This window comes from Lissotriton vulgaris, chromosome 6 (genome assembly GCF_964263255.1).
Source record: "Lissotriton vulgaris chromosome 6, aLisVul1.2, whole genome shotgun sequence".
Lineage (NCBI taxonomy): Eukaryota > Metazoa > Chordata > Amphibia > Caudata > Salamandridae > Lissotriton > Lissotriton vulgaris.
Genome location: NC_141694.1, coordinates 1,829,347,089 through 1,829,419,177, shown reverse-complemented (window position 1 = coordinate 1,829,419,177; position 72,089 = coordinate 1,829,347,089). Strand labels below are relative to the sequence as shown.

The 72,089-nt window shown below is 44.4% G+C and overlaps 1 protein-coding gene across 1 annotated transcript; it reads right to left on the bottom strand.

The window, feature by feature from the left end:
- Positions 1–22,272: 22,272 nt before the first annotated feature.
- Positions 22,273–47,068, bottom strand: LOC147709580 (adhesion G protein-coupled receptor F1-like). The gene is made up of 2 exons (XM_086926051.1): positions 46,904–47,068; positions 22,273–23,655 (listed from the first exon to the last, which is right to left on the bottom strand). Exons 1-2 carry the CDS (start codon positions 47,066–47,068, stop codon positions 22,273–22,275), a joined length of 1,548 nt encoding a protein of 515 aa, XP_086782177.1.
- Between the last annotated feature and the right edge of the window lie 25,021 nt (positions 47,069–72,089).

Below are 72,089 nucleotides of genomic sequence, written 5' to 3'. Positions count from 1 at the left end.
TAAAACTGACTAAAATTGAGACTGACAGCTTTGGAAAAAAAGAAATTGCATTGAACTATTGCAAAAATGAAATTGTTTGAAGGTTTAAAGAAGCTGTTAGGAGGTAAAGTGAAAAATTCATTTTTTATTGGTGATGCTCCTGAAGGAACACCTGTGCATTTTATGTCTACCAGTTTGGGACAAAATACATGTATGTGGGTTCACCAATGGTGCAAGATTACTGAAAAAGAGTGTGCTTTGAGGTTTCCAAAAGATGGTACTTTTGAACTGCAAATTATTGACAAATTAAGGGAAGTCTTATGTGAAATAAAGACACCATCTAAAGCTGCACAATTTGAGGCCTTAAGCATATGGGAAAAGGTAGCAAGAGAGAAAGCAAGTGAGGATAAAAAGGTAAAGCACCAAATGCAGGAGAAGAGAATTAATGATGATAAAGAGCTTCAAATAAATAATGATTCAGGGGATGAAATAATGGATGCATTGTTAACTGAGTGTCCACCACTTTATGTGGTTCCCATTAAAAATAATGAAAATGGTGTACTAGTAAGCACTACATTGGCTACTGCTTCTGTTGAACAGAGAAAAACACAGATTGAGAAAACTGTGCAAAGATTTCAGATTGACCCATTACCTGTTGATTCAGCACTGACAGTGATAGCTCCAGATGTTACTGCTTCAAATGTGCCTGATTCAGTCCAAGAATTGCTAACTGCAGATGCACAGATAATGCATAGAAAAATTATGACTGTCCCAATTAATATGGCCCCTACTGAAAAGGTTCAAAGAGCTGCAAAATCAGTGATTATGGCAGAGTTTATTTCAGAAACTCAGAATTCACAGATTATTGAACAGAAATTACCCCAAGCACTGAAAGGTGAGGGAAAAATGGCCTTTAAAACATCTACAGCTCAGAATAAAATAAATGTAATTGAAAATGTGATTTTTCAAACCTGCTTAGAGGAAGCAGCAGTGATTAAAAAGATAGAAAACATGGGAGAACATATTAACACAGGCCCTGAAAAAGAGAAACAGCTTAGTGTTTTAAATTCAGCACTTGAACATGGAGAAAATAACAGTCCATGCTGTTTAAATAATGAAAATGTGAACAAGTGTCAGGAAAAAGAATTAATTTCCCTGAGTTTGGAAACAGTTGCATGTGCATTAACTACCAATAATGGCCTGACAGATTTGGCTCAAAATTATGAATTTGATGTTTCTGGAAGTTTCCCATTTCAGAAAAGTTTTAGGGTACATATGGATGATGAAGCAAATGAGAAAATGTGTTCTTCAGAAATGCAATTGCACATTGCAGAAATAAAGTATATTTTTAAATGCTATAGGTTTGAGAAATTAGGAGACAAATGGGCAAGAAAACATGAGAAGAAAAAGAAACCACCAGACCTTGCATTGAAACTGGATAAGGAAAAGAAGCCACCATATTTAGTTGAGAAAAATAATAAGCAGAATGAGGGAGAAGCTTTTGCTTACTTATTGAGAGAAAAGGTGGGAGAAGTGCATGTTCCTATGCCACAGAATAAAAGTGAACTTGCAGCATTTCTGAACACAATCCCACAATTGAGAGACAGAATTATGCTGTGGTACCCAAATGTTGAGGGATTTGTTTAAATTTTAAAAGAGCTGTGCATTAATTCGGAAATGTTCTTTTACATTGCCGTACAGAATGAATTGTGGTTTGAATCTAAAGCTTTGCAAAGCTCAGGTGAGGAGACAATGAAATGGGTTTGCATGAATGCACCATCATTTTCTGTTTATATGGAGGAAAACATAGCAGTGATTACTTTCCTGAAGGGTGGAGTACCAGTAAAGGATGTTGATTGGGTACAGATTAAAAGAACACAGGATGGAAGTAAAGTTGGTTTGGTTTGTGTAAATTCAGGTATGGATGTTGTACTGCTGGAAAATGTGTCCTTTTGCCATCTTTATGACAGATTTGAGCATTGGAAGAAGAAAGATAAATTTAAACATGATGCACAAAAACATGGAGAAATGCAGATGCAAAATATACCAGCTAAGCAAATGCAAATGTCAGTTCAGAAACAGGTACCTATGGCAGGAATTTTCCAAGCAAAGATGGTCCCACAAAATATGGAAAATGCTTACATTAATTTAAATAAGTTGTCCGGAGCAAATGTGAATTATTTCCAGAGACAAAAACAGAACCCAGTCCAACAGGTTGCTGTGTTTGAAAATGAGAGTTTTAACCCTCACAATTCTGAATTTGCCAAGTCCATTGTGAAGGCAGTGGAAAGTCCAGATTTAAATGCAGGAGTTTTAAACAAAGAAATTACAAACCCAGTTTTAGAAAAATGTGCACCAAAATTAGGCCCATTTGAGGAAGATTGCAAAACTGTTGTCTGTGATTCAGGCCTAGCAGAAAAACAATTGTTTTGCAAATTAAACAGCACAGAATACTGTACATCAGATAATGTTATTTTTCAGATTCCTGATGAGGATGTGCATTCTAAAATGGCCCAACAAGAAACAGCTGTAGCATTATTTTCAGAAAAGACAGTTGAAAAATTACCTTCTGCTTTGGAAAAAATAAACACAGAAATAAGAGAGTTCACAGAGAAGGATGTCAGATTAATAACATGTGCAGAACATGTCTTACTAAAATTAGAACCAAATGACATGTATTCAGGGACACCATCAGTTGCAGGAATTTTACCAATAAAAGGATTTTTGATGGACTTGATTGGAAGTATGTGTAACTTTCTGATCACAGGTTCACAGAAAATAAATGAAAAGAACAGAATAGTGCAGGAGATTAAAAGCATATTTTTTTCATGTTGTCCTGTGGTACCGAATCCAGCCAATATATTTTTTCACATTCCATGTGCTGAAGAATGGCTTACTTTTATTGATTTTTGCAAAGTCCATGTAACAGTGCCATTGCATGAGAATAGTCAGGAGTACTGTCAAAAAGAAGATGAATACCTGGGACACAAAATTGGAAAGGGAGGTAGAAAGGTGTCACCAGAAAGGGTGGAAATAATTTCCAAGATGAATCCACCTCAAATTAAGAAAGAAGTCAGGACATTTTTGGGAATGGTTAGCTGCTGTAGAGAGTGGTTGCTAAACCTTTCCCTAGTGGCTAAGCCTTTACTGAGGCTGACACACAAAGGTGTGTCTGATCCGCTTCCATTGGACAACAATTGCACAAAAGCATTCCTAGAGTTGAAAGAGAAAGAATGTTGCGCCCCAGCACTAGGAATGAAAGTTTATTTAAAAGAAAATATACCAATTTGCAGTGAGAGGGAGGGCTGCACTCTCTCATTGCCTATTCAAAAAGATGACTGTGTTCAAAAGTCTGTGATGTATTGCCCAATGACCTTTGACCCGAACTTCACAAAAATGTCAGCAAATGATTTGAATTGTGATGAAACTGAATATGAGTGTCTAAATATCATGAAAATATGCAAAAAGCCAAATTCAGACTTTAATGATGAATGTCTGAGTCAGCCCAACAATGTCCACTTTGTAGATGGCCCATGTTTGAAAGGTGACACATTAAAAGCAGCACATGCTGTGCTCCTTATGCATTATGGTGTCAAAGCGTCATGGCTCTCAGTAGTTGCCCCAGTCCAAAATTCGAAATTGATTGCCCTTACCATAACATGTAGTATATCTGCTCAAATGAGAGTCACTGTTGTCATGGGAGAGAGAAATGCTTATTCAGTTGCTCAAATTCGTGTTCTGTTAGCATGTACATTCTATGGAATCTTCACAGGTGAATTAAAAGAGGCTCAAGAAAATGTTTTTGAAGCAGCACAACAGGGTTGTATCAGAACTGTTTTTGAGAAAAGTGACAACTGCATAGTGGCAAAAGTGTTATTGCAAAGACTGATGCCCAGGTATAGATTGCCAGTTTCTCTGAAATCAGATTATAATGAGGTCACAAAGATAATGAGTGCAGAACAACAGATTGGACAAGGAATGGATTGCAGCTATCTGCCTGAAGTGTCAAGCATGATAAAGCAACAAAATGGCAGCACTGAGTTACCTTTTGCAAAAGACGGTGTCTCACCAACACCAAAGTGGCTTGAAAATGCATATGCAAATGCACTTGTGGAAAACACTGAGGAGAACACTAGCCATGGCTGTGTAGGTCTGGTTGATGTACAGTGTGCAGTTTCTCACCAGATTGCAGCTGCTACACAAGATCTGCATAATGGATGGTGCAACGGCTTTGATTTGAGAGATGAAGTGGTGAATCATCTGAATCTGATCAAAGTGAAGATAAGAGTGAAAGGCATTGATTGAAAAAGTGCCAAGGATTGATGGTGCTCTGTCCGAGTTTCTCAGCACCTAAGTAGTCTAATTTGCATTGAAAAAGGTACAGAATGCCAATGAGCCATTCTGATGGCAAGCTGATGACAAAGAGCAAAGAAATGCTGAAACTGTCCTGTTGAATTCCTTTTTTATTATTTTAGTTACTTATTTTAAAGAAGACTAACTGTTCCAAGAAGCTACTTACAGAACTCTGCACTAAAACATTTGGGCTTTGCTATATATGATCTGATTACAGATAGACTTGTGTTTGCCTTAGAAATAGAAGTAAAGTTGTTATATGCTCAGCTTTTGCAATTTAAAAAAAAAATGTCACTTGTGAAAATGAAATATATGTGATGAATTATAAATCATTTTATTATGATTTGAATTATCAGAAGGGTGGATTGATGGAGCAGATTTCATCTGCAGTCAGGCATTGTTTTATTTTTTTTTGTGCTTCAGACAGACTGCATTTAAATTGCCACGCACCTTTTGGTGCAAGTTAAAACCATGGCACATGAAAAATATGAAAGTGAGGCCAATTCAGTCTGACATGCTTTTGCTGAATTAACATGTGTTTTTGCAATGTAGAGAAAAGTGGCCTTTTTAGCTTTGAAGATTAATAGAATATGTTTCTCTCTTCCCAGCTCATCCCATGCAATATACATTCACTATTTCTGTCTTAAAAGACTTTGACTTGTTGCATATTTTGATAAATATTTTCAGTTAATAACACCTCTTTTACTTTGTTGCACATTGCATATTTATTTTGCATGTTGTACATAAATAATAGAAAAGCTGCTTCACTCTAGTAGCTTGGCTAGGTAAACATTTATCAGGAGTATTAGTATGAATTTGGGAAACATAATGGGCTGATTTACATGAAATTAATGTTATCTTGTGTTTGTTTATTTTTTGGGGCCTACACAAAACATGGCTGCCTGTGAAACCATCAAAAGCTATGGCTTGCTTTGAATGAGAAGGGAGCATGCGCAGACTGTGGCAGCTTTCCTCATGCCAAGAAGTCAAGAACACCTTGAACTGTACATCCTTGTGATTCTGCCAAATGTACCAGTGTTAGTTAAAAGTGTCCATCTGACTGCACTTTGGCAGGAAGGAAGGAAGACTATTGAAAATTTTCCCTAGCAATTGTTGCAAACTTATAAAATGTATTTATTATGTATGCTTCATTTGTTAAAAACTGGCATGGTCAGGTTTTTAGAATGCGTCAGGGTGATGAAAACTCATGCCATCATGACTGACCAATCAGTACAGGTTTTCCTGAAAGTTGAAACATTTTGTGTAGTCTGACAAAATTTTGTGTATAAAAACTGACAGGGGCTGGCTTTCTCAGCTCAGCTGGCTTCTAGGCTCATTAGGGGGTGTGTGAGCTCTTGAAGAGAAGGAACAGATTAGGCCAGACAGCCTATGGGTTAGGTACGAGATCGTCACGGGTGCTGCAGGGGCGTCCGAGGAGAATCAGGGGGAGGTTTCTTGCTTCCACGTCATATCTTGGCACTTGAGGCCGCATTCCTTTGAGGTCTGGTGAAGGAGGGGCTATCTCACTCCCTGCTTGCTCTTTAGACACAGACAGACAGACAGAGAGTGCAGCTGATTAAATAGAATTAGATGCGAAACTTCAGTTATGCTTTGACTAATTAATTAGGTCTGAAATGATTTATTTGTCTTATGCATTTATTTCTCTTTATGGGAGATTTTTGCAAACTATTTGATTTTTTGATTAGCCTTGCAAGACTATTTTTTCTTAGAAACTCTTTAAGAATCTTGAATGACATTTTGCGCCACATTCCTATATGTAATGCTGATTTGCAGACTGTAAAATGTTCTGTATTAATGCTATTTTTCCTGGTTTTCAAATTCTGTAACCTGATTGATATTTTATTAATGAATAAAGGGTCAGAGAAAATTAACTTTTTACTAGAAAATAAAACCCTTTAAACACTCAACAACTCTCTTTATTGGCTTAAAATAATAATTGCATTTTTGACTGTTCATCTTTATTTAAAGTCTCCTGAAGGTATTACATGGTGTGAAGGGCCCAACACCTTTTGAGTGGTAAATTAGAGGTAGCATGAGGGTTTTGCATTGAGAAATTACCAGAAGAAATTACCGCTCCATCAGTACCATCTCCAGCAACGAGAGAGGCCACTCCCTCCAATCATGGCGCTGCTTTCATGCTGGTTAACACCCTGAGAGAAGTGCCAGGATTGGTTTAGGCAGTTGGCTGGGGCCAGTCACTGAACATCGTACAGGAGCAGGAGGGGGACGTGCAAAAAGGAGGAGGCCGTGTCACTCATGTTAGGTAAGTGGATTTCATTTTTTATTATTTTATTTGCGGCACATGTGCAATAGTGCACAACTACCCATCACCTACTTGCACACCCCACCACTCCGCATAGATTCCAGCCAATACCGGGAAGGCGTGCAATTCAGATGCACTCCCAGGTCTACCAGTGTTGGTAAGTCTGAGAATGCATCAGAATACATGGATAGATGCATAGAAACACCCACGCTCCACCCATGTAACGCCCCCACCACATAGTGTTAAACAAGGCAGCGACTTGCGCTGCCTTGCGTTACACCAGATTTACCAAGACGCGCAGGTGGCTCGGTAAATCTGATTCTAAAGTGTTGCGTCGCCCTATTCTGCCCCTAAGCATGTGCAATCCTGCTGAAATGCCATGACAGAACAGGAGCTCAAAGGCTTGTTGCATCTCTGGCCCTCTTTGTCGATTCTTTCTTTTATGACGTTGGTCGGAGTTTGGATTCTAGAATGTCCTTATTTAATGGTGTCTGTTATTTTGTACTTCACAGAATGTTATGTTCGGTTAGATTGATTATTCCAGCAGGTGGATGCAAAATATACCTTTTTTCTGATGATATCTGGTTTTGTTTTGGACTCCTAAGCTATCTTTTCAGTGACACATGGTCAAGTTTAAGATTACTAAGATTCTCTACATAAATGAGGACTGGTTTGATTTTGTATTCCTGGCTATGCTTCTGTGTGTTTACATATGGATACGTGTTTTAGTCTATAATGGTTCTTTGTTTTAATGACATCTCATTAGATTGGGAGTGCCCCTTTTTTATGTGATCTAGTTGATTTTCGTCCCAAAATATCCCTGTGCCCTGATGTCTGATTGGGTTTTGTATTCTCAAAATGTTCTTTTGCTTGATATTGCCTGGGTGGTGTTTGGATTTTAGCATCTCCGTTTTGATTTTGAATTGCAGAATGTTGATTTGTTTAATAACATCTGGGTGGGTTTGGATACCTGAGTGTCACTTTGTTTGGCGATGCCTGGTCGGGTTTGGATTCCTTAATGTCACTTTGTCTGATGATGGCTGATTGGGTTTGGATTTGTGAATGTCACTTTGTTTGATGACGCCTGGTCGGGTTAGGATTCTTGAATGTCATTTTGTTCGGTGACGCCAATTTTGGGTTTGGATTTCTTAATGTCACTTTGTCTGAGGATGCCTGGTTGGGTTTGGATTCCTTAATGTCACTTTGTCTGAGGATGCCTGGTTGGGTTTGGATTCCTTAATGTCACTTTCTTTGATGATGGCTGATTGGGTTTGGATTTATGAATGCCACTTTTTTTTTCATTCCTGGTTGGGTTTTGATTTTCAAAATGTATCATGACAAAGTCATCTTCTTGCATTTTGAATTCCCGAATATTCGTTTGGTTGATGACTTCTTATTGGTGCATGAATTCAAGAATGTCTCTTTTTTTGGGAATGTCTGGCTCTATAGTGGGCTCTAGAATGCACTTTTGTTGACTAATTCTGGGTGGACTTTGAGCTGTAAGATGTCTGTTTGATAATAACGTCTACGAATTTAAAACTAGGCTATGAAGCATTGTTTACAATATTAAAAGAACGATATTGGCGGTGTTAAGGCCCTCATTACAATATGCTGGAAACAGGTGCAGAGATACAGAGGCTGGGGTCAATGCTGCCTTTTATCTCTACACCGGTAACTGGTGATCCATTGTAGGCCCTGGAATGGGGAATACCATATGCATCCTACAACTACCAGGTCAAACTTCACAGGATTTTCCTGATCCAATCGCCTTTTTGTTGATATTATCCACCCGTTCTCTGCAGGTTAAAACTATGGAAAACTCTATAGTTAAGCAGGTCTGTTTCCATGCCTGTTAACCCCAGGTGCAGGAAAGCGGCACACTTCAGAATCGCCAGGAGTGGTACTCCTATTGAGATATCGCTCCAGGTGATTTGTGATGAGTACCTTCAATTTGCAACTTTTCTAGCTTTAAACCTGGCCTTTAGTCTAACATTTGCAGGCAACTATGACATTTTCAAATTATTTAAACTAAAGGTGGGTTCAGACTGAAACAGATGTATGAAATATTTTTTTTCAGATCAATGGAAATTGACCCTACAAGCTACCGCAAACTGGGAGCTGTGAGATTTTTTATTTGTGAAGAAAAAATACTGATGCCTACTTACTGTACTATGTTGGGTTTGGTTCTTGGAGAAGCGCTTCTTCAGTAGATCAATTACCTGGAGATAAACAGGAACACTACAGTTACCACCATTACAGGGACCACAACAGTGATTATGACTGTACCACTCACAGCTGGGACAACAGCATCAAACAGATTGCATCACTGCAGCAACATTGACAATGGTTTACAACAACTGAAACACAAATAGTACTCAAGTCACCAACAAAGTCTCATGTTGATAGTCCAATATCCATTTCAGTCCACACGGCTCATGATGCGTTCAAAGCGTTTTTACTTCAAAAGCAGTTTTCACATACTAATATCTAACAGAACTGCAGCCGACACGTGTTTCGTCCACCTGAACTTTTTCAAGGCTAAAGATATAGTGATATATCCAAAATGGAGTTGAGGTCTTTCATAGGATATATGTTTCAAAGGGTATGTCTGGGACCTCACACATTCGATCGCCCCGTTTCCAGGCTGACAGAGAAGTAATCCAAGGATACATAATATGTCTGCTTCCGTAGTTAAATTCAAAAGTATCGAGAAATGGCACCACCCTGATAAGCGTGCCGATTTATCAAATTCACGATCTGGATCTCGCCATGTGTGATAATACTATGTGAAAACTCCTTTTGGAGTAAAAATGCTTCGGACACATCATGATCGTTGTGGACTGGGATTGATATTGGACTATCAAGATGAGACTTTGTTTGTGACTATATTTATGTATGCTTGGGTGCTATTTGTGTTGCAGTTACTGAGCATACACCTTTGTCTCAAGGTGTGGCCAAATTTGCACCAAAGGTTGGTTGGTGTACAATGCGATGGCACCACGAAGTGCTGAAACGGCTATCTGTTTTGACTATTGCCAATCATTTTGAATAGATGTGCAGACACTGTGGCCTAGCTGCCAGATGATTTTCTCTGACGAATGGTTTACAACAATATGGGATAACAACAGCAAAAGAATGTGTGGCCACAGTCAACAGCACAATAGCAACCACAGAAGCATAACTAGCTGGCAGCACAGCAATGACGGTAATTTCAACCACGCCAAGTAAACACCACAGACCTCAACATCCTGGCCAAAGCTAATACCAAGACAGGTACAACAACAACAATCACAGCTGTAATCACAACAAAGACAACATTGGCCACCACTACAAGGACAACACCAGGGGCAGCTGTATATCCTTGCAGTGCCTTTTTGTTAGTTATGTGCTAAACAAATTACCACATACACATAGCAAAGACCAGTGCCGAGGCAATGCCGTAGAGGACCGGACATTACCCTGTCTGTGGTACTGTACACAGCCCAACTAGATGACCTAGGGCCCTGTAGTGAGGCGCCTGTTGCTGTTTTTTCGTGAGCAAGGAGCTCTGGAACTAGGGGAGCGAGAGGTGCTGCAGCACCCCCCATAATAACCTTTGAGGACTTAGAAAGGAGAATGATCAGTAAAGAGGGCTTTCATTTCCTCTGTAGCATCTGATGTGCATTCAAAGACAGCGTGAAATGTCAGGCAATGTCTTCTGACAAATTGCTGCTTACTCCATTTTCCAACATTGAAGTTTGCGCCTTCTCCTATGGCAAAATGAGGTACAAAGAGTGTGGAAGAAGAAGGCTCAATTATGTCAAATGTGAAATACTTGTAAATTAACAATTATTGTTGTGATGAAAACAATGATTTTAATAACAGCGAACAAAACCTAGACACTTTACTTGAATGATAAATATACACAGAAACCAAATATCCATGAATTAATACATGAACACCATTTAGGTTTTGGCGTAAAACTGTACGACTAATGCATATTTAATAGAAATTTCAATTGGACATTTCAATGGAAAATGTGCTCTCTGTAAATTGTATACCCTACAAATCCACGTGTTACTCCTACATTCGGGTCAATGTGCTTCAAAATAAACTACTGGACGCATGCTACACCCATTCAATACTCCGGCTGAATGGATGTGATTCACGTTGCCACATCTATTCCTTCATGCAGCAATTAGATTTTCACAAACATTGTGACCTCAGGGGCGTAACTTTGATGGCAGCACCCACACTCTGAAAATTGTTCCTTCACCACTGGAAGTCTTACTTTCCACAAGAAAAAAGATCAAATGTTACTCTTAAAACCGATTTTTGGAATTCATGCAACACAGAGTCTTTGCACACCGATGGTTAAGGACCACAGATAACATAGCCATGAATACTAAACTCTTCTGTGTAAAAAATAATGATATTTGTAGCTGATACACAGCTGGAATGGAAAGCTTTCTCCTTCAGCTATCTTGTGAATTCCAACCATGCATGAGCGCACGCTATGCATTGTCCCACATTACAGGATTTTTCCTGAATAGACCCTAGGTACACTGATTCTTGTTTAGTCTAAATACTGCTTTTATGTACAAAAAATTATACTGGTGGAATTTATTCTAATTATAGGTCACATACCTTTTTATCCACTAGACAACCAAACACAAGGATGAAGCAGCCCTATAGTTTTTGGGAAATTAAAAACATCATTAAACTGCATACTGAAAATCCAGTTATCATTTTTTTCTATTGAAAAACAGGAAAAGATTTGTAAATGAACTTTTGTCGTAAACATCAATACTCTATTCACATCAAAGCATTAACATTCTGTTGAAGAACGTCTTCCATATCTCTCTCCTATATGCTTCTATGACACAATATAGACCATAAAAATGTGGTGATACAAAAATATTGTGGAAACAATATCCATGTGCAAAATATATGACTTTACATACTTGCAATGCAACGTAATAGAACATATACAACAAAAATATCATGGACCAACATATCAAGCCTATATGACAAAAAAGGTTAAAACTTAGTTATAGTTAGGACATCTTATTTTCGCTCTACAAGCCAAGTTTAAACTACACAAACTTCAAAAACTCTAAAGTTATAGGTATGAATTTCATTTACAATGTATCCACTACCTTCAAATTATTATAAGTAGCAGGCCTCGTTACACACTCTTTGCAGCTCGCTAACCAGACAACACTAACTATAACGCACTACTCTACCATGCACTGTGTTGTGACAAATAATCTCATTTAAGAAGTTATAAGTGTTGTTATGAGAGCTACGCTTTCACATGCTACAAGTGCTGTAGTATGCATGGGTATAAACAGTGCATGGAAAAGGCATGAGTTATGGTTAATGTAGAGAGGTGAGTGAGGTGACAAGACTGGGTTCAGACGTGTCTGACTTCCAGTAATTTGAAGGTGGTGCGCAAATTGTAAACTGAAGTCATAAGGTATTTCTAACTATAAATTATCCTTAACCTTTGTTTTTTTCCTTATATGTGAATGGTTTTTATTTTTAAATAAAAATGTGTTTTGAAATCGCAGTGTGAAGTGTAATTGATTGGAATCCCATAAAGTGCATTTAGTACAGTACAGTAAAAAAGAGTGTTGTAGAGTGGAATAGAGTTGAGTAGAGTGGAGTGGAGTGACATTGAAGAACAGTGGAGTGAAGTGTTATACAGTCGACTGGCAGGGTGTATCCTATCATGGAATGGAGTATAGTAGAGTGGATCCACATGATACTGTGTAGTGTCATGTTGAACGTAGAGCTGAGTGTTGTTCAGTGGAGTGTTGTAGCCTGGAGTGTCATGAAATGGAGTGTGGTGGAGTGGAGTGTCTTTGAGTACAGTGTCATAAAGTTGCATGGAGTGTAGCAGAGTGTTGTGGAGTGTGGTAGCATAGAGTGGAGTTCAGTGGAGTAGCGTGTCATATAGTTCAGTTTACAAAACAACAATGGTCCTTAACGTATTTGATAACCACAATATAATGAAATATAGACCACAATGTGTACTATAAAGCAAAAAGTGTCCAGCCGGACACAGTATTTAATCAATATATAATATAAAAGAATTTTGTAGACACAAAAATACAGTGGGATACACTCCTGTATCCAATACTTAAAAGACAAGTACACAAGGATGTAAACATGAAATGGAGGGGTATTTTCAGGCAAAAGCATAAAAGAGGATGCTAGTAATCAATGATACATCATAGCTAAGCTAGCCATACGTAGTTGGCACACGAATGAGACACATTGGAAAATTTGTGTGTAACTATGTTACTGGTCGACGACGTTTCGATCCCTAACACACAAATACTGGGATCATCATCAGGACTATTAAATTATGCCTGAATAATCAATGCAAGCCATGCAAGCCTGGGATAAAGCATGCAAAGTGCGAGGCATCTTTGGAAGGTGTAACCTTGTTTGAGTGAGCCGGTGTTCAACATGCCGCTGGAAAGTAGGGAAAGCCTTTGGTTAGCCGCGATGGTGGCTGTCAGTTGTTTAATTGTCCCGTGGGATCGAGATCCTTTTCAAATGGAGTCATGGGGCAGTAGTCATGCATGCAGAACCGCGTGGCTGGACATCCTCGTCGGTTTAGATTGCAGCGGGGGACATTGCCTGAGATAGGATGAAGAGTTTTCAGCAACTGCCGTGCACGATGGCGTGAGTTCAGTGTCATCAAGTGGAGTGTCATGCAGTAGAGTGGCGGAGTCTCGTCCAGTGTAGTGTTGTACTGTGGAGTAACATTATTTGTGATAACCCAGTGCATGGTAGAGTGGCAAGTTATAGTTGGTGTTGTCTGGTTAGCGAGCTGAAAAGAGTGTGTAACGAGGTCTGCTACTTATAATGATTTTGAAGGTGGTGGATAAATGTTAAATTAAAGTTATAACTATAACTATAGAATTTTTTAAGTATGTGTAGTTTAAACTTGGTTTGTCGAGGGAAAATATTTTTCCTACCTATAACTAAGCTTTAGCGTTTGCCTTTTTCATTGAATGTCAATGCATTTTTATACTTTTTGATAAAAATGTGTTTCAACTTTTAGAGTCCAGTGTCGCAAGCGGAGAGTTATGTGGAGTATTGTGCAGTACAGTGGAGGAGAGTGTTGTAAAGTCTATTGTCATAGACTGGAGTATTGTAGATTGGAATTGAGAGAAGTAGAGTATAGTGGAGAAGCATATCATAGGGTATAATAAAGTGTTATATAGCGTAATGGTATGGTGTCCCATATAGTCGAGTTAAGCATTGTTGACAGGAGAAGCGAGTTGTACAGTGGACTGGTGTGTTGAATAGTAGAGTAGGGTGTTATCGACTGTCATAGAGTAGAGTGTTTTACAGTGGAGTATGGTGAAGTATAGTGTTGTACAGTGGAGTATTATCAAGTAGAATGTCAGAGTGGAGTGCTGTGTTATATAGTGGAGTGGCGTACCATAAAAAACAATTGAGTGGTGTGTTGTTGAGTTCAGTGCATTACAGTGGCCTAGCATTACCTAGTGTGGATGGGCACTGAGTGGAGTAGAGTGTCATTGAGTTTAGTAGAGTGTTGTAGAGTGGAATTGCATACAGTGGAGTAGAGTGTTGGACAGGGGATCAGCGACGAGTATGGGACTGAGGAATAGAGTGAGATACATTGTAGTCAAGTGGAGTGGAGTACACAGGAGTGTGGAAGTGTAGAGTGGAGTAAAGTGTCACAGAGTGGTGTGGAGTGCAGTAGAGTGGATTATCATACACTTGAGTAAAGTGTCATCATATGGAGTTCTGTGTTGTGTAGTAGAGTGTGAAGGTGTGGTATACTGTATTGGATAGTGATGTAGACTAAAGTAGAGTGGCATTCAGTATAACAGAGTTGTATAGAGTGGAGTGGTGCACAGTAAAGTACATTGCTGCATAGTCTGGTATGGTGGGCTGGCATCCAGTGTTATAGAGTAATGGAATAAAGTGGCGTTGAGTGGAGTGATGCACAGTTGAGTAGAAGAGTAGAGTGGTGTACTGTGTCAAACAGTAGAGTGGAGTAAAGTAGGATGCAGTGGTATATAAAGAGTAGCAAACAGTGCCGTAATGTAGACTAGAGTATCTTACAGCGGTACAGAGTGGCATAAAGTGTTGTACAGTAGCATACAGAATAGTACAGTGTTATGCAGCATTGTGCAGGGGTATATACAGGAATAAAGTTTCAAAGAGTGCCATACAGTGTAGTAGAATGTATAATAGTGTAGACTGAGTTAAAGCTTTGTATTGCCGAAGAATAGAGGGGTGTAAAGTCCAGTGGAGTGGCGCAGCATAGTGTAGGTAGTAAACTGTTATAAATTGGAGTGGGTCCCATGCAGTAGAGTGGAGTGCTGTGTTGTATAGACAAGTGTCAAATAGTGAAATGGAGTGTTGTACAATGGAGTGTATGGGCATAGGATGGAGTATAGATTTAGGCAGTGGAGTGTACTGGGAAAGAGTGGCATAGAATGTTGTAGAGTACCATAAAGTGCAGTAGACTTTTCAAAAGTGGAGTTATATATAGTGGAGGAGTGTGTCATACAGTGGAGCGGCATAGAGTGAAGTGGCGTAGAGTGGATTACTTCAAAGTGGAGTTGCCTACAGTGGCTTACTGTACAATGGAGTGTAGAAGAGTAGAGTGGCATAGAGGGGAATAGTATAAAGTGGAGTGGTGTCCAGTGCAGTGGTGCATAGTAGAGTAGGGTACAGTGTATTAACTTAGAGTGGGGTGGCATACATTGAAGTGGCCAAGCATAGAGCCGAGGAATCTTTTATATATTGTAGTGGTGTCTCATACAGTAGAGTGGAGTGCTGTATTGATGCAATTTCCTTCCAAGCATTCTACAGGTTTTATCGAACCAGGAAGCCATGCACGGATCATTGGCCCTAGCCTTCTCTGTATTGTAAGGATTTCTGTAAGGACATTTCCCTCGGCCACAAATGAGTCGACAACAAAGCAGCTGTCAGACTGCAAAGAGAAACAATTAGGGATATTGGTCTGGCTATCTGCCACTAATGTAGTGAACATTAGTTTGGTATCTGTGCGCCTCCATACTAGTCTGTTCAAATTATCCTTCACTTTTATAAGGGAATTACCCTCCAAAGTGCCCCGTTGGGCCAACACAGTATAATTGACTGGAATATGTAAACCATTGTGGCCACTAAAACATTGGAAATAACGCCACTTTCGACCACTCTAGTGGACATGTCTCTGGAAACGACAACATTATCGATAACGGAGCACTGTACTCTCCTAGTAAATGTGGCAAGATTAGATACATTCTGATCAGGAATATCAAGAGCATTACACAAATTATAACTAACTAAAATAGGAAAGAGAGCTAAACCTCTGGCATCACAATCCCTGCTAAAAGGTTGATGAAACCAATCCGAGGGCTGGAACTCCATAAGAGTCGATGTATCCCCCAGCTTGTCATTAAAATCTCCTGCTACCAATAGTTTAAATCTCCCCCCAGGACAGAGAGGACTAGAAGTCAAGGAATCGATACAGGACAAATCATCAAACTTCCTATTACCCTTGGCCAAGAATCATTGTTATAAAAATTAACCACAAATAGCACCCCTTTCAAAGGCAATTTCATGTAAAAAGCCTGGATGAGTCTTCTTCCGGTATCAATGTGTGTTATGGCTCAGGGGTTAGAGGCGGCAGACCCGGAAGCTGAGATCGGCCCTGGACCAGGGTTCAATTCCCCGCCTCGGCGGGTCTTGGGCTCAAAAAATTCCACGGACTCGATAATTCTCGCTCCGGTGCCTTCTCAACTCATGGGTTCACACTCTGTGACTCTGGGCAATAGCTTGCTTAATCTCCACAACGGCCCCTCGCGGCGGGATGCCTGGCTTTCACCTTGTGGATACCCTGCCGGGGTTATATCACAGGGGAATACCAGGACGGGTTCCTTAAGCAAGCGCCGGGAAACCCTTTGTGGGTAGCTGTGCGCTATATAAGCTCAAATACATTTACATTTACATTTACAGCCCCGGGAGACCATAAACTAGGCTAATAAACCAGCACTTGCTTGCACCCAAAAAGGATGAAGGGCATGTTGAGGAAAACAAACTGAATTGTCACACAATACATTCTCTGTAGCCCAGGTCTCTTGCATCACGATAATATCAAATTGCTGGACCAAGTCCAGCTAGGCCTGAGACCCCAACTTGGCTTTAATGCCTGCTATTTTCCAGCTAATCACCCTAAAGCAGTGCTGCCCATTCAGCACCTTGATAAGGAACAACTCCTTGTTAACCCCCCTAGGAAGGCCTAGACAAGAGTACAGAAGCTGAAGTGATCTCCAGGGGCTCTAGTTGGGACTCCATTGTGTTCTGTAGGAGGATGGGGGCAAGGAAACTGATGACAAATGGGTACAGAGCCCAGTGTCCAAGAGTCAATCCTTCTCGGACACGGTGGAGATTGGTGCAGAACGATTTGAAACCGTGAACCCAGAATACTGCACCCCATTGTTTCTGCACCACATTGGTTTGAGTCAACCAGCATCTAAGCACTGGGGCTAGAATGCTAAAAAAGTATGAAAGGGGCAACAACTGGATCAGATTCGAGTAAATCTGGTACCTATTGGCCGGAGACACCAAGCCTTCCACAGTCTGTAAATGCACAAGGATGCACTCCTCTCAAAATGTTTAGGAGATAACTGGGGCTCGCCTGGCACTCGAAACAGTCTCAAACTCTACTTTGAGACGATTAACCAGTTCCCGCACATTGCTGGAACCCTACACAAAAGCAGCCTCAGTTGGCAAGCGGGATTAGTCTGGCTAGGTTTTCCATTAGAGGTAGCAGTCCTCCTCCTGCATGTGCACACTAGGCTAGAGCTTTGGGACAGACTGGGCACCTGCGTAAAATCAATATCAGGTGACACAGCTGCGGTCGAAGTACCGTCACATGGCTGGGTGGGGAGACTATCCAACAGAAGTGGTGGACTCAAGTTCACACTGTCCGGTGTGAACCCGAGAACCTTCCCTAGGTATTGCATCCAAACTCAATCTGTGCTGTAGAGGACCGCAATCCGTCAGGGAGAGTCTGTACTCAGACAACTTGATTTATTTTGAGTCAACCCAAACTGGACGTGCCTAGAAGTTGTCAATGGTAGAGACTAGCAGGCACCGGAGAGGGTAGTGGTTTGCCTTTCTTTTCCCCATGTTGGAATCAGTAAAACAGTGGCTGTCAATGGTATCCAAGAAATATCATGTTATTTAATGAGAACGAGGTACCTGCCACAGTCCAAGAAAAAAACCAATGGGGGTGTCCCAGCCCATCCCGTGTCCTCCAGTCGAAGACAGGTGCTGGACAGGCCCGCTGTTGGCCTGGGCCTAGCCTGGGCACTGCCCCCACAGTGGGTTCTTGCTATGCACTTGATAGCACTGGTAACAGGCAGCAGGTGTTCAGGTGTAAGGGGCTGCCTCCAGAGCCCCACTGAGTCATGGAGCCCGAAGTCCCACTGCAATTCATCCAGCGCAGCGGATCCTTGCAATGTGCTTTATAGCTGGCTGTTATAATTGACTTGTGTCTTTCCTTGCTCTGGCTGTGTCTTCCCTGTTGCTCAGCTAGTGCGAGTGTTAGAATGCCTGATGACCTCATGGAATGTTTGAGTGCCTGGCTTGAGTGTAGAGTAATACCAAAGAGGATGATGGATGGAGCGTTTCAGCAAATCAAACACTCACCCCCAGTCAACTGATCTGGGTTTAATCCATCACCATTCTTTAGCTCACTCCACCACCCCAGTTCAGACATGGCCATATGCAAATCAGTCTGACCCTGTGCCTTATGGGAACAGTCCAGCCCGAAATGCCTAGCTATGTCTTCCCTGGACCGGAAACAAGCATCCTGGGACTGGTTTCGGATTCATAATCCTCATCAGCCAGGCTATCTTGAATCCAGTGGTAGAGTGAGCAAGGGACCCACGTCTGGGCATACCCTGCCAACTTAGGGCGAACAAAGCAATACCAAAGGGGGTGATGGTATCGCTTGAGTATAGAGTGTCAGTTGATGGCAGGCAGACTGAGCGGCAGGGAGGCTGCTACTGGTGGGGTTACATTTCCATCTACCTATCTTATTCTAATAAACTTACCTTGTAACCAAGCTTCAATAAATCCAACCTATTTTATATACATGGCTCCATGGAATTTCAATATACCACATTTGGCGACGATTTAAAGAGTCTATGTGTGAGGAAAGAGACTGTATTTAAAGAAGTTGAGGAATTACTGGAACTACTAAGGAACTTACTAAAAAAAGAATATTGGAACTACTGAAATCTTGAGGAAAGGAAACGCCCTGGTCTGCCTCACCAGTGTCACTCATCATCTGGACAGCCTGCAGTCTGGGCGTTTGACCTTCTACTATTGGTAAAAGTTACTGTTGGATTTGCTGCCACCCTGCTGTATGAAAGACTTTTCCAGTGTATCCAGCTGCATATTCGAGGTGTGTTTCATAAAGCAAAGTTTTACAGCCTTCAAACTGAGAAGCCAACAGCCATTGGAGAGAACTGTCATTTTGAGTAGGCAGCGATCGGCAGTGATTAAATTACTGTGCGGTGCTTCGTGACAGTCTGAGCATCTTGCGGTGAGCAACTTTTATTTTACTTGTGAGAAAATAGGCAGTTACTGTGTTTGTTTGAATTTACGGAGAGCTGCACGCAGCGCAAGCCACGGCATCGGCGACTGTCTTTGTTTGAATTTACTGGGAGCCGCGTGCAGCATAAAACAGAGGTTTTATTTCTCTTCGTTGTGAACCAAGATGTCTGAGGTGGGACAGCTTAAGTCTATTATTGTTTGGTGCCTTTTGAGCCCTTCTGCCAGCAGTGCAGTTGATACGTTATTTTTTATTAATTTTTTTAAACTGAGGCACGAACCATTGTCTGCACGCGCACCATTACCTGCCTCCTGCAATCTTCCACGAGTTCTCTGTGACAATATCCTTCTTCACGTCACAGCCAGCTGCTGCAAAACGTTGAGCTGTACGCATATACCGCAAGCCATCCGGCATAGCCGTGACAACGTGCCGCCATTTTGTTCTTGGAAGTAGCACATAAAGGGTGTAGTGCTACTTAGTATCCTGAGGTGGATTTCGTGACTGCCAACCACGTTTATTTTTAAGTCATCAAAACGTCATCGTCACGACCGGGATTGTGGCATTCTATATTTAAAGGTGATTTTAGGATTAGCGTGCAAGATTTACTTGCATGTATTTCACTCGCATCGTGGATACAGAAGTCACCATCCCCAGTCTGTATTCAGCCAGCAAGAGACCGACCCAGCCGACGGAAGTTGAAGAGCAGTGTTGCAAGTGCCAAAGCCATTTGATGTAGAATATGAAGCAAAGTTCCTCGGCAGGCATGTGTTTCCTGCTCTGAGACACATGGAGGACACTGGACTTTGGACACTGGTTTCACTTTTGTCAGCACTTCGGGTGAGAGATCGCTCACCGCAGTAAGAGACTTTCTCTTTGATTTTTTTTTACTGTAATACTGTTTTTTGGGGGTGGTTGCAGCGTGATGTGTTTTGTTGCCTATTTTAGTTCTTGGAGTGGTGTGTAAAGTTGTGGGAGCTAAGTGCCTCAGTTAAGGCTTCATAGAGAGGTGTGTTCTCTTTTGCGGGGAAGTTGTGGGGCAGTGTAGCTGAGTGCCCCAGTTTAGTTTTTGGGGTGGTGTGTGCCTCTGTTCTGGTTCAAGGGTATTGTGTACAATTGTACGGTGAGGTTGTGGGGCAGGAAGTGTTCCAATTCTGTTTTCATGGGTGGTGAGTACGCATTACTTTTTTGAGGTTGTGGGAGCTGAGTGCCCCAGTTCTGTTCCTAGGGTGGTGAGTACCCTTTTGAGGTGAGGTTGTGGGAGCTGAGGGCCCCAGATCTGTTCCTAGGGTGGTGAGTACCCTTTTGAGGTGAGGTAGTGGGTGCTGAGTGCCCCAGTTCTGTTCCTAGGGTGGTGAGTACCCTTTTGAGGTGAGGTGGTGGGAGCTGAGTGCCCCAGTTCTGTTCTCAGGGTGGTGAGTACCCTTTTGAGGTGAGGTTGTGGGAGCTAAGTGCCCCAGTTATAGATCATAGGGAGGTGTGTTCCCTATTACGTGGAGGTTGTGGGGTGGTGAGTGTCCCAGTGCTGTTCTACAGGGTGGTGTGTACTCTGTTACCTGTTGGTTATGGGGCGATGTGCGCCCCAGTTCTCTTCCACCGCTCTGGGTGGTCTTGTGTGTTGTGGGTTTTCCTCAAGAGAGGGGTATGGGGTTAATCTCAATGTCTTTACTTTTAGAAAAGGCGATGTAAATGCTTTCTTTTGCAATGTAAATGCTTTTCTTTCAGAATGCATTGTATTTATTGATGTTTGTGCTTTCCTCCTTCGCTTTGGTATTTTTATTTCCCTAAGGAAAGGGGATATGTTATAATTGACTTGTGTCTTTCCTTGCTCCAGCTGTGTCTTCCCTGTTGCTCAGCTAGTGTTAGAATGCCTGATGACCTCATGGAATGTTTGGGTGCCTGGCTTGAGAGTAGAGTGTCAGTTGATGGCAGGCAGGATGAGCGGCAGGGAGGCTGCTACTGGTGGGGTTACATTTCAATCTACCTATCTTATTCTAATTAACCTACTTTTTAACCTCTTGGCTGCTAAGGTATTATTTGAATTTGTCTTTAATTTCCATTGAAATCAATGGAAAGTCCATGACGAGTTACCCTTGTCATTAGCAGCCAAGAGGTTAACTAAGCATCAATAAACCCAACCTATTTTATATACAAAGCTCCATGGACTTTCAATATACCACAATAGCGCTGGTACCAGTCAATAGGCAGTAGGTGTGCAGGTGTCAGGGGCTCCCCCAGAGCCCCACTAAGTCTTGGGACATGAAGTTCAACGGCAAATCATCCTACAAAAAATTGAGGCTAAGAATATTGCAATACAAGAATATCATTGCCAAAATATTGAAGACCAATATTTAAAAAGGTATGTGCATATAGAGGAAATATAGACTTTCCATCTACATACCTGAGCACCTATATATATTGTCAACCTACATATATGTGGAGTAATGTATGGAACATTTATACTTACTCACATTTCGATATTTTGCATTCAATATAATGCCCTAAGATATTTTGGAGACCTTGATATCCCAGCTTGGATATTTAGGGAGCATGCGTCTCTGATCTTCTTGTTTCATACAACAACTGTTCAGTGTTTGTTATTTAACCACACATGTTGCACATCACCTGTGTTTTATGGCCAAGAAGCAATTGGATTGGTAGAGGAGTGCTACAGATGCAATTAGGTGTATAGCTTTGGGGGCGGGAGTGGAGGGTTAGGGAGGGTTTGGGGTGTGACCTATCCCCTCCTAAATAAATGCATTTGTGGCTGGAGACTTGGGTCTGGAGGCCCTGAGTAGGGTCTCCTTTGTCTTAGATGGTTTTCCTCGTCCTTATTTGACTAAAAGGTTTACATTTGTTAACTTTTTTTATATCATGAACTTAGACACAGTCCCACCTAGTGCAAATCAGTATTGAATCTGTTCCTCATGGGAACAGTGTATCCCAAACCTTGGTCATCCCTCCACCCTTCGGCATGCAGTTTTTTTGTTGTGAAATTTATTATTCACCCCCTCCGAATCCCACTGACTAAGCTACCCCCCCAGATGCAAATAAATCAAACAAAAACATCCTTGTAACATACCTGAAGTGGGTTCAAGAGTACGAACAAGTACTGTAATACAAGGGAGTTGCTGTTTGTAAGTGATGGAATTCCGATGGCCCAAGTCAAACCAAACTGTGGTGTGCAAAATACAACAGCCTTCACCAGCTTCTTCACCACCTCCTCATCTGCCCGGGCCCCGTCAGAAACTGATGGTCTCAGAAGTGTGCGAATCACAACTACAAGTCCAAGAAAGTTACCCACCAGAATTATTATTGTTGGGATGATGAAGGCGTATGCAGCTCCAGAAGTGCCTTCCAGCCAACACACATCCTTCTTTTGGTAACCCTTGGTTGGGTTGTAATAAAGCAGAGTCGCAGAAGCAATGATGATAGGGCAGGCGTAGCCCAGAACCCCAGCAAGAGCTGTAAATTCCAAAATGGTGACATGGTGGAATACAAAAATCAGGCGACACACCAAAAAGAGGGTTTGGACCATCGTCCAGCAGAAGAAGGCAAGTAAAGAAAAATGAATACAGAACGTCAGCGCCAAACAGTCTACTTCCTGGTCTTTTACGTCAATCATACTGGATGCAAAGAAGGACATGTTGCTGAAGAGTAGACATAGAGACATATTTAGTATAGACACGTGTCTGTAGGAGGCCATAAGGCTACCAGCATCACGGACAAGAGACATCTGCAGAACAATGCATACAACAAGGGAAGTCATGGAGATGAAAAGGCCCACCTCTGTAATGTAGTTGAGGATGGCGTCATTCACACTGTCAATCTGTGAGTCTGATATTGACATCAGGACGGCATAGGAGGTCAGGTGGCCACAGATACACTCTGCAACCTTGTTGTTGACTTGTGTCACGCACCCTTTGGAAGACCACTTCCTCAAGGTGGTATTCCAGAACACGCAGGTGGCGGTTTCATAGCACTCGCTGCTGCTGAACATGAAGGTGATATTGATGTTGGCATTGTGGTTGGATTGTCTCATCAAATTCATATGGTTGGTCATGATTTTCCTTGTTATTTTGTAAGCTTTGTTAGGCTCATCTTCATACTGACTTGGAAAGGTCATACCAAGCTTATCAAAAGAGGCTGACAAGAAGGTTGCCCTGCAGTTGGATGGGTATGAGTTTCCTTGTAGTGAGAGTTGAACCTGGGGGGCAACTTCTTGGGTATTTCCATTGCTTAAATCACTGCAGGATCTTGTCGAACAATACAGCTGAATATTGGCAAAGGATATATTGAATGACTCATCAATGGTCGCCATTTGAGAAAAGAGGTTTTCCATGGACTCCAGTAACTGCGGACCAAGATGGCTGTCTGCTCTGGAAGCCGGTTCCCAAAGGTCTTCATTGAGTAGTCGGCTGGCAATAGAGACCACATCCTAGAAAAAGATGACCTAGCAGTTAGATGTGTTAGAAATCAGGTAAAGTAGCAAAGCAAACACAAGGAGATGATGGACGGAGCGCTAAACTTTTCAGACACTCACCCCCGGGTAACAGATCTAGGTTGAATCCATCATCGTTCTAAAGTAGCAACAGTCACAGAAAGTATAGACGGTTTCAAAAGTCCTAATTACTTCCTGAAGTTTCCACTTCTTGCCATTCAACAAGATGCTCAGAAGCATATAGAAGGTGGTTGATGGGCTAGTGGTGGAATAAGGAGTCAACCCTGTGATGTCACGAAGGTCAAAGGATGCATGTTGTGAGCTCCACTGCTCCTGGCATTTTAGTGAGCTAGCGCCTACAATGTTTGTAGTTAGAGCCACTTCATAATTCAGTGTTTACCCTAAAGTGTCCAAGTTCATTAGCTCTCCCTAATGTCTACATCTCTTCCAAGCTTCTGCCATTAACACATGGAGTAGCTATAGCATGACATTTTCATCTTCTCTCCAGAGTGTGGAGTTCTCAAGATACATCCTTGCTGATGCTCCTTAATCTTAAGTGTACAGTTCAGTTTTAGAAAACAGACTCTTAGAATTAATTCAAAAGATTGATTATTTGACATTTTTAGAATTCCTACCTTTTTCAGCATTGGGATACTTTTCTGAAGGCTTTTGTCGTCTAGTAATTGCAACTTAAATCAGACTTGTTATATTGCTTATTAATTTTAAGGACTAGGGGGCTACACAAGGGGGTGTCTGGGGTGCCAGTAAAGTGGAAATCTAGAAACAAGTCTGTAAGAAGTTGGGGGGCATATTATCTAGATGTGCGTTATAAAACGCACATCGCACATTTCCATATCGCCGGCTATCGCCGGATTTATTCGCCACGTTAGCGCGTAATTATCAATGCGCAACACGTAGGCGAAATTAAATCTGGCGATAGTCGGCGATATGGAACATTAGCACATGAAAACAAATGTTGTTTTCACGCGCTAATGTGTGCCTTGACAATATGGGGGGGGTGGATTCAGCGTTATGATCCACACCCCCATGTTATCAATGCCTTAACACCTGGTCAGAGCAGGCGTTGGGAGACCTGCAATAAACGAGTTTATCGCAGGTCTTCTTCTCCCAACGCCTGCCTTGGTAATAGGGTGTTCCCACCGCCAAGCACATTTTACATGTGGTTGGACGTGGGAACGCCCACTTTGCATGTCATTAGCGATGTTTCTTGCTGACATGCAAAGTGGTCTTGAGGCAGGCGTTAGCATGCCCTTGTTAATAGGGCGCTAGAAGTATCGCCGCTTTCTCGGCACAATTCGCCGAAAAAGCGGCGATACTTCAGATTGCTAATATGCCCCCGGGTTCTTGGTTGAGAGTGATGGAAGATCCACTCATGGTACTAGCACACACCTTGTCAGAGTGAACCACAAAAGTCACTAAATTAACCTATGCTTTACCCTCTATTAGATGAGCACAAAGCAGGAAGGCTTAACTTAGAGTCAATGGGTAAATTATTCATGTAGCACCTAAACAGCAAAAAGGGAAAAGACAGCACAAACTGAATTCCAAATTTAGAGAAAATAGAGTACATTTGAATAAATAAAATGGCACCACAATTACCAAATTCCAATCAGTAAAACCAGAGATATTGAATTGTAAAGTGTTTTGGGAAAATAGTGCCAAGAAGCAGAAACCCCACTTCTGATTATCTGGTCACGCTAGAGTGAGGGGAAAGTCATACGTTCAGACCGACCACCATGGGCAGCAGGACAGTTACAAGGACCTGGGTAATCTGGCTGAAGAGTTACCTTCTCAAGTCCAATGCAAAGATTTCCGTTCGCATTGGAAGAAGCTGCCAGAAGAAGGCTTTCAACATGAAGAGCAGGTCAAGCGTCTCAGGTGGGCATTGCTTTAGTGGAAAAATCCTGTTGTTGGGTCATCACAGACGGTCTCACTATCGGAGCAAACAGCAGCTCCTGCTTGAAGTTTGCATTAGCAGTCATCATGGGCGGCAGAGAACGGGACTGTTTGCAGTCAGGAGGAGCCCAAACGTCAGGATTTTTTCCTTTTTCTTAAGGAGGAGTTTGCTCACTGATGCTAGTCAATAGTCCAGTACCTGGGGGTTACCTCCTAGAGATCAGGACTCACTCCAGTCAGGTCCAGTTGCAGGTGGGCAGTTGCTGGTAGACCTCTGGACGCTTATGTCCCCCTGTAGCTCACACACCAGGTCAGCCAGCTGACCCCTGGAGCCACTCTGGGAACAAAGCAAGCAGGTTTAATCATCCTTCTTCAGACAGCATTCATTCAAGCATTGAGGAAGTCCTTTTTGCAGCAGGTTAGTCCATCTGAATCTTCCACAGGCCCAGGAGTGGTCTGATGAGTAATTTTGAAGGTCTCCTTGTTATACCTGGTGCAAGCCTTTGTGTGATGGAATTCTCTAACTACCCTCAGAACTGGTTCTTGTCGGTTCCTCTCCTTCCCCAGCCTCCAAATTGTCTGAAGGACTAGTCTAAAGTTGCTCTGTGTGAGCTGGGGGTAAGGTCCTTTGAAATGTAATAAGGACAGGCTATAATCTCTCCCCAGCCATCCTGCCAGGATAACCCTCTACCAGTTACACCTAGGCCCAGTACACATTCTTGATGGGGGAACCATTAATAGGCCCAGGCAACTGGAAATACTAGAACGGCCTTAGAAAACATTGGGAAGGAAAATGGTGATTTTCTGAAAGGGGCAGTTTCAAACATATAATCTAAAATATAACTTAACCATTAAATAAGATATTACATTACAATTCATTTGAGTGTAAATACCACAGCTTTATCTGCTCCCAATCTGAAGTTAGCACTTATTTAATGTAAGAAGCTAACTCTGTGTTAGTCAATGGGAGAGATAGGCCCGACAAAGTGAAGAATGACACTAGCAGTTTTTTCATAGTCGGCATGAAACCTTGAACCCACATGTCCTACCTGTTAAATACCATGCACCCTGCCAGTTTAGACTTTAGGGCCTACCTTAGGGGAAACTTATAATTAGTAAAAAGGAAGGTTTAGGCCTGGTAAACGGCTTACTTTGTCAAGTCGAAATATCCGTTTAAAACTGCACATGAGCTGTAGTGGCAGGCCTGGGAGTTTGTTTTACAATTCTAATTTAGTGGGTGGCACAATGAGTGCTGCTGCCACTTACAGACCCTAAGGAACATGTACTACCATTTACTAAGGAGTTACAAGTATATTAAGTGTGCACCAATTGACTACAGTCATATTTTACCATGTTTTAAGGAGAGAGCACTAGCCCTTTAGCACTGGTTAGGAAAGGGAAAAGTAAACAGATTACTAATGTCAACAAAAACAAGTTCAAGTGAGGGAGTGAAAGCAAAACGTTTGGGGGAAAACCACGCCAAGAATGTCAGGTGTAACAATATCAGTCATTCATACTAGACGTGCCATAAAAGAATCACCTCTGGACAGTAATCCGTGCTATACTAAGGTGCAAGGGCCCCTACAACATGCAATGCACCCTGGGCCACAGTTGTCAATAGTACACTGCTGCTGGAGGCACAGAGAGCGCTCCTGCTTTGGGAAGGGTCAGGTAGGGTATGGAAGCGACACAAGTCCCCCAGGTCTTGGGCAAGGCTGGCATGGTAGAAGCCTGTGTGGCATGCCACCTACAACCAAGTTTAAAGAAACAGAACATCAGAACAAATCAATATGTGAGGCTTGAAATGTACCTTAAAACTTTTTTTAACTTTGCATTGTTCCCAACCTCTTTCGGTGTTTGTGTGCATTTGCAGACCCTTCAGACTTATAAGACTCAAAATGTTATTTCAGCAAATGCAACAAAGGCAGTTGTTAAAACTGAAACATCAAAAATTAAGCTAACCTCTTGAGCTACAAATTTCTGTAAGCTTGAAAATGTCTAACTAAATCTGCATGGACACAAAACAACCATACAGGGAGTGAACTATACAATTTTGCTAATAACATGTACAAGAATGAAACATAAAAGCCTCAACTTACGTAAAGTAAGCATATTGACTAAACCTAGGTAAACCTGGTAATGTTAATTAATCACATAATTTTTACAAGTGTTTCAACAGAGAAGTATCAATTATTTTTAAACAGCTTCTTCGTAGTCATAAAGATCTAAAGATTATTCTCAAATTAATTTAAAAAGTTTCAAATTACGTTTAGCTTCAAATACTTCTTCATTCATGCGACAATGGCCATGTCCAGAATATCAGAATATATGTGCCAATAAATGGCTTAAGAGGATTTCAAACTTCTCAGAACATTTTGTCAGTTAAGTGTAGCCACATTTTTCTGTCTCACTAAAATGTCATTATTTGGCTGATCATTTCAGAAAGGTATTTAAAATGAGCTTTAGTTAATTTCTTTTCAACAATGTGTTGGGCAATTTAAGAACATGTGAAAGAACTCATTTTGACATTTTTTACATGTTTCCAGACTCTAACAAACCAAGGGGCATATTTGCAAGGAAATTGTCGGAGCCCAGTGTTGAGCCAAAATTTCTAACACTGCGCTCTGACAGTTTCAAAACGCAGGGATGCGCCGTATTTACAAGAATGCGGTGCACCCAAGGGACACCTTCTTGCATGTGAACAATCGCTAACGGCGATTTGCTGTTTCTAAGTGTGCTGCAGAAAGCAGCACACATAGGAACAGCATAAACTAAGAGAAATCATTAATTTATCCTCATTGTAAATAGGGGCATCGTCAAAAAGCAATGGATGTTGCGGTGGAACAGCCACAGAAACACCCATTGCCCACCCCTTTGCCGCAGAGGACTGCTGCGGTAAGGGGCATGTGTACAAGGTGGCGTTACACCAGGGTAAGTGGCATAACACCACCTTATAAATATGGAGCAGGGGAGTGCGCCACAGCACGTCATTAAAAGTGACGTTCTTGTGGCTCAATTGCCCTTGCAAATATGTCTCACACAATAGGAAGCTACCCTGGTAACAAGTCTGATTCCTAATGCATGTAGAGGCACATTTAGTGGGGGAGACTAGGGGGTTTAGTACCCCATCTCTGTCTGTGTTGCCAACATGTTTCTGCCAATACGGCCAGGAGGGTTCATGGCATTCATCAGGGCGTGAGGGAAAGTGGTGCTCCTATCTCGTCTCAAAGAGACAAAGATGAATCCACTTTTTGTAGGCATATTATCTTGATGTATACTTTTGCTTGTTATTTTCTTTGTCTTACTTTGTAAGCTTATGTCATATTCTTTCAATAAAATTTTTCTGAACTTAAAAACTGTTTTAAATGGAGGCCTCTACACCATTTGTAAAGGGAATCCCTCAACCTGCGGTCTGCTGTCGCCAGGCAATAGTGGAGGCTGCTACATATTACATTGTGTTATGCCACCACGGAGAGGACCGTGGATAGAGGCCGCACAGGTGCAAGGGGCGCTATGCTTCCTTTATAATGAGTTGTGTGTGTATCCGTGTCTATGATGGTCAAGCCGTAGGAAGTATGGGTTCCGGCTTAGCAGACAGAGGGAGCGGAGAACCAGTCATAGGCGTTTGTACAGTAGGCCCAGACTAGCATAAAGTGGCCACCAGCCCAGACTAGCATAAAGTGGCCACCACACTCCATGTTACCACTGACACTATTTGCAGTCCTTGGCCTTCATGTGATTATCTACTTCATTCTGGGTACTGCAGTTTTGGGTTTTCCACATTGAGCGAATTAGAATAGCTCAACTGATAGTGTTTTTTTATAATTAATTCTCAGGGCTGTAAACCGTGTTCGTGGTAACCTGGAGTGGTGAGGTCCACACATACTAGGAATATTTCCTACCCGTTTTTGGTGCTCATTTAAATATTGTAGGATGTGGAACAAATGTGTTAACTGTGCAGTAAGGAACCTTCCATGCATTTAATTTAATTTTCGACAGAAAGCAATTTTCAATTAAAAAAAAAAGAAAATCATGAATCCCTCTTCACTACATGGGTAATCTGAGCCTGTGGTGGTAACTGCACCAGTCACATGTGGTAGAGCATGCTCAACCTTCCCACATATTCTCCATTTGAAACTCCATTTGTGCTGGGGCCCCGGCTGAGACCATCTGGGAGGGACTGGGATCACGCCCTATGCACAGAGCTCCCTAGTAGAGCTGAATGCACAAGTATTCCAACTGGACACATGGAAGGCGGAGGCTCCATCCATATACCTGCAAATGGGCTGCAGCCTTGATTTGTTGGTGATGAGACAGAATATAGTTAGGTTATTGGCTGCAAGAATCCCCTGGAGAGGAGCGACAGTGCAAAAAAAAAGATAAATGTAGGCTGGTGCGTGACAGCGAGAAGATATGCTTATGGAGGGAGGAGTAGCCCTCAAAGATGGGCCAAACATGGGGGCAACAGACAGACATACAGAGGAGCAATATGGGATTGCTTGCTGAAATAATAGGTCACCCCTCCCGCCCCCTTGGGGACATAGATGCCAGACACTGTAAGCTGATTTGTAAAATGTTAACATTGTTCTCCTTATACATGTGGCACATATGCACAATGATTGTAAATGTGTCTAAGCAAACTGCATAATTGAATAAAAATGTTTTTTACAAAATAAACTGCAATTGCGTTAATATCATCCCCAGTTGTAGGGACAGAGGGGCATATTAGCAACAAATAGTGATGATCGCTAAATGAGCTTAGCGCATTTTTTTTATCGCCGCGCATCGCCGGATATTATCGCTGAAATAACGTGCTATTAGCAGCGTTTATTTCAAAAGCAATAAAATATCCGGTGATAGCGGCTCCATGCGTAAATATTGCTGGAAATCCAGCGATATTCAGGCATTAACGCTAATAGGGACTTAACCTGAATATCCACCTCCCAATGGATATACAGGTTAAGAAGTGGTCTGAGCAGGCGTTAGGTTTTGGCAGTATTCGCGCTTAGCGCAAATTTTTCTCTCGCTTCGCCTGCCTTGCTAATAGGCAATAGCTGTGTTAGCGACTGCTTTCAGTCACTAACAGGTTGGGTACGCCCACTTTGCATGTCATTAGCAATAAATATCACTGACATGCAAAGCGGGCCCTCGACCGGTCGCTATCGCCTAAAAGCTGTCGCTAACTGTTGTTAGCGACAGCTTGCTATAGAGCGATAAAATTATCGCCGCTTTAGCCAGGAAAAAGTCCCGCTAAAGAGGCGATAATGTCCTTGCTAATATGCCCCACTGTTACTGAAATTGTGGGGCTTCAGGAGCGGCCAGACCTCTTAAGTACTTTGTACGAAATCACTACACAATGTGCAGGAATGCCCACACAATGACAAAGAGAGTATACAGAAGAATGACAAAAACATTAAAATCCTCAGTGAAAATAACACCACAAATAACTCAGCAATGAATGTTTTAATGTCTATAAAAATGAATAGCAATGACTTATATTTTGTAAGTATAGTTTCAGGCTCTAAGCACAATACAGCGTATTGAGGCGTTATAGTGCAGATTAAATAGCTGCTACTATGCTACTTAGAAGCACTCACTATACTGAGTTCCCAAAAATATAACCCCCAAACTGGCCAACTCCTAATTTGTAACTGTACCCTGTGGATTGTACACAGGCCTCTGTTGCCAACTCATGAGCCCACTGCACTATCGTATCATACCATTACCACACCACTTTTACTATTACAGCTGGTGGAATTACCACCACCGCTGCATGTGTGCATGTCTGGGTGTGCATGTTTTACCACATGAAAGTTAGAACTATTTGCCTCACTGATGCTTGTTTGTCACTATGACTAATATGTGTGTGTTGCATTTTCCAAATTCCGCAACGCCCATCATAACACAGAGCATCGTCAATGTATATCTTTTTTTTTTTACTATTCACCATTTCAGAGTGTAAAACTGCAATCTGGTGTGAACTTATACGTCTCCACCACCTGGCGGAGCCTCTCAGGACAGACTGTGAAGTTACTACTGGCAACTTTTCACATGTCTATGATGGTGTCTTCCCCCTGGGCAAGTATATTCCAATAATAAAGCATTGGAACATTTATTAAGGTTTATTAAAAAAAAACAGAAATGGTAAAATATTAATGTGAAATTATTATAAAACTAGAATTAATGAAATAGAATGTTACAGCACATTAACCTAAATGTGTATAAAATGAATATTTTTTTCATTTGAAGTATAATATCCATAAAGAAAACATTTAAATATATCCCAACCACATTATTTTGTATTATTTAATGTGCAATAACATTTAATAAAAGTTGTGTATCAAAACAATTTTTACATTCCCAAAAATATTTCAAAAGTTTAACAATTATTATAATGTTAAAATAATGTAATTACATGTTTTAGAGATAGAATATTTGCACTAATTATACATATAGCTATATTTTCAAATTTCAAATATTCATTCATTTAATTTTAAAGTTCAAAATCATTCTATTTACCTACACATTATTTCTATGGATTATTATTGCTAAAGCTCTAGACTCTCACCACTGTTTTCTATGGGAGTGTTATGCAGAGCCTGCAAGTGGCCATGGATAGTACTGAACTGATGTACATTTGTGACTGTTTTGGGATCTTTTGGCTGTAATAGGTTTAGAAGTGCAGTTTGTGAATATCAATGGACTCTCTCCTGTGTGGGTGGGAGTTTTGCATTTGCATATCTCCCCTTAAATCCCTCCTTAACCCTCTATAAACTAGTATTACTGTATTACAACTAAATGTAAGCCCCTCAGTCAGGATATACTGCCCCCTTTATAACAGCTTAAAGAGTATCCTGGTATCATGAGTTTATATGGAAATTTTGACTACTGCTTCCTACTCCAAGAGAACTAAGTATTCCATGTAGCAAAGGTCAGGTCAAAAAAAGAGTGGGGCTTGCTTACTTGGCCCCTGCCCTGCCAGTGCACCACTTTTTTTGACACTCCGGCAACGCAGTGTGCTGGCCAATATTTACAGGGCCACGCAAAGCCGCCATACATGGCGTTTCGTGGCCTTGGAAATTCAGCCTCTTTCCATGCATTACTTTACGTGAAAGGGGCGTTCCATGGGTGTTGCAGTGGGTGTCCCACCCAACACCATGCATTCTGCTGCATGCCCAGATTCCCCATGGGAGGCGTAAAGAGGTGCAATGAGAAGAAATACTTTTATTTTTCCTTGGTTTCTCCTCTTTCTATGATGCATAGAAAGAGGTAATTCCATCATTGATAGTTTGTGTAGGAAGGTGTCCCTTCCTACACAAAAACAATCACCCCTACAACACAGACACCCTTGCACAAGAGTGTCTGTGTTGGCGCTCGGCAGCCTATTGTGCGCCAGCGCAGAGGAAAGCATAGGGTTGGGTCGTATTGTTGTAAATACAACCCATCCCTGGGGGGGCGCTAGAGGGCGCACTGCGGAATGGCTGGCTAGCGTGTCAGCTCCGCCGGAAGGTCGCGCGCCTAGCGGCCTTAAACCCCTTTAAACCCCACCACAAGCGGCAGCAAATGGCGATTTGTACATCGGAACATTAGGCCAACAACGCAGCACGGAGAGAGGTGGCCCAGTGTGCGGGAAACAAAAGAACCGACCCGGTTCGTGGAGACTTCACCGCAGCGCCACAAAATGGCCGTTCCCGAAGTTCGGCGACAATGAGACTGCAGGGCTGCCAGCAGAGTCGGACCTGAGGAAATACCGGGCGCCACATGGACAGGGGTTGCCGATCACCATCTGGGACTATACAAGGTCAGTGAGCAGCTCCGGGACGAAATGCCGCAAAGACTCGCCATGCGTTCCACTGGAGGCAAGATGGCGGCGCCCGTGGAACGCATAAGGCTGGCGGCAGCGGCGAACGATCCCGCCGGGCAGACCCCCGTAACTGGGTGTCAGAAGCAGGTACCATAGTAGACAAGTAGCAGCGAGGAGAACCCGGCGCATACTGCACATCGCGCAGCACATCGGCACATAGGCAGCACACTGGTGGATGGGTTCCCGCGGCGAGCACGAAGAGTTCTGTAAATCGAGCGGAGCCAGAGGTATGCAAGCCCAGCGAAACGAAAGAGACAGCGCCATATAACTGCACACTCTGCCCTTGGCATAACGCCAACTTTACTGCCCACGCGGGGACGACCTCTCCCACGGTGGGGTGTGTGGGTGTAGGGTGCTGCACACACTGCGCCCCAGACGACCCACGACCGGCAACAGGCGTTGAACCTGCTAGGAGATACTCCATAACGGTCCAGATTGCACTTGCGCTCCAAGTAGCCGGCTGATGACCACACGACCAGCGCGAGGGGGGCTGCGACAACAACACATCGCGCAAACCCCACGGCCAACGTGACACCAGGCAGCAGCCCTAAAACGACCGAAAGCCACGCACCACAACAGCACCCCGAAATGGGGAAGCCAGACCGTAATCAATCCAAGCTCCACTTTGAAAAGCGAAATCAGGGTAAAAATAATACGACTGGCCCTGAAGCGGAGGGGGGCCAAGAGACGCCGGAAGGCACAGGCATGGAGTCGGTACTAAGGGCGATACAGCAGAGCCTACAAGAGATGAACGGAAAACTCGACAACGTGGTGCAGAGGGTGGACAACATGGCGGCGAAAATTGAACAGCACGACGAGCGCCTCGTGGAAGCAGAACAGCGGATCTCGCGGGTAGAGGATGAACAGAAGACCATGGCCAAGACCTGCGGGGGCCTGGAAAAAACGGTGGAAAACCTGCGAGCCAGGGTGGAGGACCAGGAAGCCAGGTCCAGGCGGAACAACGTTCGGATCTCTGGCCTGCCGGAATCCACAAACACGGGGAAAATGGAGACCTATATAGAATCACTGTTGAGAGAGATCTTTGGAGCCGAAAACCTGTCCCAAGTATTCCTTGTAGAACGTGCGCACCGGTCGCTGGCGCCCGTACCAAAACCTGGCGCTGCCCCACGCATGATCATCGCCCGCCTGCTTAACTACAGGGACAGAGACAGGATCTTGCGACTAGCCAGAGAGCTGGGGAAAATTACTCATCAGGGAAACGCACTAGAGTTCTACCCAGACCACACCATGGCTGTACAGCAGGCGCGGAAAGAATTCGCTCCGGTCAAGAAGAAGCTAAGAGAACTTGGTCTGGAATACGCCATGTTATACCCGGCGAAACTCAAAATCATCAACAGCGGAAAACCTGTCATACTGCAGACGGTACAGGCGGCACAGGAGTATGTCAAGCAACAAGGGAAACGCAGAAAACAGCAAGACCGACAAGCGATGTAGAATGATTGCAATTAATCGCGGACGGACAGGAATGTACTACGGATCTCACCAGCAAGATGCAGCTAATTGTAGACGCCTTTGACTGCAGACAATCACACGGACCATGATGGCCACGTGGGTGGCAGCAACTGGACTGAAAAGGCGATTACGAACTTACTGTGAGTACGGACCTTGTGTCTACAGTGCCGCGGAAGGGGTGTTCAAGTAGTAAGTACAAGTAATGCTACTGTAAGCGAGGTAGGTCATGTGGGCTGGCTAATGAAGAGGGGGGACTGCGGGTAAGTGACTGCCGCCCTGACCGAGCCTGTTATTAAGCTATTTGCCTAGTGCGAGAGACTAAATGCACAACATGGGGCCACCCCACCTATACGCTAGGACTTGAGACAAAGGGGAGTTAGAGTGCTAGAATTAAGACTTAGCGGCGACGCTGCATATGTTGAGAGGGTGGAAGGGGTTGGAGGATGTCACGCACGAGTTAATCACTAAAGCATACGCATGCGACCGTCCACATCCACTATGTGGATGGCGACGTGTGAACCTGGTGACACCCCCGGGAGGGTGAACCCCGAACTATGTTGGACACTGAAGTTACTGTTAAAGTTAATTCAGGGATGGCTTTGGCAAAGTTTGGGTGCTAAAGTGGGTGGGGGGAGGGCGGGTAATTCGGAAGCTAAAAGACTGCAACCTCTGTGTCTGAGAAGCATGGCGAACTCCTTAGTCATGTACTGTCATGTATATAAGATTCACAAGCAACGAATGCCATTGTCACGTCTGAATGTTGTAAGGTATACCACTGTGCACACACTACGTGGAAAGCAGACTCAACGTCTGAAGTGGATAATACATCACCCAATGCATGCACATGTCACGTAGTAACTCGCTGAAATTACTCACTTGGAATGTGAGGGGGCTGGGCAACCCGAAGAAGATTAGGCGATTATTTGCTTATTTTGATAGATTGCGAATTAACATCGTTTTCCTGCAGGAAACACACTTGGAACGAGATGGCACTTCCACACTAGGGGCTAAATGGGCTGAATCTGTAACTCACTCAAGTTACTCATCTTATTCAAGAGGAGTGAGCATATTGATAAGGAAAGGTACCGGCTTTGAGATTACCGACATACACAGAGATACAGCAGGGCGAAGCGTGGTTGTGGCTGGCAAGATTAGAAGACAACAGGTTTTATTAGTGAACACGTATGGCCCGAATGTGGATGACCCGGGGTTTTTTTAGCAAGGTGTGGCATACCATCACGGACATGCAGGCGCCTCACGTAATATGGGGAGGGGATTTCAATGTCACGATGCAAGATGCACTAGATAGGGCAGCACACACATTGGAACAACATGGGAATGCTAGGACAATGCTGCGAGACGCCATGGATGACCTACATATGGTAGATCTGTGGAGGGCATGTAACCCGGGGGTGATGACAGCGACACACATAAACGCGGCGAACAACAGTTGGTCCAGGTTAGACTACTGGCTGGGCACACGAGATGTACTCTCATGGGTGTTAGATGTTACACACTTGCCCCGAACACTATCAGACCACAGTCCGGTATTATTGGAGGTAGATATCCCGCACTACGACCCACCACCCTTCACATGGCGATTCAACGCAGCGGCATTGCGGGACCCAGTGTACGTTACCACAATACATAAGGCAATAGGGGAATACTTTGAACTTAACGGCCCGACAACGGATGACCCAGGTTTATTATGGGAGGCCTTTAAGGCTACAATCAGGGGAGTCTGTCTAAGTACAACCTCAGGAATCCTCAAAGATATTAGACGGCAACTGCACACACGCGAACAGGCCATTAAAACACTGGAACAATCATACACCCAGACGGGAGACACCAAAATATTGGGAGACATCCAAACACTACTGACGGAACATGCCAAATTTGCGGCAGATGAGCTGCAGTATGTAACTAAACGGGCTACTGCGAGAAGATATGGGGAAGGAGGTAGACCAGGCAGGGAACTGGCCGCAAAGATATGCTCGGGCAAAGCACCACAAAATATCGCATCCATAACTACCAGCACCGGAGAGGTGGTTACAGACACAAAAGGTATACTGCGAGAATTTATGCACACATATGGCACACTATACAAGGAACACCCCTCACCATCACAGGCTGAATTATTGAGGTACATGGAGGATGTTGAGCTGGCGTGGCTAGCGGATGGCCATAGGAAATACTTAGAACGCCCCATAACTATAGAAGAAGTCACAGACACCATTAGACGCCTACCTAATAACAAAGCGCCGGGACCGGATGGCTTTGTAGCGGAATTTTATAAGGCATATGCTGACTTACTCGCCCCGCACTTAGTACAACTGTATGGGGCAGCACATGAGGCCCAGACACTACCGGCATCTCTGAGGGAAGCCTTGCTCATTGCATTGCTGAAGCCAGGCAAAGAAGTAGATAAATGCGATTCATACCGTCCCCTTTCATTGTTAAATGTAGACACCAAAATTATAGCTAGTCTGCTGGCAGACAGGCTAAAGCCGCTCATGCCGATGTTGATCAGGCCAGATCAGTCGGGATTTATCCCAGACAGGGCCACCACACACAACACCCGCACACTGTTCGCGTTAGCGCACTATCTGGCTCCAGAGACAAAAGCTGTAGCAGTGCTACTAGACGCTGCTAAAGCGTTCGACACTATTGGCTGGCCTTTTATCCACGCAGTACTGGTGCGCATGGGCTTCCCATGGATATTTCGGGGATGGATAGCAATGCTCTACACCAATTTGACGGCACGCATAAAAGTGAACAGGTACATATCAGAACCCATACAAATATGCAGAGGCACTCGTCAGGGGAGCCCACTCTCGCCAATGCTTTTCGCTTTGGTGCTGGAGCCTCTAGCCTGCAAAATCCGCCAACATCACCATTACTCAGCGATTCAAATGCCCTCCCGACCTATACATATCTCACTATACGCGGATGACATGGTGTTATATGTTAAACACCCTGAACAACACCTGAATCCGCTCCTGAGAGAGTACATAAAATTTGGTCACCAAGCCGGACTACAGATAAACTGGGATAAATCCATGATACTGTCACTAACCGACAGCACAAAGCCAACAAAATTAGACTATCCATTAGAGTGGCAAGAGGAACCCACAAAATATTTGGGAATATGGTTCCACAGAGACCCTGAATTGGTCATTAGGACGAACTACGGGCAGACAATAGCAACACTGGAAGACAAAGTTAAAAAATGGAACAGACTTCCACTATCATTGGCAGACAGGGCTGCAATAGTAAAAATGGTGCTGCTACCGAAATTCCTTTATTTATTTAACAACATCCCGATCAAACCGCCCGCTGCTGTCTTCCGCAATATCAAGTCACTAGTCCTTAATTTGCTGTGGGCGGGTAAACAGGCGAGGATGGAACTACGCACCATGACATTGCCATATGCCAGGAGGGGGTTCAAAGTACCAGACTTCTACTTATATTACTTATGCGCTCAGGCGCAGTACGCGCACTTCTGGTATCACGAAGTGCCCTTCCTGACACATGTGGCGGTGGAGGCGGGCGATACCGACCCGATCCCTTTAGCCAATATGCTCACTCATAAACGCACCAGGCTACATGGCCGCGATATTAACACAGTTAACGCTACCACAGAAGCATGGAGACTGTTGGGCAAAGCGGCAGACTGCCTACCACTGTACGCACCCACACTCCCACTGGCACATCACCCGGCCCTCTCGGTAACACAAGAAAAGATTGGCATGGATCTGTTCCGGCGGGCCGGAATAGACACATTGGGGGACCTGTACAAAGATGGCGAATTCCAGACACTTGATAAGCTGCATTACATCAGCAACCCATCTCCACTGTTCAGTTTCAACTACTATCGGCTACAGAGGGCATTACGGGAACACTACCCATCTCATCCGGAGGAGCCGCCTACACTTGAACCCCTACGATTACTCCTAACCACACCCAAAGCGTCACACCTGGTGTCCAAGCTCTATGTGAGTGTACAGGGGGCGGTGGGGAACAACACACACAAGGCCAGGGACAGATGGAGCGCTGGACTAGCAGAACCCCTAACGGATGTAGAATGGGATTCCTCCTGCATGCTTACGGGCATGCTGACACCCAACGGGAATTTGAAAATCATACATTACAAGTATTTGCATCAGGTTTACCACACACCTCAGAGGCTCTATAACCATGGCTTAAGGGAAGATTCAAAATGTTGCAGGTGTAATCAAGAGGGAGCGGACTTCATGCATCTAGCATGGCACTGTCGTAAAGTGGCGGGATATTGGGAACAAGTGGTACAAGTGTTGAACGAAATGCTAGGAGTTGACATGCTATGTGAGGCAAAGAATTGTCTGTTGGGTATCACCCCGCACCTGAGAGCCTTGAAGCGTAAATTCTGTGCTATTGCGCTACTGCTCGCTAAGAGAAGGGTGTCAATCCACTGGAATAGCAAAAGAGCACCAGAGGTAAAACGCTGGATTGAAGATATGGTGTACTGTCGAGATACGCTTAACACGTACGAAGAGGAACTGCCGGTAGGCTCTAGGCCCAAAGACTATTGGGGGTACTTACGTGCCTATTTACTAGAACATGGCACGTCGGATTCAGAAACGGAAATTGAGTGAAATGAAAATCTGAATGTGACAACACAGGGCGAATAATCGTACAGTACTGACACTTAGGAGGGAGGATGCTGTGATACAGAGGGAAGGAGGCGGGAGGAGAACTACAAGTTGGGGAATGCACTGTTAAGTTAAGTTTCAGTTAAGGGGGGGGGGGAAACTGTAAAACGTAAGTTTACTGATGTATCAGGCAGTGAGCATAGCACTGACAAACGGCTGGATACTATCTGATGACACGCCGCCGGTCCGCTGGATGTCGGCTGATGGGCTGTGTACAACTAGCACTGTGGCAGAAAACTGTGATTACATGACGCCGGCCCATTGCGGTTGTAGGCAAACACACTGTAGGCGATTTTCGGTTTGTCTTGTATGTGATAAAAAGTGCAATAAAATTCTTACACCAAAAAAAAAAAAAAATAAATAAAAAATACAACCCATCCCTGTGCCTTTGAAATGATGCAGCACAGTGCAGCAAAATGGCTTGCCGCGTTGCGTCTTTTTGTTGTAAATGAAGCCCAGTGTTTTTGCCCGCATCCTGATCTCACCTTCATTTTGCTCTGCGATGGATGTGCAAATCCATTGCTGTGCAAAATAGACATTAAGGGATGGAGGCCTGTGAGAGAGGGAAGACTTTCCTTCCTGCATTTACATTCGCAGAATGCCAACCTTTGTTTATTGAATGCAGCACCTGCTCTTTAGCGGTACAGTGGATATGTTAAAAGTAAGCTAGTGTTCTGTGAATGGTACGGGGGGGGGCAGGAAGCAAGGTTGACAGCCCACATTCACAAGATGGAAGCTGTCCTCTAGGGTCAGTTTTCACTTTGAGAATGGATAGCCGCCTCTTTTGGGAGATGCTATCTGAACAGTGCTATTTGGTCACAAACCACTGACACAGGTATAGCGAGTCGAAAGGACTATGGGATGCATCTTCTACGCACCTCCCACCTACCTACCTGTAAGGAATTGCAAGTATACTTTGCGAATCAGTAAAACATTTCTGACTTGCAAAGCACATTTTGGGCCATATGTCTGAAGCTTGTTTCAGCTCATAAATGCCCGATTTGCAGAATCGGGCTGTTTGCGACCTGAGAAAGGCATTTCTCAAATGTACAAAGCCCTATCTGTGAACAATGACCTATTACTAAATCACAAAGTGGGTTTGCGAGTCGCTATTAGGAAGGGACTTGCCTAGGGTGTCCCTTCCTAACAACGAGCCACACTGATATGATGGAATATTTTGTAACTAAGAATGCAAAACATTTGCAGTTACCACCAACTTCAAGTTGGTGGTAAACCATTCGCAAAGGCAAAGCAGTCCAAAATGGAGCCCTTCCCCTTTGTGAATGTGGGCACCAGCATTTTTAAGAGCAGGCTTTAGTCACATGGACCACAGCCTACTCTTACAAAATGAAAAGGAAACTTTTCATTTTTCTTTTTTAAATGCGCCCCATTTTCTTGTAAAGAAAATTGGCTGCGTTCCAAAATAAAAAACTGCTTTGATTAAAAAGCAATCGCAGGCATGGTGGTACGCTCACCCCAGCAGGCCACCATCCCTTTGAGTGCCAGCCATTCCCATTGGGTTGCAAATTGCAACCAGTCTCATGAATATTAATGAGGCAAGTCCCGTGCGACCCATTGAGTTTCGCCAACAGTGTAAATCACACTATTGTACATAGCTGTTTGCGATTTCCAAAAAGCGAATTGCAAGAATTCGCTATTAGGAATCACCGAAGTCTATGTACAACTGGCCCTTTGTACATTGCTGATCAACCTTTTGTGCTTTGAGGGCCTAGGATTTTGCAATTTGCAGGCTTTGTGATTGCAAAACCATTTTCACACATTTGGCCCCATGCAGTGCTCAATTTCCCATTCACAAAAGGAAGAAATAAGGGGGGAGAGAAAGACAGAAAAAGCAGTGCAACAGGAGAAGCAGGCATGATCAAGAACACGCAAGAACAGAATAAGTGGGCAGGAGGGTGGCAGATGAAAAAAGCATATTGTAGAATAATGTGGAGTTCAACATAACCTGAACAGCAGGATGCCTTGGACCCATAAGAAAAATATGCAGGGTGCCCATGCACAAAATACTTTACATTCGCAAATGCAAATGTAACTGACTTTGTCAACGCAAAATCTCAATTTGGAATGAACAGTGTTTTGTTGTACATAACTGAAATTACAAACCTCAATGTACACATTGCTGTCCCTGATAAGCAGTGGCCAAGGGGAATTTTCCCTTCTTGTGATTCACAATGATATGCACAAGTGCTCTGCACCCTTTGTTTCGGGTGCAAAGCCTGGCACCGTTTGTACCTGCCCAGTGTAAGTTATGCAGACTTGACTGCCTGTACTTTGGTTGTACAAGCTGGGAACATTGGAAAGGGCGGACAAACCTCAATGCGTATCTAACAATGTGTCGTGTTTGTGATTTTGCTATGCCTGTCCAGTGCTGGGTAAGAGGACAGTTTGCTGACACATTTAGCATCCAACTGCAGGGACGAGGAAGCATCTCCCATCCAAACCTGCAGCCCAGAATCGCAATGTTTCGCAAGAAATTGCACGCAGATTCATATTGCCCCTTGATGCACGCTCGAGTAGGTTGAATTAAATGTGAATGACACAACCCTAAACAAATGGATGAGGTGCATGAAAGCCCCTATAAGTAACTATGTTATACACATAATTTTAAAAAAGTCAAAAGGCATTGGCCAATGAAGACCTAAAAAGCCAATTGTTCCACCATTGTCTGCAAGGCTCTAGGGTTTGAGAAAGAAAACAAGAAAGAAAGAAAGAAAGAAAGAAAGAAAGAAAGAAAGAAAGAAAGAAAGAAAGAAAGAAAGAAAGAAAGAAAGAAAGAAAGAAAGAAAAAAGAAAGGTAAGATAAAAAAATGGTAAGACAGAAAGGAAAGAATGAAAGAAAGAAAAGGAAAGAAGAAATAAAGAAAGAAAGCAAACAAGAAAGAAAGGAAAGGCAGAAAGAAAAAAGAAAGAAAAAAAAACAAAAGAAAGAAAGAAGGAAAGAACAACAGACAGAAAGGAAAGAACAAAAAAGATAGAAACAGAATGAAAAGAAGGAAAGAAAAGAAAAAAGAAAAACAAAAGATAGACAGATATAAACAAAGAAGTAGGGATGAAAAAACAAAGAAGTAAGAAAGAAAGAAGTAATGAAGGAAATACAAAAGCGTTACAAGTGCTGCCACACTTGATAAAGGCTGGTGCTCTTCCTGCACAAAGTTTAATAAAGAAACAAAGGGAAATTAAGCCCAGAATAAATGTGTTCTGAGGAGTTGTCCGCTTATGAATTCACATGTATAATATTGAGGTTTTCTGTTTGTGTACTACATACATAGTAAAAAAAATACAACCGGATAATTAAATACAGAACAGTTTCAAATGGACACTGTGTGCTATGCTGTGAAATACAAGTAGTCAGATAAACAAAGGACACTTCCAAAAGGAATGTACAACAGCATTGGCAGGACACAGGAACTGTTCAAGTGTGGAATGTGGCCTGTGCTTACATCTGGTATAAAGAGTCCTGCTTTCATCCCAGGCTTTAAACACAAGGCCAACCCAAAAGTAACTATAAAATAAAAACAAAAACATTGGCACTTAGGGGAAGTCCCTTGTGGGTGAATGTCCTCATTGTGACAGAGCAAAATGCAGGCACTCAAGTGAGGTTAAACAGTGACTGAAGTAGGCTGAACCCTTGCCTCTGCTCATTGCTGTAGTGGACGGGAGCAAAATGAGAATGACAGAACAGACCAGCAGATGAAGAAAGGTGGCTGAAACCCCTTTAAGTAAGTATATTATACATATAATTTTAGTAAAATCAAAAGGTCTTTTCTAATGCAAGACGTAATGATGGTTGCAGCACCCTCAGTCTATGTGTAGCTGACTGTGGAACTAACTTCTACAAGATCTAAGACTCTGCTCAAATAATTTTCCATTTAGGAAGATGCTTCAGACTGTAATTTATGTTTGATCAGATATGATTCTAACCAGGATGACTGAATGCCCTTGGGTGACAGAGTGCTTAAAAAATCTGTGTTAACATATCATATCAAATATATTATACCATATCATAACATTTCTTAACATAATATAGAAGACAAGATCGCCTAACATAACATAGCACAGCATAATGTAACATAGCACAGCGTAACATAAAGTAACTAAGCGTAGCATAACACAGCATAACATAACATTTCATAGAATAGCATAGCAAAGCATACCATAACATAGCATAGCATGCCATAGCTTAGCATAGTATAGAATAGTATAGCATGGTGTATCATAACATAACATATCTGTTTGACCTGATAGCCTTTGAGTGGTGTTCCCTTCACCTTTGTGTATACTTCCTCCACTTTTTCTGACCTTGTTTTTGCTGGCTTTAGAACTCTGCACACTTTACCACTGTTTACCAGTATTAAAGTGCTTGTGTTCTCTCCTCTAAACATGGTAATATTGACTCATCCCCAATTGGTATATTTGGTGTACTTATAAGTTCCCAATAACGTGGTACTACATGTACCCAGGGCACGTAAATTAAATGGTACTAGTGGGCCTGCATCACTGATTGAGCCACCCACTTACGTAGCACTTAATCACGGCTCAGGCCTGTCATTGCAGAACCTGTATGTGCAGTTTCACACTACCATGTAGACCTAGCAAAACAACCCTTTCCCATGGCCAAATCTTCACTTGTTATACATATTTTACATGCCCTGGTAGTGAAGAACTCCCAAAGTCATTTTCATCACAGCAATGCCTATCTCTCCTGTTGGATAACATCAGGATCACCTTATTACATCTTATAAGTGTAATTCACAATCTGGAAGAGATAAACCTTTCAAGTTTTAAGTCTCTGAGATCACAATTTAAAATCTTAACTTATGGTGGAATCAGATTTTAAATTGCAATTCGAAAAATGCCACTTTTAGAAAGTTGCCATCTTTCTTACTTTAGCCATTTGGTGCCTGCTGCCTGCCTCTGATCTATTGTCGGGGATGGGTGACAGCAGGGTAATGTGTATTCCCCCTGGGCTGCCACACACGATGTAGGCTTAGGTGTGACTTGATGGGCTATCCTGACAGGATAGGTGGGAGGAGCATGACCCAGCCGCACTTACACCTAAAGAGGCTTTGTCATGTCCCTGCACAAAAGACTGCCTACCCCCCTGTAGTGAGTCTGGAGCCAGGGCAGGAAAGGAGGACCTCTGTGCAGTTCAAACACCTATCTTTCAAGATTACCCCACTTCAAAAGTGCAATTGGGTATAAGTACTGGACGTCTGACACCACCACTCCAGTAGACTTCTAGACCTGTGACTAATCTGCTAGGAAGAAGGACTTCTGTGCTGCTGAAGGACTGCTACTCTTCTGGACTGCTGCTTTACTGGACCCCTGCCTTGCTGTGCTGCCCTGCTGCATGCTGTCCTCCTGCCTGGGTAAAAAGGACTGGGCCTGCATTACTTGAACCCAGAATGATTCCAAGGGCCGGCTGACTGGTTGACCTCCTGGTTTTAAGTTTCAGGGAAATAAAAGACCTCCAACCACCCTGCTTTTGCACCTGGGCCCCGCTATCTGTGAGTCTTCCCTGCCACCCCAGTCCTGAAACCCTTCGAAGGGGGCCTATGATGTTTGCTGCACTGGACCTGAGACATCCTCTGGTAAACTGATGAGGCCTGGGTGGTGTCCTTTGCTCCCTTTGTGGAGTTTGCAGAGTTTTCTGCACTCCACGGAGCTCGCGAATTGCAGAAAATTCTACTTTGCGATGTGCAGCAGAGTGTTTTCCATACTCGCTATCGCAAATGGTAAGTTCGCAAGAGCGAACGGTAAGTTCGCGAGCGCAAGCTGCTGCTTCTGTAGAATTTCTATCCGAGTGGCAGGAATACCAGCGCAAACTGCAATTCGCACTGCACTCCGCCACTCACTGAACTTTGCAGAGTTTTTTGTAATTTCGCGGAGTTCCGCGTAGCAAAACTCTGCGAACAACGCCCATGCCTGAAACTGATCCATTGCAGCTGCTGCGTGGAAAGGAACCGGTGCATCACTGCTACTGCATGGATTGACACCGAACCATTGCCTTCGAAACCACCATTGCGCAATACTCTCCCAGGTACAAGGTTCTTGCATCCCCATCAATGGCAGCCTTGATGATGACAAAAAAACTCCACATTGGTACTTCCCACTCAACGGAGCCGACACATCACCCGAACTGCGCACCACTTCTTCGACACTGGTCTTCCATCGCAAGCCCCATCAAGAAGATCCTCGATGTTGATGCATCGGGTTCTCACACAGCAGCCTCGTCACATCTGGGACCCAGCATATCACCTCTGCTATGCAACACATCTTCGCCCCGAAATTACGCAACCTCAGATTAGGGTACTTTAATTCAGTGGGCCTAACTAGGTCCCTGATTCTGTCCCAAGTTTCATTGCGGCTAGCCAGAACTTTTGGCTTTGTCCTGGTCCAGTGCGACCAGATTTCCACTCTAGCGCTTTTCGCTTCTTAGCTCTATTTTTACTTAAAACCTTTAAATATCAATAGCTCAAGTTCTACTTGTTGGCTTTTGTCATTTCTGTCTTATTTTATTTATCAGAACTATTTTTTTTTATTGATATTGTACATTTTCGTGTGTAGTTTGCAATGTTTTACTGTTTGAAGTGTTAAACAAATACTTTACACACTGCCCCTAAGTTAAGCCTGTCTGCTCTGTGCCAACCTACCAGAAGGATAATTTAGGGTTTGCCTGATACTTACCCTGACTAGGATTGTGGTTACTGTTTGACTAAGGTTCACACCCCAGAACACCAGCAATCCAATTTTTAACAATAACATAACATAAAAATAACATAACATAACATGCAAACAAAACTGTGCTGCAACCACAACCATAATTTGTGTGCATGAGGCCCTGCATCTGTTAAATGTTCTCCATAGTCAAGTAAAGTAATAGGGTTAGCTCTAGGAAGAGGGAGGATGGAATGGTCAGTGGTTGTTATTCGTGCATCCCATTAGCAATATAGTGGTAATGTCCACCTTAATCTCTCATACAATCAGTAAGAAAGTATTGAAAACTAAAAACCCACCTTGTTAATACATCCTGAACCACAATCCTTACAAATTCAGCTTCTCCGGCTCCAATGCTCCAATCGAAGAGCTACTCAGTCTAGCTGCCCACAGTCATCTCTCCTGTATCCTTCCTACATACAGAATGCTGAACCACTACTATCTATCTCTGTTTTGGCGCATTTTTGCTTCCCATCAACTCTTGCATTAGACAAGTACTTAGACTCACTGCTTGTGCATAGATACAATGGGATTTGCATGGTTTCTAATCACACAGACTTACCGAGAGCGTTTTGACACTGAAGGTTAGGTTTAAAACCACAGCATTTTGAGTTATATTCCCCAGAATATCCAGGACCAGTGGGACATCACTGGGATGTATATCAGTCGTATTCATTGTGAAAACAGAGACCACAAGATAGTTAACAATTTCAATAATGTCGTTCATATTGATCACCTTCAGCCGCATATGGAGAAGAGGAGACATAAACAAGAATGGTTAGCATCTGTATTTTTTTATCGGAAGACAAATGACAAATAATACAAATACTCTTGCCCCATTCTGATACAAGATTGGCACAAAGGTCAATTTGTTTTTAATGTTCCCTCCATGTGATCTTTCATGATTACATTTTGGTTGCTTTGCGTGGTTTCCTAGTTATCATTTTCCAACAAATTACTCTTTTTCTGCATGTTAATACCACACAATGTAAATGTAAATGTATTGGCATTTATATAGCGCACTACTTACCCGTAGGGTCCCAAGGCGCTTCGACCGCTGCGAAACCCTTCCTGGCTTCCCTGAGAGATGGTCCCTTAATGGGTATCTCCAGGGTGAGACCAGGCATCCCCGGCGGTCTGGTGGGGCCGTTAGTGAAGATGAGGCAAGCTAATGCCCAGAGTTGCCGAGTGTGATCGCTGATCAGAGTGGACACCGAGGCGAGAGAATTATCGAGTCCGCTGACCCTGGTCCAGAAACCTGCCGCGCCGGGAATCGAACCCTGGTCCCGGGCCGTCCTCTGCTCTCGGGTCTGCCGCCTCTAACCAGTGAGCCACACTTCTTCAATCAGCTATTCTGGTGGAAAATCTACCAACGTTTGTGTATTCTGCCAGAAAATGTATACACGGAAAATACCACCCAACAGGAGTTTACATAGTCAGAGCCCACATAATAGTCTCCAGAGAATGCTAAACCTTTTGGGCAAGGCAGCCAACATTTCCATAACAGTCTTTCCTTCTTAACCCTCCATTTCACCAGCTTCTGCATCCTCTTAGCCCATAGACTATCCTCTATGCATCAGTTCTAGGATCTCCTAACTTCTCCTTTACATTGTACACCTATTATGCTTCAATTAGTTGCTTCAATGCCAGTTACGGCCCAATTTCCAACCTGTGAGAAGCTGGCCTGGTATATGATGTTCGCTAATGTAAGTGGGTACCTTGCGCCAGTCTAGACAACCCTTATGGTGATTTAAGAGATCTTAGACAACCTTAGAAAGTTCTCTAAGTAGTATCCGTGGAGAGCAGCCTTCAGGCTTAGTCTAGAAGGAGTGTAAAGCAGCTTGATTTACTAGAATGCAATCTTATAGTATAGATTAAGTGAAAAGAACCACACCATAGTTTTATAAAAATATGTATTTATTATATAGTACTCTCTAGTATGTTCAAATATCTCCTACATGGAGATAAACACTATGCACACAATACTTTAGCAAAGAATCACAGTAAATAACACAGAATACACAGTTGACCCCAGGGAAGCCAAACCATATACTAAGAAAGTGGTATAAGAACCACAACTCGGGTCAAGACAATGTCGAGAGGATATAGAAGTGCTGGGGACCCACAGACCCACCCAATGGAAGTAGATAGGGACCCCACGGAGTGTGTGTGCAGTGTGGAAACACGACTGCGTGCTCCATACTAGTCTACGTGTAAGTAGCGGATGGAACGTTAAAGATTAAGGACCCTTCCCAGTGGACCCTGAAAAAACCCTATGGAAGACAGAAGGTTGGAGAGCCATCCCACCCATTGATACCCTAGTACCCACTTTACCTACATCAGAGAATCTGGGTGCATACTTGTGAAGTGGTGTCGGAAACCGCCGTCGAACCCAATAGAGGACTTCAGGAAAGTGCAGCTGGTGCAGAAGGAGAAAGTGTCCGGTGGAATTTAAAGGTGGAATCTAGATGAGAGGTACCTGCAAGCAGAGGGGACAGAGTCTATGTCACTCAGGAGTGACCCGGAGACTTGGAAGGCAAGTACCCTCCGATGTCAGGTGTTGCAGGGTGGGTGACGATGACCTTGACTCTGCAGCTGTGAGGACCACGTGGTGCCGAGGATGACCAGGAGCTGTACACGAACTGTCCCACAAAGGATGCCGAGTGCTGAGGGGTAGGTGTTGGGTGGGAGCACCGACAAGCCTTGGTAAATGCAACCAATGCTGGAAGTGAAGAAGGAACAATGTCGGGACCAGCAAGGTCCAGGGGAGTCAGGACAGGCTCTGAGGAATCAGGGGAGCCTAAAAGAAACAAGTGTGACCCTCAAATAGACCCACAGGCTGGAGGCACTGGAGTCGCGAGATGACCTTAAGCAGCTCACCAAAATATGCAGGCCACGATGCTCATGATGTGGTGTGGCTGAAGATTCTGGTCACTTGAGGTGCTTGAGGTTGGGGCTACCCGGAGCCCGAAGATCTTCTTGGTAGGAAGCCAACAAGCCTTTGCAACTGCAAGTTGACGTGGTGCACAGGGTTCACTTATTGCAACCCCCACCAGGAATACTGGCCTCAAAGTTGGTGAGAGGGTAGGGCAGGCCTCGGGAGCTGTGGAAAACCACCACCTTTGTTGCAGAACCTTACGGATGAGCTCAAGATCAACAGACAGGTCGACTTAGTTGAGGTGCTTGCGAATGCAAGGGAGTCACTCCTTCACTCCAAGGGACATTCCTACAAGTGTCTTTGATGCTTCACAAGCGTCGAAGGTTCATGTATGTTGCACAGGCACAGACGATGCAGGAGACTGGAGGGGAGATTAAGTCAGGCCCAAACGAAGTCCAGCAAAATCCAGAGTGCTCAGACGGTAGAAGAAGAAGGGGTGTCTGATCTAAATCTTATCCCACGACGAATCTAGGGACCTACAACCAGGTAAGCCCTTCAGTACCCTAGGGAATGGATTGGGAAGATTAAGGGGGCCCTCTCAGGGAAGGGTCTGGACAGGGGGAGGTTACTCCCATCTCCTTTGTCCAGTTTGGCACCAGAGTGGGAGCCTACGGGCTCCAGGACTGGTTTGAACTGGACTATGCACAGGGACACCAAATGTGCTCCTCATGCAGACTGAGAAGACCAAAACTTAAGTTTGACTGAGGCAAAATCCTAACTTTACTACTCCTAAATGCCCTTTGTGAATACCGAAAGTCCTAAAGTTTGCATTTTGTCTTAGTTAAACTTAGGTTTTGGTCTTAAGTTTAACTTAAGACCAAAACTTATGTTTAACTGAGTCAAAATCCTAACTTTACTACTACTAAATGTCTTTAATGAATACCAAAAATCATAAAGTTAGTATTTTTTCTCAGATTACTTTTGGGAATCGGGCCCTTAGACTTTACATAATATTCACCATCTAAGGCCTTAGTTCCATACCCAAAAGTGATCCCATCACATCATCTACTTGATCCTCACCCTTCCCTTTGGCCCATTATCCAAAACCCTGCATACTCCTTGGATGAAACCAAATTTACCCTGCTCTTGAATATCAACCTCTAGGTGCTACTTCTTTGCCTATTAACCGTACGAATACAGTTTGGCAGTTCCACCTGATGATGATAGTTTTACAGAATCTTATTCCATTCAAATAATCCTCATGTCCCTATCGACATTAGTAAACTGGATGACTGAAATGCCCTTGAAAGTAATTCCGAACTAAAACAGTATCCTGGAAATGTGCTAAATGAAAATGTACAACCATACTGGCAAGCTGGCACGCCAGACAATATAAAAAAGCTACCAAGAAGGCAAAAGGCATTAACCCTGTTGCAGGTCTGCAGTTCTTTGTGCATTAGAGGACAGCACAAATATAGCCAAATACCAGTAATATGAATGCACGTTCTCCTGTTAGAAATATGTGACTCTTTGGCCGATCAAATAATCTGTAAAGCAAATAAGTGAAATGCTACATCAAGATGAAAACCACTCTATCCCGCTATCTATCATCAATTTCTCCTTGGTGTTAGATATCTTTTTAAATGACCTTTAAAGATCATTATGTTAACCATTCTCTAAATATGCAAGACCCAAACCATGATACCTTACAAATTTTGACTCACATACATTTCAACATTCATCTACAGAAGCAATCTTCAGATACTATGAATAGACTATGCAGGAAAGAAATCGAGCACCAGATGAACCTCGAAATACCGAATTCCTGGGGAAGTTACCTGAGAATTTCACTGGCTGAGTTGGAATTACAAACAGCATGGTAAAATGGGCCTGATAGAGTGAGCTTCAGTAAAGCTGCTAATGATGCAGCTAAAAAGAAATCTTTGCTGGAAGACAAAAAAGGGATTACCAAGCCTCGGCATGGGTGGACTGTCATCAATTCTTATAAATCCTTAAAGCCACAAGCATATCTATCTGCTCACTTCATCTTGCAGTTAAAAAAGAGCTTCATACATTATCGAATGGGCTTGCATGTTTCAAAAGACCTGCAGCCATCTTGGAAAGAGTCCTTCCAAACCGCGAACTGTCGATTATGTGGTTTTCAAGTAGAATCTTTATTCCACTTATTATGCGTTTGCCCAGCAGTCACGGACCAGAGGAGACAGTACTTAAAATTCATATTTAATGATCTGAACATTTGTTCATGCAGGCAAGCGGTGATATGCTGGCTGGAGGGTACTTCCATCATCCTGGCCTGTCGGGCGTCAAATATATGACAAGGTTTAGAAGACTCTTATGGCAAGCTGATGGGGAATAAACTAAACAAGTATGACCTGCGCTGCAAGGCCACAGCTGACCCATCAATGAAATAAATGGACTGAATGTAAAATCTTAAAGAGTCCCTGTCTAGTTGTAGGCTCCTAAAAGATGGACTGACATATCATAATTCTGAAAACTCGTGAACTACTAAAAAGAATTGCCTCCTTTTAGGGTTCTCTATTCTTTTTTAATTAGGCTGTTCTAGTTTTAAATTGTTGCACCTATCGTGCCGCCTAACTGATAGTTTGTCGTTTGTGCTTTCCATTCAGTAGAATGGGAGAGACTACATCATAGTAGGTTAAAGCGCTATCAGGGCTTTAGCCAGGAAAATGATATTGTAATCAGGAATCGCAACAAATGTGTTCTTAACATTTTGAATTGAAAGATAAGCACTTGCACTTTTGCCAATTAACTAATGGGATTGCAGTAATGTCTTTTGGTTTAAATAGTGAATGTAATCACACATCTTTTTTTATATATGTTTTTATTCATATAGGGAGGGGGAATTGTAAAGATTTTAATTAATCATGCAATAAACTATGACTTGACTTGACATTTTTCTTTTTGAGTATCAAACTGGATTCTATCTTGGTTGTGGAACAGAAACCAATGTGTCACTGTATCCTTGCTCTTCTATTTCTAGAGATCTCTTTCAATTTTGATCTTGTATATCAATATACATTTCTGCAGAGGTAAGATATCAGAGGAATACAGAGCAACGTTCTGAACTGGATTTACTCCTATTCTGCAGACAAGTCCCTCAGTATCCCCCTTCTTCCTTTCTCTTAATTGCTTTTCTCCCCCTGAGTACAAGCTCCACAAGATTCCACGTTGTCCCACTACTCTTCAACAGATACCTTGTGCTCCTCTTGCACCTCATTAGAGCCTTCAGTCTCACCTGCTACATCTATGCTGATGACACCCAAATCACATATTAAACCAACATCTTCGAACAGTCAACAATCAAATGCAAATCAACCAATTCAAGTTTCAGTCATCTAAAACTGAGATATTCAATTGTGGAAATTAAAACATGTAGTAACTTTCCTCCATCTGACCAGAAGAACTCAGTTAACTCTTATCCCATCAGCGTAAGTGAGAAATTTTCAATGAACATAGGAGCAAGCTGCATCATCTGATTCATACGCCACATATTACCTTATCTACATGTCTTTAAAAAAATACAGGCTGCCATCACTTAAGTGTTCCCACTTCTAGACTAGGCCAATGGTATTTATCTCAAGCTCTTCTCTGTTTACTTTGTAGACTGCAGAGAATCCTTAATGCAGCAGCTAGGGTACTAGTACAGGTCCCAGGCCTTTCATTCCTCCCACTAGCTGGTTGTTGCTAGAGGTATCATTTTTAAAGGTATGTGCATCACACACTGAGCTGTTCACATTAATGGATTGCTCTTCCAAACTAGAGGACTCTTTTGAACAGTGGCCACATTTGTGACCATTTGCTCTGCCAAAAAGTCTTACACCAGTGAGAGCTCTTTCTTGGTCCAGATGGCAAAGCTCAGAAATTGATTCTTGCAAGAATAAAAATAATTCACAGCCACCTTGAGTTCAGAAAGCGTTCCAAAATGATTACTAATCACATAATTGCTAAATGCCATCAAAAACTATAAGTGCCCTCTTGCAGTGCCATGACTCTTGGCATGTTTATCTGCATCACCGTATTGGTAAAGTGTAGTTTTAGGTTATGGTAATTTGGTTGTAGCACCACTTCAATCCACATGCACCAAGCTGAACAGTTCACACAGAGAACACACAACAAACCCACAACACTTCAACCATGCTCATCAAAAGGGCCTTCCATATATCTGATTACCATCTAGGCTCCTTATGATCCAATCAGGGGTGTGAGGTGATATTTAGTGGCTGCAGTACAAACCAAGGCAATAATGAGGGCCCGACTTAGAGATGGGTGCTAATGGCAAACCCTCTGATTGCTGAACAGAATGTTACACACAGAGGAGAATTCACTAGAATAATTAAATCCAAAAGGAATACCATGGATTCTACCCTGGATTTATCATTTCCTCCACAAATCAGAGGTTTGTCAGTTAGCACAAAAAAAACTACATCTGGCCAATAATCAGGATTACTATCTTTTGACAAATAAAAAATATGACACTTTCACAAAAGACATTAGTACAACAGTAGCAGTACTTTCTATAAACAGACATAGCCATCATAGAAGCCTACCTCAGATGCCTTCTCCAACAACTGAAGCAACTGGTCCTGCTTGGTAGCGTTTGTCCAATTGGTCACTAGAAAAAGAGACAGTGTGAAGACTTAAACAGTAGATCCATGTTGATGCACGCAATGTTTATCAGGTAAAGCAAGATTTATTTTAAGGCACAAATTAATAAAAAATTTCAAGGAAGGTGTGGATATTATTTATTGATGTGATAAAAGTTCTGGTTCAACTGTGTTTGCAGATATAATCCCCATTCAATAATCTGCCATCATTAGTTAATTACCTGACTAGCCTCGATGGACCTGCTGAATGATATTGGAAATTCCTCAGATTTCTGAGGCAAATAGGATAAGGGCTATTAATTGTTTACAGTCAAAAGCTCACAATTATAAAGTGCATTGTGTGAGAAATTGGGTTATTGGTTGAGAAGGGGTCCACAATGTATGGCAGGGTGAACCTCAAAAGTCTGTAAATTAACCTGTACTTAACCCTCTGGTAGCTTGGCACAAAAGCAATTAGGCTTAATTTAAAGGAAATGTGGAAAGTATGTATGCCACACAAAACCCAAAATAAAGTAAAAGCACAACACAAGATGAATCCCACACGAATTCAGAAAAATAGAGTACAAGTGAATAAATAAAATGAGGCCAAAATTACAAAATCCAATCAGTAGAATTGGAGCTATGCAAATTCAAAGATTTTAGTGAAAACAGCATTTAGAAGCTGGATCGGGACAAGGTCACAAGTTCAGACTGACCACATTGGAGGGCAGGCCGGGCACAGGACCAAGTGTGGCCCTCTGAGATAGTAACATGTGTCCTTGGAATCAAGATACAAAGTCTTCATCAGCCTGGGCCATGCCACACCCAGAAGGGGTGTATGTGAATCAAGGGAAAACATTTTCCTCAAACTACATTGTTACAATTTAATGGAAACGTTTTTATTAAATTATGGTTTTAACATTGGTTTGTTTGTTTTATTGAAACCTTTTAACCCCTTGCATGCTGGTTCGTCGCGGCCCGCCCTGTTCGTTTGTTTACCGCACAGCGCAGGAAATGGGCCAGCAGCGAAGGGGTTAAAGGAATGAATTTAGTCTCAAACAAAAAGGCTATTTTTATTTTGTTTCAAGCTATTTTCTAAATGTGCATGTTAAGCAGCAGTTTAGAATTAGGTTTGGGTGATTTCACAGAGTTCTGCGGCGGAACTCCGCAAAATGACCAAAAAACTCAGCAAAGCTACACAGAGTTCCACAAGCAGCGGGGAGTGCGTTAGGTCATGCAGTTGTTGCTCATTGTTAGCACCCGGTGTTCGTTCCTTGCTGGGAAATCAGCGTAAATGACACCATGTACAGTGTAAGAGAGCGCTGCTTCTTTCTGCTGCCCGAGTAGATTTTCTACTCGAGCTGTAGCTTCCTCAATGCGAATTTATGTTTTTTAAATGTGATCAGGTGCGACCATCCACGACTACCAGCATTGAGCAATCTCGCTGTAAGGTGGTCTAGCATTGGATTTTCCTCGCTTGTGCTCGCCAACTTATTGTTGGCGAGCGCCGATGAGCAAAAACACTCCACTCCGCTTCGTGGAGCGGAGGTTTTCGGAACTTCGCTTGCTCTGCGGAGTGCAGAGAATGGAAAACTAAGCAAACTCCATGAACGAAGCGGAGTTCACCGCCCAGGCCTATGTAGAATGCTGATCTTTCATCAGATTAACTATCATTCTAATTGGAAGGCAGCAAAGGGAGCAGTACCACAAGAGTCACACCAAAGGTAAAGTTAACCATTTGCTGACACAAATCTGCTCTAAACAGTGTTTATTTTCCTTACATTAGGCAGACTAGGCCCTATATATCTTTTTGTTCTATTCCAGTACCAACAACTCGGAAAATAAATGGAAGTAAATATATTAACGCCTAGTGTGGTAGACTATTGTTAACTAAAGAAGGGTACATTCCATCTACAGCAAAGAAAAATGTTACAAAGAGAACGTTTTCTGCAAATGCACACAATATCAAAGGGCAAACTGCCAGGGAAGTGGCTTCACTGTGTCTAGAGCTGCATGTGAACTTCACCTTTTGAGCTAGTTTTACAATAAATTCTTCCAAAGTTCTATTTCTAGTGCCCCTCTGGCCCCCCGTGGCTATGGCCCTGCTGATAAAGCTGCAAATCAGGAGCTGCGTTTTCAGATCCGCGGTCGTTATGTGTTGTGTTGCGCCAGTTCCTTGGAGTTCACTAGTGTGGAGCTGGCGATGTGTGGACTTGTGCTGGGATGTGTTGCGTTGCTTCACTTCTGATTGAGCCGCTGGTCAGAAGGCTTTTGTGTTTCTGTAGCCGGCCCTCCCAAGTACCACGCATTAGGGATTATGCTAATACATTTTCGTACTGGTGTACGCATCACCATACTAACCGCCTGATTCATCATGCTCCCGTTTTGCGAGGCCCTAATAGCGATTCATTGCGAATCGCTATTAAGGCCTCGCAAAACGGGATTCATGTAGGAATATGCAATAAAAATGCGATTCCTTACAATTCCTTATTTGCGATTAGCTAATTGCTAATCGCAAATAAGGAATAACTCGCCATTCATTCCTATGGGCCAAAAGGCCCATAGGAATGAATGGGGAGTATTCCTTATTTGCGATTAGCAATTAGCTAATCGCAAATAAGATTGCGATTTGAAGGGTGCCAGGGGTGTCCACAGGACACCCTGTAGCACCCCTCAAATGAAATTTCACACAGGTGTTGCACACACACATGTCCAAAGGACATGTGTGTGCGCAACATACAACTTAGAAAAATGCTTTTAAAAGCATTTTTCTAAGTTTTTGCTATTTACCGAGAGGTCTGACCTCTCGGTAAATAGCGGCCCGAAATTGCGAATTAGCAATTTAAAAATGGTTGATGAATTGCATTTAAGGAATCTCAAATAGAGATTCCTTAAATGTAATTCCTCGCAATTTAGCGAATTAGCAATTACCGATTTTTGCATTTGGGATGATGAATCCCAAATGCAAAAATAGCGCTCGCAAAGGGCCAGATTCTCAGAATCTGACCCTTTGCGAGCCGATTTGGCCTTGATGAATAAGGCTGTAAGATCCATCCGTACAAAAAGCCATTGCTTTTTCGGTGGTCTTCCCGCCCGCCAACTTGGTGGTCTGCCTACTGTATTTAGATGCTGGCTGGTCCATAGACGAAAGACCAGAAGGGTCCCGCTGACTACGCCAGGAATTTTAATCTGTGTCGATGGCTATATAGGCAGAAGCGGCTGTTGGCAAGACTCCAGCCCAGATTCCTGCCATCCAATTACAATGTGCCTTTCTGCTGTGGCAACTGTCGCAGGAATCCCTCCTACTTCGAGTTGGCAGAATCAAAGAAAATTAAGTAAAAATGTACCTTTTTTCCTGGTTCCCACTTCCTTTTCCATCTTGTAACCCATTTCCCAGGTCCCTCCTTTGCTGCACCGGCTCCACCATAACGCCAAAGGACTCCGCTATTGTCGATATCTACAGTCAGCTACATGTACAATTGTTCTATGTATCGTGTATTGACAATTGCTGTAGCTTCACGCACTTCTGCATTGCTCTTACATGCAACATTTGTCTTAGGTGTAATGCAGTAGTGTTCATTTACTTACTCATCAAGGTAAAATAAACACACCTGTGTTGAAACTTACAAAAAAAATATTGTTGATGTGGTGCTTGTGGGTGTTGTGCTTGTGGTGCCTGGGGGAGTGCATTTAATAGTGTGCGTATGTTTTTTGTGTGGCATTCACTATGTACTAAAAAAGGGCCTTAATGTGCTACCTACAAATAGAATATGACACATGAACAACATGTATGTGTAGTAAGATAATGATGAATAGTACCTACCTGTCTACACACCAGCATGGCCTCTCTTAATCAGGACACCACCACCAGGAGACCACCAGCACAACAAGAACATCGAAATCTGCTTGGAGAAAACCCACTGGCATAGGGGTGACGGAGTGCTGTTAGCCAGCAGAGGAGACCACCGCTGTGGCGCTCTCCTGTGTGTTGCTGCACCATCTACATAAGGCGGGCGGACTGCCATCAGCTTGATGTTGTAATTGGGACCGTCATCAGTGCGGGACAGTGGGAGCCCCACCAAGATCTAAGTCAGGCCCTAAGTGTGCAGAATCAGACCCCGGGAAGTCGTGGCTCAGCACAAGAAGTAAGGTCTGTCACTCGACAGGTAGACATGGTAGTCCAAAGCTCTGCTTCTGACAATCTAAAACATTTGGACATTTTGGGCATTCATGTCAGTCAGTTTGTCATTTAATTAGCACATAGATAAAAGCCACACCTGTGGAATGCTTACCCAGAGTGTGCATGACTGTTCATTAACAGCCAGAATGTGCAATTATTGTTTATTTGATATTTGGCATCACTGCAACTATTTATATTATTATATAGCTGTTTCACCAGTATTTTAATTTCAGAATATATATATTTTTTTGCATGAGTGGCCTTCTTTTGTTTATTTTTACATAGTTTTAAACATTATATGGTTTGTGGGGTGCTCACACAAGTAGCCAGTGTACATTTGGCTTGTAGTACTGAACTGCTGGCTGCTGCTCAGTACAGCGCTGAGCTGCAAAGGGGCCTCTCTGACAAATTCTGTCACATTTGAGCTGTGTCTGGCATGACTGTAGGTTAGTGACCTTTCATCATAGGATTTGGCAGCAATTATTTAGATCTTTTTAGAACTGTTCAGGGTTCAAAAGGGTGTCATTCTTTTATATTTATGTTTCTATGCCCTTAATTGCTTGGTTTACTCACAAATAAGTGTAACTCCAAGTGTCACACATTTGGTAGTTACATGTCACTCATAAGTACACTAAAACCATGGAAATTTCACTCATAAGCAATTTGAAAGCTTGGCAGCTATGTGTAGCTCAGAACAGGAGGTTAGCCAACTGACCCTTGGAGCCACTCAGGTAGCCTGGGATGAAGGGAGCAGGTCCATTCTTCCTTCTCAGACAGCAAACAGGCTGCAAGTAGCAGGGCAGTTTTCTGACAGCAGGTCAGTCCTATTTCTGCAGTACCCCACAGGGCAGAGAGTGTACTGAAGAGTTAGTATGAGGGTTCAATATTTGTACTTAGTGTCAACTTTTAAGTGAGAGAAACATCTAGACTTCCTCCCACATCTGGTTCTGGAATTTCCTTCCTCCCCCTGCCCAGGACCCAAGATGCCTGGGGTGATGAAAGGCTATTGTGGAATCCTTTGTGAATATTCTGAGGCAGCCCCTTTCAAGTGCAAGGGTGGTCAGTGACAGCTTCGCCACCACCCATCCTGTCAAAGATTCTCCTTCTGATAACACCTTTTGTGATACTGTCTGGGAGGAATACACAAGGGCCAAAAAAGGAACAAAAAAGTTAACAGCCATCGACCCCCAGCTCCATGGTTCACTGAACCACTGAAAAAAGAAAAATCAGAATGTAAAGCATCGGAGCGAAGATGGAGAAAAAACTATACTACTGAAGCTAAAAATGCTTATAAAATCAAGCAAAAAAATTACCATACCCTTTGTAGGAAAGCTTGAGCTGATTATGTGTCCTCCACCATCTCGGATGCGCTAAATTGTTCCAAAACACTATTTAATATGGTGAAGGAACTTGCGGGCTCCAAAACAATAGCCATGCCACCAGACCTAAATGAGCAGCAATGCGAAACATTGGCTACTTTCTTTACACATAAGGTATATAAAATCTATCATGGTATTACTTCGGCGCAAGAAAAAGATCTCTCTGTTTCAATCGTACCATTGAAACCTCTTACTGCCAATAATAAATGCCCTAATGGTACTGAGCTTACTGAGACCTCCGAGAGTGTTATTGATAGTTGGCCTAGATTGAATTCAGACACCTTAATAAATCTTCTTAACAATATCAAATCTGGATCCCCTAAATATCCTTTGCCCATCTCGGTACTCAAGCAGCTTGACTCTCAATCACTGAATGATATCACTGATCTTCTTAACACTTCCTTACAGGAAGAAGTCGACTGGAAGCATGCAATGATACATCCACTCTTGAAAAAAGCTGGAGCCGATCCTGATCAACCTTCAAACTATCGGCCCCTTTCTTTACTACGAGTGTTTTAAAACATTTTAGAAAAACATGTTCATCTAAATCTAGCCCAATTGTAACCACTCAAAATTTACTACCGCCCAGTCAATCGGGCTTCAGAGCTGGTTTCTCTACTGAAACCACCTTGTTAGGAGTTACTGAAAACATACGCTGCCAATTGGATAATGGAGATACAGTGGCACTTATCCTACCGGATTTAAGTGCCGCCTTTGATACGGTATCACACACTGTATTAATAAACACTCTAAACTCCCTGGGCATCCGCGGCTCAGCTCTAAACTGGCTTATTTCACCCAGGAAAGGCTGCCCCGCCTGCCGGAGAGGCTGAACCATGTGCCCGCTGCTGCAAGGGACACCCCCGGTCCGAGAACTGTCTGTTCCGTCCACCAAAAGATAACCAAACGCCGGGGAGATGCATAGTTGTTAGAGCCTCGCTCAAAACTCGTGACTGCACCAGGAGCCTCGAGAACATTGATTATGACAGGCAGTTGTATAACTCTAAAGATTTCCAGGCGACTAAAAAAAACACATATGTTTACATTGTCCTACACCTTTTAAAATGTAATAACACAGAAACTCGAATCTGAATTTTCGCGCCACTGGGAATCAATCGTCCGACATGTACCTGTCAAACCCATAATCAAATATTCCTATCTTTGGGGGGGCGTGGCCAACACCATGGCCGAGTAAGTCGGGAGCCTCTGCAGCTCCGGCGAGCCAACTGAATCCGGCATTTAAAACGGCGTCCAACGGTCCTGTTTTTGATAATAAAGAATTTATAAAAAAGGCTGCCATGACCGGGCGGTGAGAAAAAGCTAGCGACGAAGAGTGAAACGGCCTCTACTGAGTCGAAGTCCGAGGTGAGTCTGGGAACCGCGAGGGCGGACTCAAGATGGCGGCGTCCTGATGCAGAGATAGAGATTGACGGAACTGAAGCTGAAGACGCTGGGGCCGGACGGTAGCGTCGGATGAAGAGACTGGTGTGCGGGACCTGACGGGAGATCACCCGAGACTGAGAGGAGCATTGCAGGTGCACAAGCGGAGTGTGAAAGGGCCATGCTGGAAACAGTGGAGGCGGTGGACAGAGCGGAGGCCCGGAGAGGGGACACGACTGGCGGCGAGGCCCGGCATTGACTACCGTCTTGGCAGTCGGAGCCCACGTGTATGACGCTAGAAGCGGGGGCCATTGGAAGCGCTCCGCAGGAGACGAGATACGTCGATCCGACGTTGGAACTGGTGACGTGGGAAAGGAGACTGAAAACGGAGGGGCAGAGAGAGGCCTAACGGGCCAACTACTGGGAAAGGAGAGGCCCCACATGTACCCTGCCCTCCTGATGGAATCACTCCGCTGGGCTCTGGGGCGACGGTGGCGCAGAGAGGAAGGCCTCAAGTAAGGACCTGCCGCGGGAGCCTGAGGCGGGAGCGAGATGCCTGAGACCGGGAGGCGGAGAGAGGCCTAGCGGCTCGGGGAGAAGGAGGCTGCACCTTGGGACACCAGGAAGGCGAAAGAACAACGCGGGGGGCCTCCGGCCTGGTCACGGACTGGGGACAGAAAGAACTGGGACACCCGCATCGGGGCTTGGGTGAAAGACCTGTGGAGGCAAACTGAAGTGGAGCGCAACGCCAGGCCAGGTAGCATAGCACCCGCGTCGTTGTCCGGGACTCGGGGCATAGAAGAGAGGAGGAAGAGATCGGGCTAAGGAGTCGCTGGTTGTATACAGGTCACTGGAGAGTGCGAGATGGGCAAAAAAGAGGCGGCCACTAGAACCCCACGCCAGGGGACCCTAGACCGTTATGCTACGGCCCCACCCACCTCCGAGACGGATCCCCCGCGCTCGGACATGGCACTATTGATGGGGGCTTATACAAGCGTCCCGGGAAGATATACAGGCTTCTCTCGCGGCCCTGGAGGTCAAGATCGGAGAAGTGGGTTCAGAGGTCACGCTGCTTCGACGGGACTTTCGAAACTTGACGGAGTGGGTGACCACGGCAGAGACTAGACTGGGCAAGGCCAAGGACATCATTCACAGCCTGACGAAAGACGTGGTGGAGCTCCAGGCCTTGCATAAGCAACTCCAATGGAAAATAGACTATGCAGAAAATAGGGCTCGACGCAATAACCTCCGCTTTGTGAGTTTTAGCGAGGGAATCGAAGGGACCAACATGGCGGAGTTCTTGCACGCCTGGCTGAGGACCACCTTCCCGAAAGCGAAATTCTCAAATTGCTTTGTGGTAGAAAGAGCGCATCGGGCACTGATGGTGAAGCCACCGGTGGGAGCGAGACCACGGCTGGTCATTGCCCGCTTCCTGAACTTTGCTGAGCAGGATATGATATTACGGGATGCCAGAAAACTTGGGTATATACGTATGGAGAATACACAAATCATGATCTTTCCGGACTACAGCCAGGAGGTACAGAAGCAGAGGTGTTCATTTGCTGCGGTGAAGGCCAAGTTGAGGGACATGCAAATTCAGTACATGCTGCTCTTCCCGACGAAACTGAAAGTCATGTATAAAGAAAAGACACACTTTTTCACACACCCTGATGATGCGTGGCAGTGGCTAGAGGAACACCCCCCCCTCCCCCCCACCGCCGAAGACGCAGAGGCCGAGAAGAACGCGAGGCACCAGGGAGGTGAAAACGACACCTTAACCCACCCAGGGACCGAATAGTCAGAGGAGGCGGAGCTCGGCTTCCCCAGACCCTGGTGATCAGGCAGGATCGAGGTTTCGCTGCTTGGCGGGGAACGATCCTGCGGAAAGGGAGGAAGGAACTGGAGGTCAGTCATCGGACAACGAGGATGTGGAAGAACAATCAATGCACCCGCTAGTGGTGGCAATTAACGAAATGGAGCAGTCAAGTCAAGTCAAGTCAATATATTTATATAGCGCGCTACATACCCAGAGGGTCTCAAGGCGCTTGAAGAAGGGTGGGGAATTACTTGTCAAATATCCACGTTTTAAGTTGCTTTCTGAATGCTAGGTGGTTCTGAGTAAAGCGAAGGTGAGTGGGAAGTGAGTTCCAGGTTTTAGCTGCCAGGTAGGAGAAGGATCGGCCTCCCATGGTGGTTTTGTTGATGCGAGGTACAGTGGCAAGGGCTTGGTTGGAGGATCGTAGCTGGCGGGAGGGGGTGTAGAAGGACAGTCGTGTGTTGAGGCATTCGGGTCCAATTTCGTAGAGTGCTTTGTGTGCGTGGGTTAGGAGCCGGAAAGTAATCCTCTTATTGACGGGGAGCCAGTGGAGGTTTTTCAGGTGACCAGAGATGTGTTCTTTACGCGGGATGTCTAATATGAGCCTGGCTGAAGCGTTCTGGATGCGTTGGAGTTTTTTCTGGAGTTTTGCGGTGGTACCGGCGTAGAGGGTGTTTCCGTAGTCCAGTCGGCTCATGACCAGAGCGTGGGTGACTGTTTTTCTAGTTTTGGTGGGGATCCAGCGAAATGTTTTTTTGAGCATGCGAAGAATGTTGAAGCAAGATGAAGAAACGGCGTTGACTTGTCTGTTCATCAAGAGTGAGGAATCCAGGATGACGCCCAGGTTCCGTGCGTGGTCCGTCGGGATGGGTGCTTTTCCAAGGGCCTCTGGCCACCAAGAGTCATCCCAGGCGGAGGGGGAGGTGCCTAGGATGAGGACTTCTGTTTTGTCTGAGTTCAGTTTCAGATGGCTGTGCTTCATCCATTCGGCTACTTCTTTCATTCCTTCATGCAGGTTGATTTTGGCAGTGTTAGGGTCTCTGGTGACTGATAGGATCAGTTGAGTGTCGTCGGCGTAGGAGATGATGTTGAGGTTGTGTTGGCGTGCGATGACCGCGAGGGGGCTCATGTACACGTTGAAGAGGGTGGGGCTGAGTGAAGATCCTTGTGGTACGCCGCAGATGACTTCAGTGGCCTCTGACTTGAATGGTGGAAGGCGGACTCTCTGGGTTCTTCCGGTGAGGAACGAGGTGATCCATTCCAGTGCTTTTCCTTGGATTCCGACGTTTCTGAGGCGTTGTAAAAGGGTGCTATGACAGACCGTGTCGAAGGCTGCGGAGAGGTCGAGGCCAAAGAGGCGGGAGCCTCGCCAGAAGATATTCAGGACTCGCAGTCTTGAAACTGGAACATGCTGGATGGACAAGATACAGGCTCATAGCCGGGAAGCACGCACGTTGTTCCACCCCCTATAAGTACTGCTAGACTGTTTATTGACACCTTTGCATTCATGTATGTAATTGCAAGAGTTATCTATGTTTTCCAGATTGACGTTTTGAAGGCAGTTTGTAGGGGGTACTTTTGGGGAGGGCGACAGACCTTCTTTACCCGGAAGTCCTACACGTAGCCCTTTGCGACGATGGGACTAGCGGGGGGAGAGGTGGGGAGGGGGGAGTTGGGGGAATGTAAAGTTGTTCTAGCTTTGGGAATTCAGGGGGGTGTGGAGGGGAGGAGCACCAGAGTTTTGTTTGGAGTGGGAGGGGGGATTGTTACGGCTGGGAGTTAGATGCCCTACCATTAAGGAATTTGAGCGACCCGCAGCGTGAAGCAGTACACAATGCCGGATAATCATAGGGAGGCAGCCCCGGCTCAGCAGGGGACTAAGATACTAACGTGGAATGTTAACGGTTTTGGCAGTAAGATTAAGAGAGGGTTAGTCCATGCCTATCTGAAGCGGGAGAGCCCTGGAAACCCACCTGAAGGGCACCATGTGTGGCTTTTTGGCTAGGGGGCAGTTTAAAGTACTTGTGCATGCAGGGTTCACCACGGGCTCAAGGGGGGTAGCAATACTGATTAAAAAGAATCCACCTTTTGTGACAGCACAGAACTGGACGGATCCCCAGGGGACGTTTTTAGGGGTGAGGGGTCAATGGGGTAGGCGGGAGTACACAATCATTTCGGCCTAAGCGCCACCAAAACTGCAGGCAGGTACACTCAAGGGAGTCACCGACATCCTACTGAGCACATCAGACACACTGCAGTTGTTAGGGGGCGACTTTAATGATGTGATGGCCCCGGCAAGAGATAGGACAGGGGATAGAGCCAGAGACTCGACCCCCACCATGCTTTCCAAGGCGATTAATACACTGGGATTAGTGGATCTGTGGAGATTGCTCCATCCTGAGGACAGTGAATACTCATTCTTCTCCGGCGCACACAAGGTATACTCCAGGTTAGATTACATATTCATGGCTAGGCACGCCTTGAGTATAGATGATACTGCAGTCTACCAGGCAAGAGGTATATCAGACCACTCACCCCTTTTGGCTAAGGTGGGAGGGAGAAGGGAAGGGAAGCGTAAGACATGGAGACTGACGGCCTGGGACCTTCAGAACAAGGACATACCAGAAGTCTTACGGGCAGATGTGAAAATATACGTTGCTGAGAATGAGGGATCGGTCTCATCGCGGGTGGTTTTCTGGGAAGCCCTTAAGGCGGTCCTGCGGGATAGGGCCCGGAACAGACCGGCGTGGGAAAAGAGTAAAGTGCAGGAGGAGGTTAGATCCCTGGAAGTCCAGATAATGGCCCTGGAGTGGGAGCACCAGCTCACTAAAGCCTCGGAGACCCTCAGACGGATGTCTGATGTACAGCCCCAATATAGAGATTTGCTGACGGGGGAGGCGAGAACGCAGGCGTTGGCGTCGCTGCATCGCTTGCACGACATACGGGATAAATCAGGTAGGCTTCTGCCATGGCTCAGCAGGAAGGAGAGAGATGCGAGATGGGTGGAAGAGGTCAGGAACCGACAGGGGAGACTGCAGCGAACAGATGAGTAAATAGCCGAGACCTTTGCTGAATATTATAGAGTGTTTTATGAAGCCAGGGAATTAGGGTCGCAGGAGGACGCAATGCACTACATGGCACACCTTGAGCTTCCAGAGCTGCCAGAAGAGGACCGACAAGACATAGAGGATGGTATCACGCTTGAGGAAATCAGGGGAGCCCTAGCCAAACTAAGGGCAGGGAAGTCCCCTGGCCCCAATGGTTTTCCTGCGGAATTTAAAAAAAAAACAGCGGACTTATTGACGCGACATTTATTGGGGCTCTTTGAAGAGGCAGAGCAGGAGGGAGAGTTGCCGCCAGACCTCCGTTTGGCTACAATAATCCCGATATATATATAAGGCAAGCCCGCGGATGACTGTGCGCCGTATCGCCCTATCTCCCTTTTAAATGTAGAGGTGAAGCTCCTAGCGACGATACTAGCTCTCCAACTGAGGCGGGTGATACCAGGTCTGGTTCATTTGGACCAAACGGGTTTCCTCCCTGAAAGGGCCACCAGATTGAACCTTAGGCGGACCCATAATTGGCTGCTGGAGGTGAGCTCTAGGCAGGACCCTCATTTCTTTCTATCCCTCGACGCGGAAAAAGCGTTTGAGGCAGTCCACTGGCCCTTTCTTGAAGTGGTGCTGGTTTGGTTCGGATTTGGACCTAAGTTTGAAATGGATACAGTTGCTATATACAGACCCTAGAGCTAGAGTTAAAGTCAACGGGTGATGTCCGGGGACTTCCCCATACCTCGGGGGACCAGACAGGGGTGCCCCCTGTCTCTTCTGCTCTTTGCTCTAACTATTGAGGTTTTAGCATGTGCGGTCCGGCAGAATGGAGACGTTAGAGGGTTTAAAATAGAGCAGTCAGATGTTGCGGAGGAAAAAATATTGTTGTATGCTAACGATGTCCTCCTGTACATTACACACCCGGCCACCACGATCACAGCACTGTTCTCGGAGCTAGAGCGTTATGGAGTCCGCGCAGGCTATCAGATTAATTGGCATAAGTCGATCCTTTATGATCCCATGGGGAGGGAAGACTGGATGGATTTGCCGGGGAGGCGGAAGATGACGGGAGAGGGTTTTCAGTACCTAGGGATATTTGTGATGTTAGACAGTAACCTCTCCTATGAGCGGAACATCAGGAGAATTTTAAATAACTTTACTGAGGATGCGGCTAGGTGGAGGACGCTCCCCCTCACAATCCTGGGCCGCGCAGTTATGTTTAAAATGATGACGCTCCCAAAGTTTCTGTATGCCTTTCAGAATGAATACTTCTCTCTCCCACGTAGGGTGTTCCTAGATATACATGCAGAACTGAGGGCTTTACTGTGGCTGGGGAAACACCCCCGGGTGGCACTGGCGACCTTACAAAGACACCAATACAATGGGGGAATCTGGCTGCCAAACATAGAAGCATATTACTGGGCAGAACACCTGGTGCCTATCAATGATTGGCTACACACCCCTGCCATGCACCCCACTTACGCACTGGGGAAGCATTGCATGGAGAAGCACACCTGCATTCACTACCTATATGGGGGGAAGGGGAAAGGCCGATTGCTTCCTGCTACTAGAGTTACCCTGGGGATTTGGGAAAGGGCGACAAGGACTATCGGGTGGGCGCGAAAACTGACGAAACAGACACCTATATGGCGCTGCGCATGGCTGAAGGAACTAGGAAAATTACAGGGTTTCCAAAGATGGGATGACATAGGTATATCGGCACTAGGGGACGTGATGACAAAAGGGGAGCTGAAGTCATTCCAAACACTGAAGGCGGAATATGGGCTACACCACACACAATATTTCAAATATGCACAGTTGAGTCATGCCTGGCACGCAGAGGGGACTTTGACGGGAACGCTCCCAGAGTATGTAGCACTGGAGGGACGACTGCTACAGGAACAGATACCGGGTAGGGCAGTCTCCTTGATGTATAGAACCTTGCTGAATAACATACCGGATGGGCTAGTAAAGCTTTAAAGGAATTGGGAGCGCGATGTAGGGCAATTGGATATGGTTGACTGGGACACTGTCCTGATGCACCCGAGAGAAGTAGCCATAAAGTCCTGCCTCAGGCTTATCCAGTATAATATCCTACATAGGACCTACTATGATAGAGTGCGCCTGCACAGTATGGGAAGGGCTAGTTGCCGAACTGCCTGCGATGTGGCTATGACAGGGGGGACTTTTACCACAATGTTTGGTCTTGTCCTGAAATACAGGTATATTGGGGGGAGGTCCTGAGAGAACTTGGAGAGGTATTGGAGATTACCCTGCCGTTAGATCCCAAGTTGGTTCTATTAGGTATGACAAATGATGTGGACCTGACTCGCCCACTGTTTATCTTTTTAGTAGTGGCTTTAGTGGTAGCAAAGCGAGACATGGCGAGGAAATGGGGGGTCGCAACACTGCCACAGCTGTAAGAGTGGAGGAGGGGTATGGATCTATGTATGGCAGCTGAAAGGGTCACATATAAGGCACAGGGGTGTCCCAAAAAGTTTGGTAGAGTGTGGGGCAAGTGGCGCCAATATCACTGCCTGGACGGAGGACTCTTGTCTAGGGGGGGTGAGAGGTTGTCCTTCATTGGTCGGGAGGGAGTGCATAGGAGGGCATAGTGTCGTAATGGGTGGGAGCCCGGGGAGAGATGAGATTTCACTAGTCGACGTAGAGGTTTGTGAGTGGGTTTTATTGGTTGAGAATGGAGGGTGGGGGGATGAAGGGTGGGGTATGATGATCAATTGTGACATGCTTGTTATGTTTATGCACTATGAAAAGCAAATAAAAATGTTTAAAAAAACCCAAAAAACTGGCTTATTTAGTTTCTGACTAAACGCACGTTTCAAGTTTTCTCCCAAACAGCCAGCTCCGACACGCACGTTTTTGCTCATGGAGTACCACAGGGCTCCATACTCAGACCCCTACTGTTTAATCTTTATAGGAGTCCTTTAGCCAAAGTGGTAGAAAATTCCGTACTGTCGATGGATTCCTATGCTGACGATTCCCAACTTATCTTTTCTCTCTCTTCTGAGAATAGAAATGTTTCCTCTCCACTTAAAGCTGGTTTAATCAAAATAGCATCATGGATGCAGAAAAACTTTCTTAAATTAAATGGCGAAAAAAACAAAGTGGTTATATTCGGTAAAAACAATAATCTATGGGGTCAATATGCACCTGCAAGCAGTAAAAACCTCTGCCACATGTTTCGCCATTCTCAAATGGCTAAAAAAGATCTGTTGGATGTTGCCTGACTCCACCAAGAAAACTATAATCAATGCCTTGATTACCTCTAGGCTTGACTATGGGAATGTGCTTTATTTGGGCTCAAATAAAGCCACAACCCGTAAATTGCAGGTGGTACACAATTCGGCAGCTAGGTTGTTATACAAGATCCCTAGAACCACTTCCACTTCCCAATATCTTCGTGATTTGCACTGGCTCAAGATTGAAACTCGATTAAAATTTAAAACTTTATGCACAAAATTAAAGCAGGTAGGGCTCCGAAATATTTACAATCCCTTGTCAGCCCCTATTCTCCTTCTCGCATTCCCCGCTCCTCCAAGACTGAGAAGTTTGTAATTCCTAAAATCAAGCTTCCGCAGATGGGAGGAAGATCATTTTCCTATCTTGGTCCCTCTCTGTGGAATTCACTGCCTCTTCTACTACGAAACGAGATAAATTACATCAAATTTTGCAAAGGCTTAAAAACATGGTTATTCAACATCTAGACATTGACATCTACTCATCCCTCTCTCCGCAAGTCTGCAAACTGCGCCGGGAAACCCTTTTTGGGTAGCTGCCACGCATTATAAGTGCAAATAATAAATAAAGGGCCAACTCCCAATTATACCCAGTCACATGACTGAGGATACAGGCTACAGGCACCAAATGGTTAGTACAAGAAAATGCCAAATTTCTAAAAGCGCCCTTTTCAGAATTGTGACTTAATATCTGACTTTACCAAGAAGATTTTATATTAATTAATTTGAGTGTAAACGTAACATTCTTACTACTACTTTTGGGGGGAGTGGCCGAGCCAAGCAGCAAGATGGCCGCTTAGTGGTGTGGCTCTGCCGGCTGGGCACATCATCCGATAAATATCCGCTATCTGACTGCTGATCCAAGGGCATCTACTCAAGCATCTCAAGGAGGGACCCCTGCTGTGTAGATTGCCAAGTTCTGGACTGTGCTGCTGCACCGATAAGCGCATGACGAGCATGGCAAAGCTGTGGCCTGTACCGGGCGGAGAGCTGCGGAGAACGCAACAGACTGGGTGAACCTGCTGTGCCGTGGTGGGACTTCCGACGTCAGTGAACCTCCCCTTCCCCCAGGCAGTGGAGCTCCATGAGTGTGTGGGGGAGTAACGGGTGCTGCCTCGGCACAACAGAGGGACCTGGGGCCCAGTGAATGAACACCACGGCCTGCCTGGAGGATAAGTGCCGAGCGGCGGCCTTCCTACTGCAGCAGCCTCTGTGAGTAGCGGGCTATGGAGAGGCGTTGGACAACACGCGCGAGAAGGACTAATCTGGCAGGCCTCTTGCTGGGCCTGGGGATGGACTACTCCCACTTGTAGCGGAGCTGCTGTGGCGCTGTGTGTGGACGGAACCGCGTCAAGACCCACATTCTGCTGATCCATCTGGCTGGGCCTACCGGAAGAGCTGGGGCCCGTATACGGGGGAAAGAGAAACCTATTTGATAGCACCAGGCGCGGCCTGACGACCTCAGGGAACAAGTCATCTGCTGGTCCTGATCGGGAGCCGGGACGCGGCCTTCCCCCTCTCCCTCCTGCTATGACTCGGCACTCCTGCAGCCACAAGGACACAACGTGCGACAGAGACTCAATCACGCTGTCCTGAGGGGGTGGCCAAGCGCTTGTATGGTGAGATCCCTGTTGCTTACCTGCATTGTTTAGTTTTCCCAAAATAGAGAGCACTACCATTGTGAGAACACCTTCGGCACAGCCAATACCCAACATCATCCTCTGCGGAAGCAGGCGAGTGCACATTGTAGGCTGAGGAGCCTTGTAGACTCTACGCATCCACCACAACGTGCACCCCGCTGCAGAACAAGGATTGCGGGCTCTATGCACCGCATTTGGTAACCCCACCTACCAGACAGAAGTGGCCACGGACATAGTCTCGGGTGTTTATGATATGGAAGAGGCGGGGTGCCGCCTCTGATCGCAGATCTGTACATAAACACCGGGTCTGACCCGCGTGGAGGCACCGCTCGACCCGAGCGCAGAGACCTCATGGGATTGGCCTGCACTGGAGCTGAAGAGAGGCGGATCCATGACGAATCATGCCAGGGGCCGCCTACTCGAGAGCAGAGGTGAGATGGATGTCAGCAGAGTTGGCTCCTGTGTCGCACACCATCTTGGCATCCTCCCCTGTGTCCCCTGGCCGTGGCCTCGGAGGATTGGACTTGCTGTCTCTGCACACTGGGGTGACGCTACACCGCTGGAGAACCACCATGGGGAAAGTGGACAACAGGCAGGCCAAGATCTCCTTTGGAAAACAAACTATACGTCTACAGGACCCCGAATCCACACCAATAAAGATGGTGACCGAAACGCAGTTAGATTCAGAACAAGATGACAACACCAGAGCCATGATGTGGGAGGTGAGCAATAGATACCAAAGTGGACTCTCTGGTGAAGAGAATGGACAAGGTATCCCAGAAAGTGGACAAACATGAAACCCTACTTGACACGTTGGAAACCAGGCCATTGGACTCGGAGGACCGCCAGGAGGAGACACAAGGACGCCTGCTACAAATGGACAAAGTGGTAGAGGTCATCAAGGCACGCAACGAAGACCTAGAAGCGAGGTCTAGATGAAATAACGTACGCATAACAGGTTTTCCAGAGTCCACAAACATCACTAACATAGAGCGCTTCATAGAGGAACTGCTGAAAGAACTGTGCGTTGAAGAACTATATTGTGGAACGAGCCCACCACACTCTGGTATCTCGGCCTCCCCCGGGGGCCGTGCTGCGGCCTATCTTGGCTCGATTGCTAAACTATAGAGACAGGGATACCATCTTGCGGATGGCCAGGGAGAAAGGTGAAATCCAACACCAAGGGAATAGAACTGCGCTCTACCCAGATTTCACCCAGCCCGTCCAAACCTCACGCTGAGAATTTATTCCCACCAATAAACTGTTCCAGCAGGCGGACACAAAATACGCAATGCTGTACCCTGCAAAGCTCAAAGTGTACATGGGGGAGGTAAACCCCTGGTATTCACAGAAGCAAGCGCTGCCCTGAAATATACCTAGCAAAATGCCAAGAAACAACGCAGTCGGGACGGGTTGTCCTTGCCCTCCGCTAGCAACCAGCCTAGTGACAATGACTGATGCCGGGTGGTATGCACCCATGGTGTGGGCCTGTTGCGATATCTGTAACCACAAATACGTTAGTTTACGCTCAGTGCGTTTGGAA

Excerpts from the sequence above, each read along its gene's own strand:
- LOC147709580 (XM_086926051.1), bottom strand. The coding sequence starts at position 47,068 with ATGAACGACATTATTGAAATTGTTAACTATCTTGTGGTCTCTGTTTTC. Across the intron at positions 23,656-46,903 it reads TCAGTGTCAAAACGCTCTCG|GATGTGGTCTCTATTGCCAG; the intron begins GTAAGTCTGTGT and ends ATCTTTTTCTAG.